The sequence below is a fragment of the Drosophila busckii genome, chromosome X (assembly GCF_011750605.1).
Source record: "Drosophila busckii strain San Diego stock center, stock number 13000-0081.31 chromosome X, ASM1175060v1, whole genome shotgun sequence".
Classification (NCBI taxonomy): domain Eukaryota; kingdom Metazoa; phylum Arthropoda; class Insecta; order Diptera; family Drosophilidae; genus Drosophila; species Drosophila busckii.
This window is the reverse complement of record NC_046608.1, coordinates 21,916,097-21,975,742: the sequence shown is the minus strand read 5'-3', so window position 1 is coordinate 21,975,742 and position 59,646 is coordinate 21,916,097. Positions and strand designations below refer to the sequence as shown.

The following is a 59,646-nucleotide window of genomic DNA, read 5'->3' as shown; positions in this document are numbered from 1 at the left end:
TTAAATTGAATTAAAGTTTTTTATTAAAATATATGCAATATTTGTAAACTGCAATTTTAAATAAAGAAATTGAGTTTGAATTTAAATTTTTAATTAAAATATGTGCAATAATTTTAAATTGCAATTTTGAGTAAAGAAAAATCTGAAAGTTAATTAAAATTTTTATTTAAAATATACGCAATCATTTTCAAAATGCATTTTTAAATAAAGAAATTGAAGTTGAATGCAATTTTAAATAAATAAGCTTATAATTTTATTTTTTAAATAGCCATTGGCACAAAAAGCTTGCAAAGTTTTTTGCTTAAAATTTAAATTAATAATTGAAGCATTTAAAATTGTTGCAATTAGCTTGAAAAAATTGTTGACCCCCTGCCCGTCTGCAAAGTTTGTTTACTTAACAATAGAAGCAGACAAGATTAATCTTTGTGCAAACTTAATAACAAAAGTTTTTAATAGCAGCTTAATAAACTGCAACTAAAACAAAATTTAGACTGAAACGCAACTTGGCTAAGCTGAGCTGTTGCCTTTTTGGCGGCCAATAGGCTGACTGACTGCTGCTTTTTACAGTTTGACGCCTGTCGCTGACTTTCATAGGCAAACACACACACACACACATATGTGTGTTTATTATCACACACACACACACACATATGCCTAAGCAAATTGTTTAATTAAGCATAAGGCGGCAAAACGCGCCCCCAAAGCCAAAAATTCTAGCTTAAGCACAAAAATCCATAAAACAAACAAATTACAAGCCAAGCAGCAGCTTGTAACTGTAGCGTGGCAAAAAGTGGGCGTGGCAGACGCACATATGTGTGCGTGTGCGTGTGTGTGTGTGTGTGTGTGTGTGTGTGTGACTTTAGCAACAATTGAATTTTAGCTGCTTTGGCGTTTTATTTGCACAAAGTATCAAAGCAAAACCCCCCACCCACTGCTCGGCACCCTCTTGCGTGCGGCTTCAAGGACATGCAGCCAAAGTTTGCTCTACGCATTAGGCAAGCATAATTTGCGCTAATTTTTCCTCTACATTTCCAAACATCTCTATTTGCTGTCAGCGAAGCGTTCGCTGCTGTTTATTTAGGTGTCCTTGCTTGTCGTGTCCTTGCTGCCTAAGCAAACAAACTGGCTGCGAATGGCCCAAGCACTGATCCTGCGCCTGAGCCTGCTGGCCAAGTTAGCAAACACAGCCGTTGCCAATATCATCCAAATCGATCTCTCAATCTTCGCAAAAATCGCATTGCATGTTTGTTTGCTCTTTTGCTTTTGTCCTTTTGTCCTGGCCCTGGCGCGCTTGTAATTTAAGGACGTGACGTGACATTGTTTAGGTCGTTGGCCCTGGCCTAGTGGGAAGCCCCTGCAGTGGTCGAGCCAGAAACGTAAAACGACACGTTTCGCAGCAGAGAGAGAGAGAGAGAGAGAGAGAGAGAGAGAGCGAATGAGCGAGAGAGCGCGAGCATTGCAGGACACGTTGCATTTTCTTTAGTTTAGCTCTAGAATTTTTACAATCGCTACGTTTTTTATACAAATCGCTTGCATTCCGCTATGTAATGCATACTCAGCATGGGCGTAGCTGGGAGGGGGGCTTAGTATAGATTTTTTTTGCGTGCACAGTGGTGCTAATTAAACTTAATTTACTTTGCTTTGGATAGAAAAATAGTTACCTAGATAGAAAGCTGATAATTTAGTAATAGAAGCTCAAGATCATTAAGCAATTTTATGTTTAGAGATAGAAAGATAGATAGCTAGATAAATAAATAGTTAGATAGATAGTTAGATAGATAGTTAGACAGATAGTTAGTTAGATAGATAGTTAGATAGAAATCTCATTATTTAATTATAGAAACTCAAGATTATTAAGAAACTTCAGCTAATAAATTTAAACTAGACTGAGCTGAACTTAATAAAAATTAACAGCTATCAAATTCAATAGCGACTTATATTAATATATTTTAAAGTATATAAAAATATATTTTGTATAAGCAAAAAAAACTTATTTTTTTTAATATAATTTATTTTGTTGTTGTTATACTTTGCCACACTGTGCACACTGCAGTGACGCAACGCAACAAACTAAGTAAAGTAAAATAAAAAACTAACGTTTGGCGCAATATTGAATTACAAATAGAAAGAAAGCAAAGTAGAAGAAGAAGAAGCAGCAGCAGAGAAGCCGCAGCGCATAGAAATGCCAAAAAGGTAACAAAATTTGCTGCAAACTATGTCTAGGTGTGTGTGTGTGTGTGTGTGTGAGAAGCCCGCTTGAAGCTTTTGAAGAAGCCAAGCAACTCAATTAGCAGACTGAGAGAGAGAGAGCGAGAGCGATAGCGAGTGGCAAATAAATAAAAAATAACATTAGCCTGGCGAATATTAATTGAATGATAGTCATCTTAATGGCCAAAATAGGCGGCAATTGAAGTCAGTTTCATATTTTTTTTGGTAGCTGGGCGTAATTGCCACTGTACTAGCTACGCGTGGGGTGTTGCTGCTGTGTGCTGTGTGCTGGTGGTGGCTGCCACTGGGGTGTGTGTGTGTGTGTGTGTGTGTGTTGGTTGATTGCAACCAATACAAATAACGTAATAATTTTACGCAGCTTATCTGCAGCAGAACAGCGCAAACATTTACGCCCTAATGTTTTCATTCGTTCGTAAACGCAAACAACGCAACGCAACGCAACGAAACGAAACGAAACGGAACGAAGCAAAGCGAAGCGAACTGAAGCGACGAATACACGCGCGCGCTCTAACTGTGTGTGCGTGTGTGTGTCGCTATCATAAATCAAGCATAATAGTACCCCCAACCCCCGCGCTGGCCCATTGTCACCTCTGTTACAGCTGTTGAGGGCTTAAGTGGGCGCGCGGGGAGAATTTTGTTTGCAGCCATTTTTAGTGCTCGCTACAAATTTTTTTTTTCATTTTTATTTTTAGGTACAGGCGGCTCTAGGTGCCCTGCAAGGGTAGCAGCAACTCTTTTTAACATTTCCCTTTTAGTTTTCTCTTTATTTTTTTTGTTTTATTGTAAAAGGATTTGTCTCGTTGTCACACACACACACACACACATAGCTCAAAAACTTTATATATATAATATGCACAGCTGTTTTATAAAATTAATTTTCCCATTGCGGGATTAACATTTTCAGTCGCTGATTTTTGCCACGCCGCAGCAGCAAAGAAATAAAAAACTCTATGTATGTGTGTGTGTGTGTGTGTCTGCATAATTTACGTTGCGTTAACATTATTTGAAGTTTTAACAAATCAGCTTAAAATCAAGTCAAGTTTTGTTATTGAAATTGCATTTTATATTCACTTGTTTAACTTACGCAAAGCAGTAGCTTTTTTTTTATTATTTAAACGCTGTAATTAACACTTTTTAATTATTTTATTTAGCCGCACACTTTTCACTGCTTAACACGCACTTAAAATCACATGCACTGACTGCACTTCAAAGAGTAAAAGAGCAGCGCAGCTTTCAATCTTGCGCTCTCTTCAGCTCTTTAGTTAGCCGTTACTTTGCGCTCTTGCGACGTCAGCAGCGGCAGCAGCAGCAGCAGCAGCTGCTTATCTTAGCTTAGCAACAAGCAACGGTACTTGCATTCTCAATTTGTTTGCTTTGCTTTTTGCTGTTGCGTTGCGACTTTTGCGCTGACAAATTGAATTGGAATAACTGTCGCTATATTTAAATCAAATTAGTATTCATTTTAATAAAATAAACTCATGTTCAAGTTGTCAATAGCTTGTGAAATTAATTACGTAGCAATTATTTATGTCACATGTGTCAAATAATTCAAAAATAAATTAATTGAAATAAACTAGTTGAGTTTATTATTGTATTTAAGTCAAGCTCAAAATTATTGAAAAATTTGTACAATTTAAATCAAAGCAAACAAATTCAATGAAAATCAATCAACTGCATAACTCGCTGATCAGATACGAATCAACAATTTTAATTATAAGCGTTTCAAGTATTTTTGCTTTGAAGTAAATAACAAACTGCATTAGTACATCAAATAAAGTGCAAAATGTGCAAAATAATATAAAAAAAAATTGACATTGCAGCTCATTAAACGATATCAAATGAAAAGAATGAGCGAGTCAAACTCAAACTCAATTGAAAATTTGTAAATTGAAATTGAATTTGAAGTAGGCGAAGGAAATCAAAAAAGGAAGCAAAAACTTGTGCTGACAAATAATGAAATTTGATACGCCTTGTTTAATGCTCTTTTTGTTGTGCGCCCACGCCCACCCACTTGAGCTGAAATCAGGGAGTAGTGCCGAGTCCCTGGTTTTTGTGTTGGGCTCGTTACGTGCAGCAATGAAATGCTCGAGTGGCCACAGCCGCGTGGCAAGTGTTAACTTTGGGAAATGCCAGCAGGAGTTGGTGGTTAGCAATGAAGAGTGACTGGGGCTGGGGGTGGTGGCTGGGGGGGGTCTTCGGTAATAAATTCTGCTGTTTACCAAAGCACAAGCCATTAGCAAGCAAACACCAACCCCAAATAACAAATCACTGAAACAACATTACGGTTTTTTGGGTGGGTTCTCTCGTGTGGGTGGTGCGGCTGCACTTAGCGGATTGTTTGCAGCCCCTTAAGCATAACAAACAAGGCTAAGTGAATTCCTTGCGCTCGACTGTGCCGCTTTATGGGCTGTTTATTGTTGTTGCTGCTGCTGCTGCTGCTGTCAGCAACATAATCGAGATGTGGCAGCAGCCAGTGGCAGCAACAAAAATAAATAACTGTAGCCCCGTCGGCTGTTATTATAACTTTATATAGCGCGTGACTTTTTGCACTTGTTGTCGTCGTTCGTCCTAAATTTTGAGCTTTTCCTGTTGTTGTTGTTGTTCACGCCTTCAAGTGTGTGTGTGTGTGTGTTTGTGTGTGTGGCAATAGCTAATATAATTTATTCATTGCAAGCAACGCATTGAAAAAAAAAACTAATTGATGTGGGAAAATTGCAGCTTGATGTTTGGAGAGAGCGCTAGAGAGTGGCTGGAGTGGGTGGTTGGGCACTGGGGCGTGGCACACTTGATTAAGCAAATACTTGTGCCTAAATGCACGTGACAACTTTTGCTTGTTGCTATCAAAATACTTGCAACACATACTGTACTAAAGCTTAAAGTAACTCTGCCAACTCTACACAAAAATATGCAAAATATTCTACAAACTCTACAAAACTTTAAGCAATGCTTTTTAAATTTAAATAACTCAATAACATTTTAACATTAAAAATAAAATTTATAAAAGTAGCCAACTCTACACAACAATATTCTACAAACTCTACAAAACTTTAAGCAAAGCTTACGCTTATGCTTATTAAATTTTAAAAAAATATAATTTTCGATTTAAAAAAAGGCTTAATAAATTTTGCATTCAATATTTAAAAATAATAATAAAATTTTATATTTGTATTGCTAAATAGCTTTGAATTTAGTTCAACAAAAAATAGCTCGATTTAAAATGAATAAAAAATGAATAAATAAATAAAAAAAAATACTATCATATTTTTTATAAAGTAAAATTTAAATTTCAAAATAATGTTAATTCAAATTTTTGAAAAATAAAATTTTTGTAGCTTTGCCAATATTAAAATTCTTTAATATTAGAGTTAAAAAACTTTCTATTTCTAAATTTGAGCAGCTATTTTACTTATAAAATAAAATTTAAATTTAAAAATAAAATAAATATTTAAATAGTTATTAGTTTTAGTTCTTGTTTTATAAATTTTACTAATTATTTTAAATTTTTTTGGTTTTGCTTGCAGGTTTGGTTCAAGAATCGTCGCGCCAAGTGCCGGCAACAGTTGCAGCAGCAGCAGCAATCGAACAGTTTAAGCAATTCAAAAAATGCCAGCGGCAGCAACAGTTGCAGCAGCGGCAGCCGCAACAACAACAACAGCAGCAACAACAACAGCAACAGCAACAACAACAACAGCAACAGTACAAGTGGCAACAGCACGAGTGGCAACAATGGCGCCAATAAATCAAGTCAAAACAAAAGTGGCAACAATAATGCAAATGCCAGCGGCGGCAACGGCAACGGCAGCGGCAGCAGCAGCTCAACAGCGGCAGCGGTAAGCGCAGCGGCTGTGGCAGCAGCGCAATCGATAAAATCACATCACAGTTCCTTCCTCAACGCCAACAACAGCAACAACAACAACAACAGCAGCAGCAATGCAAGCAACAACAACAACAACAGCAACACAACGTCTGGCGGCGGCAGCAGCAACATTTCGGCAGCAGCAGCCGCAGCAGCTTTAAATGTAACAGCAGCGCATCAGAATTCGTCGCCGCTGCTGCCGACGCCAGCAACATCGGTGAGTCCGGTGAGCATTGTGTGCAAGAAGGAGCATTTGGGTGGCGGCTATGGCAATGTGGGTGTGCCCAATAGCGTGGGCGTGGGTGTGGGCGTGGGCGTGGGCGTGGGCGGCCTTGGCTTGTCCGGCGAGGCGCTGCGTTCGCCCTACGATACGCTGAAGGAGGCGGGCGGCGATATTGGCGCTGCGGCGCATCATCATCACAGCATCTATGGCAGCGCTGCCGGCAGCAATCCGCGCCTGCTGCAGCCCGGCGGCAACATCACGCCCATGGACAGCAGCAGCAGCATCACGACACCCTCTCCGCCCATAACGCCCATGTCGCCCCAATCGGCAGCAGCGGCGGCACACGCTGCGCAGTCCGCACAGTCCGCCTCAGCAACGGCGCATCATTCGGCCCACTCGGCCTACATGTCGAATCACGATTCGTACAATTTCTGGCATAATCAGTATCAGCAATATCCGAATAACTATGCACAGGCGCCCAGCTACTATTCGCAAATGGAATACTTTAGCAATCAGAATCAGGTCAACTATAATATGGGCCACTCCGGCTATACGGCCAGCAACTTTGGCCTGTCGCCGTCGCCCTCGTTCACGGGCAGCGTAAGCGCGCAGGCTTTCTCACAGAATAGCTTGGACTACATGTCGCCGCAGGATAAATATGCGAACATGGTGTAGAATCTGTTGTTCCAATGCTGCGGCAGCAGCAGCAATCGCGGTGGCGGCAGCGCCAGCGGCAGCGGCAGCACAGCAGACAGCAGCAGCGCCAGCGCCAGCAGCGAGCCGCAGCAGCAAACAGTCGCTGAACAGCAGCAGCAGCAGCAGCAGCAGCAATATGAGCAGCAGCACTTTAACTAGTTCACACACACACACACACACATACATATCGCTGTCTGCACTCCCACATATATATATATATAATTTTTTTTTGCTTAGTCTATAATATAAATATTTTTTTTTAAACTAAGCTAACTATGTGTGTTTTATATATAATCACACACACACACACACACACACATGCATGTGCAACGAAGTAATTGAGTGATAAATTAACAATTTTCTTCTACTCAAAACTCATAAGCTTAACAAATTTTTTTACTCTGCGTATGCGTGGTTTTTTTTTTTTTTTTTTTTTAATTTGCACTCAACATTAATATATATAGCAAAATTAGCGCGCGCGCAACTTTAGTGCTGCAAAAACACTTGTAAAAATTAATTTAAGCTGCATTAATTTCTGTCTATATATATATTATATATATATAGGGCGCAGCCTAGAGTTTGCCAGCGCTGCATATCAAACTAAATATATAATTTTTTTCATATAAACTCACATTTCATAGCTAAAAACTTATATGTACTATATATATATTTAACATATTAACGTTATAACAAGTGAATTGCAAGTTTAAAGTTCAAAGCATCATTTTGTCGTCTCTATATAATACATATATATATATATATTATTGTAACGCAATGAATTAACATTTCAGACTTTAAAAGCAAAAAAAAGTAAAAAAAAATCAACAAACTTAAGCGCATATATTTAGTCATAAGTCCTTGCTATATGCTATATACAAAAAAAAATATAATTATAGTAAATTTTATTGCAATTAACAAACGCATAAGCCACAATCCAAAAGTAACAAAAAAAAATTTATATAATACTTATAACTAAGTGTAAAAAAAATGTGCATAACATTTTAATTTTAAAACAGCAAATTTGTACATATATATAGTTATATATGTGTAATATGTTCAATTTGATGTCAACAAATTATGCTATATAATAAAAATTAAAAGTAAGCAGTTGCTACTTACACACACACACACACACACACTAATACACATTTAATTAGTTGAAATTAGTTTAGTTTTCTTTTTTTTTTTTTTTGTTTTAGTTTTTAAGTTCAATTTAATTGTAATTTAGTTTTGTTTGAAAAACAAACACACACACACACACACATACATACACATTAGCTACTAATTAAATATAAGTGAAATTTTTTTCCACATATTCAAAACATTCAAAAAAAAAAAAGAACAAAAAAATATATATAAAAATAAAATTGAAAAGCAAGCAAATGAAAATTAGTTTATAATATTTAAGTGCGTATAAACATTATATATGTATATACTACATATATTAAATCACATATATATAAACTATATATATATATATATATACATACATGCTAACATTTAAGCAAAACTGGTTAATTCTTTTTTTTTTTTTTTAATTATAAAACTAAAATAATTGTAAAAAGTTCAAAAATATGATCAGAGAATAATATATAAAAAAAAAAACAAACAAAAATGTGTAACTTTGATTTTGTCATTTATTTTAGATTGATCTCAATCAAATATTATTTATAAAAATATTTTTAAATTTTTGAAGCTACGCACGCGTCAATAAAATTTAAAGTAAATGCGCATCAATAAAAATATTTATAATTAACTAAAAACAAAAGCTGCAAAATTTTCAATCTTAGCGAAGCAAAAAAAAAGTTTTTCTAATACATTTTTTTATACATATTCAAATAGTTTTGATTAAGCAGCTTATACTAATAGTGAAGAAAGGATAAGAAAGAAGAAATCTACGAGCCCGTACCGCTAAAATTTAAAAAGCACCCGAACCAAGCCTATAAAAGTTGCTTACTTATTTTCAAAAGCAATTCAAAGCAACAATAGACCCAAAAAAAAAGTTTTCGTAAATTAATTTTATTAATTTTTTATACACTTTGACATTTTTGTAAAAAATGAAAAGGGTATCATGAAGTTGTGCAAATGTATGTTACAGGGAGAAGAAGGCGTGGCAGACCCCATAAAGTATATATATCCTTGATCAGCTCGACGAGCTGAGTCGATATAGCCATGTCCGTCTGTCCGTCTGTCCGTCTGTCCGTCCTTCCGTCTGAATGTTTGAGCAACTGTTTCTTAGCAACTATAAGAGCTAGAGCACCAAATTTGGTATATAGGTGCTCCTATATCCAAACCCAAACGCTTTTATTTTTATTTTTTTTTCATGTTCCCTCCTCCCCGCAAATCAAAAAAAAAAATATATAAGGCAGTAGAAAAATCTTTAAAATCTGAAATAATCACAAAATTGCCTAGTCAGTTTTCGACCGATTGTGCAAGTTTCAAAACGATACATAACTTAGGAATTATTCACATTTCAATTTTCAATATAGAAAGCAGCGGAGTGCACGTGCTGACGCGCCATACAACGTCGCTGCCGGCGCAGCGGCGCCGTCGCTGCTGACGCTAAATCGAAAAGAGTTGTGACGCGTTAGCTGTTTTGTTTGTATTATGTGTTGGTGAGTGCATGCGTGTGTTTGCTGCGTACCTAGTCAAAGTGTATTTAAATGTTTGTTGCGCCCAACTTTAACCTGTCCACTTGTTTATATTATATTATTAAGTGAAGAGGCAAGCACGAAGACTGGCAGAAATCGTGAACTTTGTCTGAAGTTCGAGCAGTTAAAATTAAAAGAAACAAAAATTCTTTGCAATTCAAAAAAGTTTGCTTAAATTAATATTAGAAAAATTTGCTTAAAAATAAATACAGAAAAAAAAAATATGCTATGGAATATATTACAAAAATATTTGCATGCAACATTTTATAAATAGAAAAATTTTCAGAAATTTCACGCGCTCTAAAATTTGCTTGCTCATCCAATTGTAACAATTTTTGCTGATCGAACTACCCACACACAACTCTGGCAACAGACAAGAGGCAACAACAAAAGCAACAGTAGCTAAGCTGACTCAGTTAACAGGATATATATGCCTATATATATATATATAAGCAGACAAAACTAAATGCGAGGCTCGTTGTCAAGCGATCTTGCCACGCATGAAGCGGCATAATAAGCGGCATAACAACAAGTGAGCGCATTAAAGTTGGGCGCAAGCAACTTTTAAATACACTTTGACTAGAGTTTGTATGGCGCGCTGTCTATATTGAAAATTTAAATGTAAATAATTGCTATGTTATTTAAGCGATCGCTCTGAAATTTTGGATAACGCTCAAAAACATGCTAAAGTGTATTTGTAATTGTATTTCAGATTTTTCAAAATTTTTTAATTGCTTCGAAATCGCTCAAAAACATGCTAAAGCGTATTTGAGTTTTGATTCAGATTTTTTATAATTATTTAATTGCTTCGAAATCGCTCAAACACAAGCTAAAGCGTATTTGTAATTTATTTCAGATTAAAAATACTATTCAAAAAATAATACGTTTTGTGCGATTTTCGGGGGAGGGGGCAGGAAATAAAAATAAAAGCAACATGTGCTGAGCTTAGAAGCAGCTACATAGTAAATTTGGTTGCTCTAGCTGCAATAGTTTGCTGAGTTCTTGTTGCTCATACAGACGCACAGCGCTTTTTTTCGACTTGCAACGCACTGTTTGAGAAATTTATGTCAACAATATTGAGCTGCTTTTAAATTAGCTATATAGCAAATTTGTTAGCTCTAGCTTCAATAGTTGCTGAGTTCTTGTTGCTCATACAGCCGATCTGAGCTATAACGACTCAGTGCGTTGCGCTGCTTAAGCATATTTATACACTGTGGGCGCTGCCTGTTACATAACAACTGTACATCTGCTGCATACCCTTTTGCATTTTGTACTATTAACAAAGTGTATAAAAACAACAACACGCATTAATTTGGCGACTTGACTCAGCTATATATATATATATTTGTGAGCTCTATGCGTGTGCGCTTAATTATGTTAATGACAATAAAAGTGCAAGAGGCTGCAATGATAAACAATAATGAAGCACATTAATGAGCTCTGGGGGCATAAAAATTCATTTGCCATTTGCGGCTAATTGAGACGCAGTTTAGTGCGTTCGAGAGCGTGCCACAATCTGCTGCATCTATCTAGTGGCAGCAGCCGCTGCCCTTTTGATTATCTTGCCACGCGCCGTGGCAAGGCAAAAGTTTTTGCGGCCCAATGCCGAAATCCATCAATGGGCGCGTGTTGCTTATAGAATTACCAACTAATACGGTATTTATGAGGCTTCTGTGCCGCCCAACTGACAAACTGTCTGTCTGACTGTGTCGCTGTGCCACCAGCAATTGCCAATTGTTGTATTGGGGGGGAAGCCAGCAAATTGAGATGAACAACAACGCAAATGTAGAAAATAGCAATGAAAAAAAACGCAAAGGCAAAAGCAAATTTGTTTTTAAGCTGCAGCCATCCCACCCCCCGTCCGCCCACAGCTCCTTGGGCTTCACGCCCATTTGCCTAGCTCATTATTTTGTGCCTGCTACGTTCGTCTGTCTTTGTGGCTTTTGCAGCTAATTCAAAACGCATTCTCGCTCTCATCAGTTTGTGCCACAGTTAGTTAGTCGCAAGTCAATACAATGCAAGCCCACTTGGCGTATAATTAATACCAATTTGCTTATTAACTCACTCTATCAGTTTAGCGCGCTGCTTTATTCAAATTTAAACTAGTTTCAGTTTCAAATCAAATAAAAATGCTGCAATTTGAATTTTAAGCGTCTCACAATTTGTAGAAATTTTTTAAATAATATTTACATTTTTACAATTTAAATTTTGTAAGCTGCTTTAAAGTTTTTAGCTATTTAGTTTAGCTTAATAAATCGCTAAATATTACATTTCAATTCTAGCTAAAAACTTTAAAAATACACAAGGCATTAATTTTATTTTTTAAGTTGTTTAAAAAATGTTGAGCGCTGTTTATAACAATTACAAATATGTTTATTTTATTTTATTTTATTTTTTTAAGCCAATAACACGCTTAGAAAAAAAATAAATAAAGCATATATAAAATAAAAATATATTTATATTTCATTTCAACTACTATTTGTCATACTTTCAAATTTAATAATGCTAAACTATTAATTTATATTTAAATTTTATATAAAGAAGTAGCTTGCATATTTTTAAGTTCAAACTTTGATTTTCAATATTTTTGAATTTGAATTTTTTATAAATAATTAGCTTATATTCTGCTTGAATTAATAAAGTAATAAGAAATATATTTTAAAGCAAAGCAAAGTTTCATTTTCAATATTTATAGAAATTTGTTGGGCAATAAAATAATATAAAATGTTGAGTTTGAAAGTTAATAATGCTTAACATTAATTTTTATTTGAATTTAATATAAATAATTAGCTTGAATTCATAAATTTATAATATAAATATTTGAAAGCAAAGCTTGAACTTTGATTTTCATTAATTTTTAAAATTTGTTAGACTGTTGAGATTGAAAGTAAATAATAATAAATATTAATAGTAATTTAAATATAATAATAAATTAAAAAGAATATTTTTTAATGCAAGTCGAACTTTGATTTTTTTAAAATTTAACATATACAAACTTTTTACCTGCTAAGTTATATAGTCTAGCATTTTTATTGCAAAAGCGTGTGATTAATATTTATATTCAATTTAAATTTAAATGTTTTCGATTATTATTTTATAATTAGCATAAGAGTAAGTGAATTTTTGCTAGCAGTGCCTTTAGCTCTTTTTTTTTGGTTGTTGATATTGCTGGTGGTTGCCAAGTGCCCTTTGGTGGTTGTCGACGTGTGCCAGCGGCGGCCGCCGTCGATTTGACTGACGACACGTGTGTGCCCCGCCCCCCCACCCATAACCAACTCCCAGCACAGCGCTGCACTGAAGCGAGCAAGCGCCTTGGGCTTGCCTTTTTGCCCATTTTATTTATCAACTTAATTTTTGGCTTTAGCTAATGGACATTGGTTGCTTTGCTTATTGTTGTTGTTGTTGTTGTTGTTGTTGCTGCACTTTGCTGATAATGTGCAACGTGTGTGTTTATTTTGATTTACCCCCCTACCCCTGCGACCCTTTGATATTTGCCGCTAACCTTAAAGCCAACTAACTAAGCTTAAAATTTAAGCCGCTTCGATATGCAAACTTGTCGCTTGTAAAAACTTTTGTTAGCTATTTAATTGATTAATTGCTATTTGCCAAAAGAAAAATGTAAATTTTCAGCATTGTTTGCTAATTTGTGCGATTCATAGCTGCGGCATCGATTCGTCTGTTGATTAATTTGTTAACTTTAAGGGAAGTATCTAAACAGTTATTTATGCGCTTAGGCAAGCTGAATAATAATCAAATAAGCAAAGAATTTTTTAATAATATTAAATAAAACAAACTTTCTGTGGCACAGCTATAATAAATAAAATTACAGCTAGCACAGTTTAGAAATGTTGTAAAATAATAAAATAATTTATATAATAATATAATCATTTTTTAAAAAATAATTTTGTACTTACCAAAATGAATTGCAGACATTTTGAATTGCTATAAATAAAATAAAATTGTATAAGCATTAAATTTTAATGTTTTTATATTAAAAATAAATAAAATTGTATAAGCATCAAATTTTAACATTTTTATATTCAAAAGAAACATGCTACAAATATTTTGTATATAACAATATAACAAATAACTCTTTAAAAATTTTATTTTTAGCTGTTTTAATAACAGCAATATTAATTACAGTGACTGCTAACTATTGGTTAGCAGCTTGAATAGGTTTAGAAATTAATTTAAATTAAATGCACGCTTAATTGGCATTGGCAGCTGCAATATTTAGTTGTTACTAATATTTCCTAGAAATAAATATGCTACTGCACTTTAATTATTCGAGCGAAGCATAATTTGATTCTAGCTAAAAGCAAAGAAGCTTACAAACATATTCTCGCCTATAGTAGTACAACAAGAGTTAACTACAGTTCAATTTCCAGTGAAATACACGCAAGCTGTCAATGCTACAAAATGGCTGCCCAAGCGCACACGCTAGTGACAAACCAAGCATAGCGGAAGTTATAAGAAAAGCGCGCTTAAGTAACTGCAAGCGTGTGAGTAAGTGGGGTGGGGTGGGGTGGGGGGTAGAGTGAGAGCTACTGTGCAGTTTATAACAAAAATGCTTTTATTATGATTATTTTTTTTTAAGCGCTTAAGCGTCTGCAAAGTTGTTAAACAAAAGCCATAGCTACATTTGATTAATTATGTGTGTGTGTGTGTGTGTGTGCGCGATCACAAAATACAGCATTAAGGCTATTGGAATGTGCTACTTGTATTGAAAAATGGCCAACAACAAAGCAAAGCGAAACGTTAAGAAACAAAAAACCAAAAATACGCTTTAAATAATAAAATATGATATATACATATACATTTAAACAATGCGTACATTTACACATGCTAAGTATGCATATAAAGCGTGTGATTTAAGTTGAATTATTTATATGCCAAGCAAAAGGGCAGCGCGCTAAAAAAAAATGGATGGCAGCTAAAGATTTTTTTATACAAATTTAAAAGTTGTTGCCATAAATAATGTAGACTTGTTTTCAATACGTGTTTTATTTTTAATTAATTTAATGTTTTTTTTTTTTTGTTATTTGTTGTTGCATCAAAATGTTTTTCAAGCGCAGCGCGCAGGCGACAGCTGTAAAAACTGTTCCCAAAAGCAATACACACGCTAATGCGTTCCACACATGCAGTCCACAAACAGTCAGCAGTCTATCTCGCTTGCGCTTAGCATGCGGGCGTGGCTTATATGCTGACGCGCAGTCGACGCAGGCAGCGCAACGAAATTGTCGCCATTTGCATTTGGCATGCGTGCAAGCGAGACAAACATACAAGCTGCCATAGCAAACACACACACACACACGCGCGCGTTTGTGCTTTTGCGCTGCTAACAAAAGCTGCAGAGCGAGCGAGCGCGCGGTAGCAAAAAAAAATTTTTCGCGTCGCACATCAAAGTCACAAACATTTTTCTTTTATTTTACTTTTTTTTTTTTGTTGCCTTTGCCTGTGGCTTGGGTTGGGTTCAATTTTTTTTTGCTTGTTAGTTTATTTTTTTTTCTCTCTGCGCATTTCTTTTGGCATTGCTTGCTTTCTTCATTTGCTGGCAATTTTTCTTTTCATTTACCCAATCAAGCCCCACTGCACCCCTAACAAAAAAAAAAAAGAAAAAAAAAATGAAACTCTTGTGCGTTGTGGCTGTGGCTTGGCGTTGTATATAAGTTGGCAGACCCCCCAACACCCCCCGCCCTACTGTTGAGCTAGCATAGCCCAAATATTGTATATAAAACTTTGTGTTGCCTCTCCGCTCGTCTTCTGTTGTGTGTGCGTGTGTGTGTGTGTGTGGGGGTGGCGGCATTTGGGTGAAAGCAGCAGCGAAAGCGGCTACGCTTGTTGGCAGCCTGGCAAAGAGATAACGAACTAACTAACTAACAAGCGTTGATATCAAGCGCATCACACACACACACACACCCATATATATATATATAGCACACACACATAAACAATTGTTTGGCTATATTTTGTGCCTTTTACAGTTTCTGTGTCGATGCTACGCTCTGGCTAAATTTTAGTTAGCAGCGTTGCTTGTCTACACACCCCACACCCCCCCCAACAACACTGCCCTTTGGCACACACACACACACACACATACACATTGCATGCAGACACGCATGCATTTGGGCAATTGCATTGATGCAAAAGGATTAATACTTTAAAATCCTTGGGCAATAAACGCTTTTGTACGCTACACAAAATTTGTTGGAATTTTACAGCTCTCCCTCTCTTTCTATTGTGTGCTAGGCAATTCAAAGATTTTTAGCTATTCATTTATGCATCAATGAATTTTTACATGTCTAATGTTATTATTTTTAAGCAAGGCACACACACACTTTTATTTAATTTCAATTACAGCTCAAAATATTACTCAGCAGCCTTTAAATCATTTAATTATTAAATAGTTTGTAACTTTTATACAAAAATGCATAACGCTAAAATTTTAAGCAGCTCAATCAATTAATTAGGCAACTATTTTAATTTATTTATTGCAATTTTAAACTTAAAGCACAGCGCACAAATTAATGCAATTGGTTTTAATTAATTCAAAATAAGTTTGTAAAGCAGTTAGCTAATTCTTCTAATTAAAAATAATATACATATTATTTTAGCTCTAGTTAGCAATTAAATTATTTTTGGATATGATCATAGTTATCAATTGTGAAAAATTTACAAAAAATCAGAAATAATCTAAAATTACAACAAATTTTTAAAAATAATCAAAATTCATATTTTTTAGCAGTTAAATTTTTTTTGATTATTTTTTTTTTTAGCATGTAGCATTTAATTTATATTATGATATAATATTTTATTTGCATTGATTACAAAAAATTAGAAATAATCTAAATTGCGACAAAGTTTCAAAAATAATCTTTTTTAGCAGTTATTTTAGATTATTTTTGAATATTCATTTAGCTATGTATTATTTAATTAGTTAACTAAACTTTAGCACTTAATTTCTATTATTATATAATATTTTATTTGCAATGAAATTACGAGTACAAAAAATGAGAAATAATCTAAAATTTTTAAAAATATTCCAAAATAATCTTTTCAGCAGTTAGATTATTTATGATTATTCATTTAGCTATGCATTATTTAATTATTATATAATTAAATAATATTTTATTTGCATTTAGCTAAATTTATTATTTTATAATTTATAATATTTTGCACAGAATTTTGCAATCGAATTAATTAGTGAAAAACTTATTTAGTGCTAAATGCTTTTAGTTCAAGCAAAATAACAAAGATTAAATGCAAAGCTTTAATTACAGCGTTCGACGCATAAACAACAAGAAGAAGAAGAATTAAATTATGCAATATTTTACATTAGCAAGCTTGTTATTATTATTATTATTATTATTGTTATTAGTGCTGCTGCTGTTGCTTAAGCTGCTGGCTGTTTTCAATTATTGTTTTAATTCATTTGCGTTTGTTGTCTAATTTGCTGATTAAAGCAAAGTGGGCGTGGCATGCTGCTAAGCTGCAGCAGCAAGGATAGGGAAGGAAGTTCGGTTACCTGTCATAATTAGCATGTTGTTGTTGTTGTTGTTATTATTATTGTTGTTTGCCTTTGCTTTTGAGTTGTTGTTTTTTTTTTACAATTCATTTGACTTTTCATTGCAAATGCCAGAGTATTATCCACACGCTTTTAAATTAATTAAATGCAGGCGAAGGCAAGCCAGCGGCAACGAAAGAGAGTGAGCGAGACAGCAACATAAAGACAGCTATAATATTAAATTTATTTTACTGCAACCATATATATCACTTACCACTTTTTAGGATCAGCAATGCGTACTGGCTGATAGGAGCACGTAGACTACGGCAGATAGTGTCAGGGGGCAACCAGCCCAGCTAGTCCAAGCAGGCCATAAGATGGACCGAGTCGTCGAGAAGCGGCAGGCATCCTCAGGGCTGCTGTACAGCGGAAATGGTATCGTGCATCAGACCACTGGCGGGCGTCCCACTTTCCAGCAGCGCCCTACGCCCGACTGGCAAGGACACAGACATTTGCCTAATGACCGCTGGTCAATCAGACGCTAATCCTGACGTGTGTACCATCACGTCTTGGAAAGGCGGAGACCTATCACAACCAATCTTTTCAATCGCGCCACTAATGTCGAGCAATATAAGGAACTAGTACTACGATAGCGCTCTGGGCTGGGGTACGTATACTATTCCCAAGAATGAATAGCGCCAAGTCCGCCTCTCCGCGCAAGTACACATCCGCTCACATGCCTATCGATTCATCCGGTCGAATATTACTAGCCACAGACAATGACAGTTACTGCATGCATTTTTTAGCGGGGCTCGACCTGCAATTATTACAATTCTGTTCTATGTTATCCCGATTGGATGAGACCAAGTAATGTCCGTGACCACAACATAACCACGCCCTGACAAAGCACGCCACTGTAATAACCGTTAGAGCAGACAATGAACTTGACGGCACTGCCCGTATGGCATTTCATATACGAACAGCCCATATTTGTGTTATTTGACTATAAAGTCGGGCGATCCGGCGACGACATGAAATCGCTGTCCCGCCTCAAAATGTGATTGAAAGTTTAATTAAACTATCGAGATCAGTGCGCCCTTCGAAGAGTGTTTGTCTCCATGGTCTACGGGAAAGATAGGCGAAAGCGACAATGGCCAGGAGGGCAGAACGTTAAGGGGTCAACACTCAATGCTGCAAATTTTATGATATAAAAATCCATCGGAAAAGAAAATGTCAACAGGCCCACGGGTATGCTCATAACCAGGTCTCACCGAGGCGAGAAGTCTCTCATGTAAACTACTCGAACTATTTCTGTTAAGATGCGAATCTTAAATGAAAATAGTATGTATAACAAAAAACAGACTATACATTGTATCATATATTATTATATAATCGTCAGAGCTTGTTCAGTTAGTAATTTAATAGTTTATCAGGCATAATAAATAGTTGAATAGCACTAACCTGAGAATCGATTTATTTTACTCTAAATAACTTCTCGTGTTCTTTCATTGAGAGCAGAAACAACAAAAATCTAGTTCAGTAATCAGAACACTAAACCATCAGTATGATTATATCTACGACTGGACAATGCTGAAGCAGAAGACCCATCAGGGACAGGCGAATCCCGCCCTGTTGTTGGAGCAGTTGGAGCCACGCAACGATCGGGATAAGGAGAAAGAGAAACCCAACTGCAAACCTCTGATAACAGAATAATTGGCCGACAGTCGTGAAGGAGAAGAGGATGCAAGCGGAAAGCCGCTGAGTTTGTGTTTTATTACGTGATGAAGAACGAGCACATACATATATCATATAATAAAAGCAAAATATATTATATTACATATAATGAATGAAGCAACAACACAAGAATAAGCAGCAAGGCAACAACAATAAATACTCTTGCTGTTTGATGATTTAGCAACGGAATAAGAGCTTAATAATAAACAATACTAAATAAATTAAAAAACCAGAAACATTTTATCTAATATATTATATATTATTATAATTAGTGCAAAAAACTGTGCGAAAAGACATAACAAAGACCCACAAGTAATAATAAATTAAAAATTAAATTATTAAAAAAAATAATTATTTAAATCATTTGTTGTTATTTAATATAATTATTATATTAGCTTAGCCCATTAACCACGTTTTGGAGTCTCAGCTCAGAAAACAAAACTTAAGAACAAAGAATTAATAAATACCGCTCAATTTAAAAAAAATAATTATTAAAAAAATGCTTTTTACGTCTATAGACATATTTAAATTTTATATTTATTTTTATTATTAATGCTATATTAGCAAGTATTTAGAAGCTAAGCTGAACCCCCTTAAATACATGTTCACTACGCCCATGATACACATGTCATTTCATAGCTTTGCAGCTACAGTATATACATAAAGCAAATTATTTCTTTACTAATAATTTATAAGCAATATATTTAATAATTAATTCATTCATTTAAAATTGAAAAATATAAAAATAAACTAATTAAATGGAATAAGTTATTGTTAAATTTTAGTGCAGCTGCTTTAGATATATAAAAACTAAAGATATTTTTAAACTTGCTAAGTAAATTAGAAATAAATTAATAAATTATCAAATAATAATGATAATACTTATAAAGTAAATATAGTAAAAGATATGGTGTATTATATATAAAAAAAATTATACATAAAAATTATAAATATATGCTAACTTGCTATATAGATATGTAACTAAAATAAAAATAATAAGAAGCTTAAGCTAACAATAATTTAATGTGCGCTAATTATTTATATATTATATACATAATGCCTAAAAATTGTTTACAGTGTACATCGCGTTATTTTTGTTAATATTTCGGCTATTGACATGCAACTTGCTTTTGAGCGTTGATAATACAAACTAAACTAATGATGACCACCCCATTCCAGCCCCTGCCCCGCCCACTCAACATTTGCATGTTGCAAATATATTTTTGCCTTTTGTTAGCTAACGGCTAATTGGCATATGCTCAATTAAGCGCAACCCGTGGCAACCCTGTTGTAGATTTAAAAAAAAAAAGAAAAGATTTTTCAGGTTTGCCGGCTGATTAGTTCGGGGTAACTAATTCAAGAGGCGTTGGGATTCCGACTCGAGTCGTTGCTAGGCGCTGGCATTAGGCTCACCCACAACTCAACAGCGAGTGCGAGTGCGACAGAGACAGCGCATGAATTGTTTAAAAAGGTAACTGCATAAGCTTTGGCATTAGCGCAAGTTTTTTTTCTTTATTTTCAAATTGCTCTGGATTTTGAACTCGCACTGCATATGTCAGCATTTTGCTCAGCTAATTAAAATAAATGAGCAAGAAGCAGCAGAAGAAAATTGCTGAGCTTAAAAAGTTGATCGATAATCTGGCCATATGCTGTGCATCAAAATTATAATAAAGTTAATTAGTGACAAGAGCTTAGTTTAGATTAAACAAATATTGATTGGCAAATAACAATGCAATTAGCATAATATACAATTTTAAATATTTAAGTTTAATATTATATTGCAGCAATTAGCATAATAATAATAATTGTTTAACATGAGTCACTAGTGACATAAGAAAAAATTGAGCTAATTTTGTTTTAAATGAAATTAATTTATGCATGTAAATAAACTGTTGAAAATATATTTATTTTTAGTTAACATAGCCATAGCTTCTAAAAAAAATGTATTTAATAAATTCTTTCAATAAGGAAAAAATTCTATATACATATAAAATAATATTAGTGTAATGAATTATATTAGTAACTTCTTTGTATAAAGAAAATATTATATATAAATAAAAATGTTATATATAAACAATTACCTAGTTTTTGATTTATTTTTTTTTATTGATTTTTTTCTTATTTATCTTTAATTTTAAGAATTTAATTATTAGTCGATTTAAAAAATACAATTATCTAGTTTTTAATTTAGCAGTTCGATCTTAAATTGCTTTAATTATATTTTTATAGATTTTTTTTCTTATTTATTCTTATTAATGAAAAATAACATTTAAATACAGCTTTCATTTAAAAGCATTGTTAATAGTCCTAAATCAAAACAATTAATAACAGAAGTATAATACAATTTTATTTTGATAACTTTTCCTAATTGAAATAACCGAAGCTTCTAATAAAGAAACAAATTATATTTAAGTGATTAAACTCAAGACTATATTTTTTACTATAGTCATAAATTCTTTGCATAAAGAAAAAAAATTATATATAAAATAAAAAACTAGTTTTAAAATTAGCAGCTCGAATGCTTTAGAAACCGTCTGGGAACTTAAAATGCTGTATTTATTTTTTTTTATAGATTTTCTTTCTTATTTACTTTTAATTTTAAGAATTTTAATATTATTCTATTGCAAAAATATTGAAAATTGAAAATTTGATTTTGATAACTAACAATTTTTTTTTTATGGAATAGCCAAAAATACCAATAAAAGCAAATTATATTTAAGTAATTAAACTCAAACTATATTAACTACTTTTTAAATAAATTCTTTGCATAAAAAAGAATATATATAAAATATATATTTTTTTGTTATTTATTTTCAATTTTAATTATTTTAATATTAGTCGCTTAAATTTGAATTTGATAACCAACAATTATTTATTTATTTTGTTGATACTTGCATCACTTCTCTCCCCCTCCCCCCCTGGCTACTTTGCCTTTGCGCATTTCTTTCGTTCTTTATTCTTATTACGTATTGAATTACCGAAAACTATTGCCTAATTGAAATGTTTTGAGCCCATTTTTGGCTGTTTTTGCATTTCGTTGCTTTCTTTCTATTTTTTTATGCTCTCACTGATTGCTTATCGCGCCCAAGTGAGAAATGTCAATGCCCAGAGAGGTTTGCCTTCATAACTAAACAATAAGTCTGTGCGACTTATTAAATATGCTTTCTATATAGAGTGAGAGAGACAGAGAGAGGTGCACACAAAAACATTCAAAACAATGCAATTGCCTGGACGCGCAGATGAGTTTTTCAATTTTGAGTGCTTTGGCTGGTAAGCCGATCGTTTGATTGACAACAGAGTTTTGGGTGCAGTTTGGTACCGAAGAAATTGGAACTATCAACAACAAGAGATCGGCGCTCTCTTTCACTCACTTTGCTGCTTGCGCAGCTGATTTGATGCAAAGGTGTTGATTGTCCTCGTCTGGCTAATCGAACTAACTGCGCCGCTGGCTCCTTCAGCTGCATTGTGTTCGCACCTAATCCATCTATATATACATATATATATATATATCCCTAACGGGTAATTCGATCATGCTGTTTGATAATGTGACAAACAAAGCGACTGAGTTTAAAAGCTGCAAATGTTAAGCAGCTCAGACACACTAAAGAGTTGTCTGAGCCTTCCAAATTGTATTTTAAGGAATGTCAGGTTCATTACGCATCTATGGATGTACTTCTATAATATTATATGTAATTATATATTTGAATTAGCGGACCTGGGAACTTTGTCTCGCATCAATTTGATGACTTCATATAATCTCAGGAGAAACATAAAACACTGGTAACTAAAATTTCATGGTACTTCAACAGATAATGATTGTCGACATCAGTAGCTAAGGCTGCCTCCCCTGAAGCTTAAGTTTAAACTTTAAGCCTACAGTTATATAAATAAATAAATAAATAAAATTATTAATTTAATAGCTGCAACATTTAAATTGTTAAAATTTTAGTTTTTGTTTTGAATTTTATTTAAATAATTTTTGCTACATTTTAAAATGCACTAATTTAATTTAGTTGATGAATAAATTAGTAAAAATCATTATCAAATAATATATTTAGTTTACTTAATTAAATGTTGTAAATAAGCTTAAGATAGACTATTATATAGCAAAACTAATATCAAATATGAAAAATATTATTATTAATTAATATAAATTATTTACAGCTGCACATTTTTCATTTAATATTATTTATAATATTTGTTTTATTATTAGGTTTAAATGTTATATAAATTGCATATATACATTTAATTTAAAAATGCACTTTGAACTAAATTTCATTTAATTTTAGTTAATGGCATTATGTGCCATAACAATAAAAAATAATAATAATAAAAGTTGTATGTTAGTTTTTATAAATTTATTTTGAAAATGTTTTTTTGTTTTTTATGTATTTTAGGCAATCAACAATCTAACTTCGTAGCTTAATAATAAAATATTTTACTAAATTTAAAAATTAAAATAAAAAAATTTAAATTAAATTTATTATTATTATATTATTTTTATTTATTTAGGTTATAAGTTTAATAAGTTAACGCAATTTCTTTTGTCTTAGCCCTGCGCCATTTTTTATTTTGAAACTGCGCAAACTTTCTCAACTGATCTTGAGCGCTTACGATCCACGCGATCCACAGCGCTGCCCCCAACGAGCCAATGAGCGTTAGCTACTCTATTGCCTCCCCCACACACCCCTCACTCTGCTTTAGGCACCCGCAAGCTTAACCGCAGCACATGAAGGGCAAAGCAGCAAAAACTGAAGCACTTGCAGCTTTAAACACTTGCATTGGCTGCTACGAAGTATCTGGTGACAACGCACACACACACACACACACATACACACAACTAAAAGATAAAGATACAGACGCTTTAGATACCAAGAGTTGAGGGTTGGAGGCTTTGTAACTAGGGCCGTCGCACATATAAGCAGCCAAGGTATTATTTTTAAGCTCTTCCTCTCATTGTCTGACCGCCCCAGACGCAACACACGCCAAGACAAAGACCAAAGACAACAGAGCACAACAAAATACACATATAAAAGAAAATGAAGAAGAAGAAGAAGAAAAAAAGAAGCTGAAGTTGGCCAGGGCTGGGTTTGCTTAGTTAGTTGCTTGCCCTGCAGCTTGTTACGCCAACAGATCGAACTTTACTTTAACTATATAAAACTTTAATATACATGTGTATGTATGTGCGTGTGTGTGTGCCTGTAATTCAAAACCTTTGGCGTTGCCCCCTTCCACGCCCACTCAGCGCGTTGTAGCGCTAGTGAATTAAAAAATACATTTGTCGTTCCAAGTCAAATGAAAAGACACACAAGCTGACGACAGAGACAGCGCTATATGGCTGTGTGAGCGAGAGCGCAGTAGCAAAAAATAAACGCACATAAAATAAAAGAAATATGTCAATGAATTCCAAATGCCTGACGACGCGTCCAGCGACTTAGTTCGCTACACACGCTTTACACTTAAAAAAAAAATACACACACACAAAAAAAAAACAAAACATGGCCCAATGTGTTCGCAACTTAACAGCAAATTTTGAGCCTAATGGATTCGCACTTGCCAAAATTTGCAACACGATTTAATAAATAAATAAATAAAAAAATCTGTATTTTAAAGTTTTTTTTAAGCACCAGCAACAGTTTGTTATTTTTTAATTTTTGTTCTAAGCTCAACAAAAATAAATAAATTTTAAAAAAAATTTAAATTTGCTGCTTGTTTATATTTTGTTCCCAAATCAATTACAGCAATAAGCGATAAAGATTTTTAAAATGATTTCTTGCTTTATAAATTTTTTTTAATATTTTTTATATGGCTCAAGAGAAAGTTTATTTTCAGCAAAAATATAACTAAAAGAAATTAATTTAATATAAAATTTTTTATATATAACTCTAGAAATTATTACAAAATATATAAAATGTTAACATAATAAAATAATATTTATTAAATAAAAAAAAAATAAATTTTAAATTAATTATAATTGATTATATTTTGTAATAATTTCTAGCTTATATTTTCATTTTATATTTTTTCTATAAATAAACTTTTTCTTGTGTAATATTTTTGATTATTTCTAGAATTCTATTTTTATTAGATACAAATAATTATTTGAGTAATATTGTATAGTAATTTTTTAAATTATATTTGTTTAAAAATTATTTCTTGAGTAATATTTTTGTTAACTAAATATTGTTTTTGTTAGTTAAACTTTTATGCATAAAAACTCTTCATAATTAAAATTATTCTCTTAAGTTTTTCCAATTATTTCTAGAGTTATAATTTTATCAGATAAAAATAATTTTTTAATTATTTTTTGAGTTATAATATGCTAAAAAAAAGACGAAACTATTTCTTGAGTAATATTTTCTAAAATACAAATTCTGATATAGTTTTGAGGCTTTTAATAAAAAATAAATAAAATAAATAAAAATTTATGTCTAACAAATAAGTAACTAATAAGTAAATTTACAAATATATTTGCTTAGCTCGCACTAAAAACTTTTGGCGCTAATTATGCATGGACTGTAAGCAAATTTCTCTGAGTGCATAGAGTCAGTGGGCAATGGGCATTGGGCAATGGGCGCGCTCTGGCGGCTCTGGCAACGTGGGACGCCATTTGCCGTCAGCGTCACATTGACGGACGCAGCTTAAGTTTTGTGCGCTGAGACTGAGACAGAGACAGAGTCAGAGACTCGGACTCGGACTTGCTTTGGTCGAACTGGAGACTGGGAGACTGGAGGTGGGAGCGCACTACTGTGTATGTGTTGCATTGTTGTTGGTCGCTGGTTACTTGAGTTTTGATGAGGAAAAATGTGTGCTCTAATTGACAGTTTTTTAGATTTTAATCTTTTGGCGCTGGCAGCCAAAGCTGTGGCCCGATTGAATTTGACTCCTCTTAATGCATTTTCAACGTTTCGCTGCCTCCGCAGCGGGCCGCGCTTGCAGCTTATGACCACCAACAATGACAACCGACCATATATATATATGCTATATATATATATATTCATTCATGCAACGCATATGCTCTTTGTCAATTAAGCAATCAGCAGGAAGTTTGCCGCGCACTCTGACTTATCACAGCAGCAACCAAAAATCTGAACTTAACCCTAGCGGGGGGTGGGCTGGGGGGTTGGGGGGTGTGTTCATCAATGTCCAACTCTAAGCAATGACAACTTGACGATTTTCATTTGCTACGCTTCGAGTGAATTTCAGGCTCTTTCTTCTCTCATCTGTTGTTGTTTGTATAGCAGCGAAAAAAAATGAAAAAAAAAAATAAGTTGGCGAATTGTAAAGAATGTTGAGCCGCATATTAAATACCACCGCCTGAGCTTAAGTGTCAACAGTGACTGCCTGACTGCCTCACTGCCTGCCTGCCTGCCAAGCGGTACTCAAAACGTTGCAGGGCGTGGCACTTTACCGCCTTCGTAATAAACGTCGACCGCCCGCCGTGTAATTGAATATTTCGAGTGTTAAAACCGCAGCAGCCACGCCCACGCCCACTCCCACTCCCAGTCTCTCTCTTTATATGCAAAAAAATAAGGACATTTACAGCAGACACTATGCACAGTGGTTAAAAGCAGCTAAATTGCTTATACAAATAATTTTAATCAGTCAGTAAATAATTTTATGCATTTAATATTAATATTATTATTATTAATCAAACAATTTTAACTTAAAAAAAGCAGCATGTGCGTAAAATTTTTTGAATATTTAATATTAATATATATTTAAAATTATTTAATTTTTTTTAAGCAGCAATTGTAATTTTTTAAAAATATATTGACATATAAAAATGCTTTGATTTTAATAAAGCGCTTTGTGCATTTTTATAAACGAAATGTTTAAAATAATATTTCTTTAAACTTAAATTAAATTGTGTCAACATATATGAGTTTAAATTCATTATTTTAAACTATTAATTTAGCTTAAGTTTTACTCATTACTTTGTTATAATAAATTCATGCGCTGTATTTTTCATTTAACATTTGATTGCTAATTATAATTAAATAAATGTTGCATTGCAGCTTAAATAAAATATAAAAAAATTGTTTTTATGTCAAATAATAAATTTAGGATATTAAATTGATATGTTAGTTTTAAATATTAGAATTGTTTTTATGTTAAAAATAAATTAAATATAAAAAATTGTTTGTTTATGTCAAAAAATAAATTTAGAAATTTAAATTTACATGTTAGTTTTAAATATTAGAATTGTTTTTATGTTAAGAATAAATTAAATGTAAAAAATTGTTTATGTCAAAAAATAAATTTAGAAATTTAAATTTATATGTTAATGTCCAAAATAAATTTTTAAAATTTTTATAATATGTTAATTTGAAGTTTATTTCAGACATAAAATTTGAATGCAAAATTTTTGTTTAATAAAAAAATTTGTTGCTTAGCATAAACAATTTGATAACGACTAGAAATTTTTTTGCTAAGCTATAAATTTATAAAATATTTTTAAATTTTATTTACAATTTGTTTGAAATTTATTTGTTACTGTTTTGAGTAATTTAAGCGCGCAGCTTAATTGTTTGTATTTAAATTATGTTAAACTAATGCTGCAGTTAAATAAGTAACTAACTAAAGCTTTAATTGGCTGCGAAATTTGAGCGCAAATACGCAAATGCAGCCCACTGTGCTACAGTTGAACTATCATAAAAAGTGAGCGGCATTATGACATTATATGTGTGTGTGTGTGTGTAAACAATAATGAGACTGCCGCATTTTATTTATGCACACACACACACACACAATGATATTATTATTTATATGATGACTTTTTTTTAGCTTTTTGCAAGTGTGTGCAACAAAAGTCAAGTCAGTTGATTATTAAAAAAAAAAAACGAGTACACACACACAGACGTAGACATAGGTATGTAATAAGTATAATAAGAAGCAGCACAAAAGGCAACAACAAAAAGAATTGAAGCACAAATGCAACTCGTTGAGGCCAAAGGATATGTGTGAGTGAGTGTGAGTGGCTCAAGTAGCGTTGCCAACAACATGAATTGCTCATTTAGAATTTTTAAGAGCCCAAGCAGCAGCAGCAGCCACTTGAGCAAGTGCGCGCATGTGTGTGTGTGTGGTTGTGTGTGTGTTGAAAACAAGGACAATTGAGTGGCAACAACAACAACAAGTGGCACTAACTTTTGAGCTTCAGCTTGAGTCAAGCAGCGAGTCGCAAAAAAACAAAACAACGCCAATGCTTTGACAATTGACAAAAAAAAAGAAGAAGACAAAAAATGCGCTCTCTCTCTCTCTCTCTCTCTTTCGCTCGCTTTCTCTTTTCTAGTGGGCACCTGTGCGCGTCCTCAGCAGTTGCTGTTTGCCTTTGGCATTTGCTGCCGCTTAACGTTTGCCCAACAGCTTAAGGCCCAAGCCCAAGTGCCACCCACTTGGCTTTGCTGCCGCTGCCGCCTTATCAACGCCGCCGCCGCTTGCCTCATGTGGCAGGTCCAGACATGCTCACAGGATTAGCTGCCGGCATAGCCCGGCTTAATGCGATAAGCTTGCCGCCGAGCGATCTCGCTCAGCGATCAGCGCGCTGCGATCCACTAGCTTAGCCCTAAACTCAAGATCAACGGCTCAGCGCCTCAGCGCTCCTAATCGTTCAGAACATATGGCTCTATATGCTAATTAAATTCTCAGTAATTAGTCTATAGCCATGTGGCAATTAATTAACAGCTCAATGCTTAAACTATTAATTAAAAATAATAAATAATATTAGCATTTTAAATTATGCTTATATTAAATTATTATTATTTCTTTTTTTTTCATGAGCTGCAAAAAGAAAAATTGTAGCAATAATATTAAGCACTAAAAATTTAATGAAATTTTTAAAAATAAAATTTACGCTGCAAGTATAATATTTAATTTTAAACACATTAGTTTCAACTAAAATTTTGTATTTAAAAATTGATTACATAACATTTCTTAAATAAATTTATGATGTAAGAATTTATTTTGTATTTAAAAATTGTGGCAGATGCATAATTAAAATTTTAAAAATATAATACAAAATTTTTAAAATAAATTTATGCTGCAAGAATAATATTTAAATTTAAACACAACAGTTTCAATTAAATTGTTGTATTTTAAAATTGTGGGTTAGGCATAGAAATAATTTTAAGAACTTAAAAAAATAATAATAAATTTTAAATTTAAGAATAATATTTATTTATTGTTTCAACTAATATTTTGAATTTAAAAATTGTGTGGTATGCATAGCAATAATTTGAAGCATTAAAAAATTAAATAAAAAATTTTAAAAATAAATTTTTAGTTGTAAGAATAATATTTAATTTTAAGCACATAAGTTTCAAATAAAATGTATTTAAAAATTGTGGCATATTTTTAAGAATTAAAAAATTAAATAAAATTTTTTTAATATAATTGGATTTTAAACAAATTAGTGTCAGCTATAATTTTGTAATTAATTAATTTGTGCATTATTAAAAGAGCAACAATTCTATATTTTTTCATTTTACTTTAAATTTATATGTTTTATATTATATTATATATTATTAATAATAAACGCTGTGTATTGCTTAAAATTAATTGTAATAAAGTCATAAATTAAATAAAAATAAATCTAATAATTTATATCTTATGATTAAGCGCATTAAATTAGCTTGGCTGCTTGATAAGAAATATATAAATATACAACTCTATAAACTATACCGACTCAACTGCTTTATACTAATTTATTATATTGAAATAAATCCAGTAAATGATTAGACAACTTGTTTAAAAATAAAACTGTCTGATCTACGATCAGAGCAGAGCAAGCTCGAGCATTGAATTGGTTAATTGTGTGTGAATCTTTTTTTTTTTGTTATGCTTGGGATCGGTGCATTGGCCCGACTAATTGCTTAGAGCTATTGTGCAAACAATGACGCAGTTCTCTTGCTCTCGCTCTCTCTCTCCCTCTCTTTCTATATTTCTCTGTTGCTGTCAACACTTTGCTTTAATTAGCGCTCTAATGAGCTTGAAGCTTGCAGGCAAAAGCAACACAAAACTTAAGACGAAAAGCATAAAAATGCAAGTCATGCTGTTAATTACATAGAACGTGGCAATAGCGCTGAGTTAGGGGGCGGGGGGGTGTATATCAAAATGTCGATATCATGATATTGGCTAATCGAGAATAATTGCTTTGGGCTTGGGGACCCCAAAGCGGCGGCAATGGGAAACCGACGAAAAATTTGTCAAAGGTATTAACGCCAGAGTGAAATCTATAGACTGTTACAACTGTCTGTGTGTGTGTGTGTGTGTCTCTCTGTCTGAATGTAAACACGAGGCGGGCAAACAATAACTGTTGACAGCTCGTAAATTAATAATTTTGCACAGGCGCAGGAATAAAAAGCAAAAGAATATTCAGTGCCCATTGTATGCGCTCAAATTCAATAGAGAGAGCGACTGCTGGCTGGCAAGCTGAGCAATCAATAGAGCGAGAGCGCGCTAGTGTGTGCGAGCGAGTGAGCAAGCGCAAATTAGCCGCGTTTCCGCCTCGATCGATAAACGAGGAGCCTTTGACACTTTGACTTCCTGTGGCCTTTTTTTTCAAGCAACCCTCAGTCTCAAAGATCGCGCGCGCTCTCTCTCTCTTGCTCTCTCTTTCATCTTGTTGTTACCTTTGGCATATTAATTTCATGCTCTACCCCAGTCGCTTGTTTTGGCATAAAAACAACATTTCAAACTCAAATCAAAACAAATTTCGCTACGCATCTTTTCATTTGTATTTCTGTTGCCTCAACCCAAACCTTCTTTTCTTCATTCTTCTATATAGTGCTCTATATTGTCTAGTGCATTGCTGTTTTGATCGTTGCCGACTTGTTCCAAAAGGTTCAAAGGTAGCGCAAAAATAATTCAAAATGCATTTTCGCCAATTACATGCTCAATTATTTGGCCAATTGTAATTGATGTGGCTCAAGCACAGAAAAAAAACTTCAAAATAAATTTATTTTTACTAATACTCACTTCTAATAATTTATAAATATTTAACAAAAATATAACTAAGCATATTGCACTATAAATCTTAGTTTAAATAAAAAATAACTAAATTCGAAATGGAATAAAAAATAATTTTTTGTCTACATTTTATATAATAATAATAAGAATAATTAATAATGCTTCACTTTCCTTTTTTTTAAGTTTAACTTTGTTAAATATTTAATTATAAGCTATAACTAATTAATTTGCTTCGGCATAAAAAATGCCAAACTTTTGTTAGGCTCTAAAATATTTATCAAAAATATAACAAAGAATATTGCTTAATAAATCTCACTTTAAATAAAAATACGAAATTAAATGGAATAAAAAATAATATTTTGCCTACATTTTTTATATAATATATATAATAATATTGCCTCACTTTCCTATTTTTTTAAACATTGTTAAATAAATGAATAAGCTATAGCTAAATTAATTTGCTTCAGCATAAAAAAAGCTAAACAAAATTAAATTTATTTTGACATTTTTGTCAAATTTTTTTTTAAATTTTAATGTTTATTTTACTTCAATATAAAAAATATAAAATATAATTTAAATAATTTTCTGCAATAAATTTAAATTTAAATTTAAATTTAATTCAAAATAAATTTTTATTAAAATATATTGCACTATTTCAATATTTTTTTAACTAAGCTGAACTTTTAAGCATAAAATATAAATTAAATAATTTGCTGCAATAAATTTAAATTTAATTCAAAATAAATTTTTACTAGAATATATTGCGCTAATTTAATTTTTTTTAACTAAGCTTGAATAATTTGCTGCAATATAAAAAACTGCAAGCTTAATACCCAACATTTATTTAGTATGTTATTTAGTACTATAAAATAATTAAGTTGCAAATTTTTATTTTTTTTTTTTTTTTGTCTTGTGTGATTTTATTTGATTTTCATTTGATTTCTGCCAACGCATGCGCAACAGTTTTCCAAAAGAAATGACTGACAACTTTTTGGAGCTGCGAACAAATTTCTAGAGCTTAGGCTACCGAGAGTGAGAGAAAGAGCTAGTGCTGGAGCTGGAGAGCAATTTGTGGGCATGACTTGTTGATCGAGGGGGCAAAAAGTGCTGGCTCATGAATTTTTTGTTTGGGGGGCAATGTCAAAACTTGATGTGGAAACTAATTTGTGGCAATGAAGCTTATAAAGCAGCCTAGAGGCGGAGGCGTCTCAGGGGTGGGGGGAGGGGCTGCGGATGTGTGTGTGGCAGGGCAAACGGAATTGATTTTGAAAGCCATTTATGGTGTCGATCCGATCCACAGATCAAAGAGCGTAGGCAGCGAAAGAGAGCAGAGCAGAGCAAGTGAAAAGTGTGGGAATTGCGTTTTCTTGGAAATATCCGGTGCAAGAGTTTCCACGCACGGAAAAGCAAAACAATTGGCCATTGTCCGAAGGATGCAAGTGTGTCAACCTGTCTCTAATGCATATGTGTGTGTATGTGTGTGTGTGTGTGGCTATTGTTGCTGCCCTATGCGGACCTTTTAGCCATTTCCTATGACGACTGCGACTGACACTGTTACAATTTTAATGCCGTTCGTGTCGCTCAAACGGCATAATAAAGCACGTTCGTTAGCCCCAGATTCAACTACACTGAGAGAAACATATGTCAACTAATTTTGCATCATTATAATCCGCATAAAATATTCCGTTGATTAAACTTTTGTAGCTAGCAAACTGTTTTAAAAATTTAACAAATTTGTTTGCCACTTTACTCAATTAATTTGAGTTTTTAATAAGCATAAATTATTAAATTTGTTGTTAATGTAAAAATTTACACTGCGCACTTTTAATTTAAAAATACTCCTTTAATGTTTATGTGCTTAATAATTATTTAAAAAATTGCGCAGCTTTTTTTTAAGTTTAAAAATAAATTTTAAGCTGCTTTAATGTTTATGCGTAAAATAATTTTAAAAAAAAATGCATAGCCTTTTTTGTAGAATTAACGCGCTAACAAATTAATTTCAAATATTTACTTTTATATAAATTTAATGAAATAATTATCAAAATATAATAAAAACAATTCTTTTAGAATTAACTGGCATAACAAATTAATAAATAAATATTTGCATGTGCATAATAAATTCAAATTTCATATAAATTGTAAAACTTTGTGTATTTAAATGCATTTTAAACAATTAACAAGCTTTAATAAACTAACAACTTAACTTCAAAATATTAGTTTAGCTTGACCTAAAATATTAAACTGAAATTTAATATATAATTAATTAAATAAATATCAAAATATAATTCAAAAAAAATTATAAAGTTTATTCGTCTAAGAATAAACTAACATAACAAATTAATTAATAAAGATTTGCAAGTGCATGTGCTACTTAAAGAATAAATAAAATTAATTCGTTTTTTAAATAAATTGTTAGACTGCATTTTTAATAATAAACGTACTAAATAATTAAAGAAAAATATTGGCATAACTTAATGCTACACTATGTAGCTGCTCTTTTTTTTCAGTGCAGTACAGACAGGCGTATACCTGTTTGATCTAAAATGATACTAAGCAAATACTATAAGTCCTTTATATGTTTCATATATATATATATATATAAAAACGTATCTAACAACTAAATGGGGCCAACTAATGAATTTTTCTAGCGATTCCTGGGGGAATGCCAAATACGTTGCAACACGGCGTTGCAAGCTAGACACACACACAGACACACACTAGCGCAGTTGGAAGCCACAAATATACAGTTAAATGCGTAGAGAGACAGCAGCAGGCACCACCCACTGGCGAAAGCCAAACAAAAGGAAACACAAACCGCAGTGCGCCTCTTGGGTGTTCAGTGGGTGGGTGTGGGTTGGTGGGTGGGTGTGGGTTTGGTTGAACGCAAAAGCTATTCAACCAAATGTTGTATAAATGTAATTCAATACTTTTTTCAATCTTCGTAGTTCACTCGCTCATTGTTGTTGCTTTTGTTCAACGCAGTTAAGCTGCAACAACAGCAGCAACAACAACAACAACAAGAAAATGTTGCTAACTGTATATAGAGGTACAACAAATTGGAAACACATTTTACCCTCCAATTACTTAAATACAATACTCTCCAGGCGCGCTTTGACAACGACGAAGAGGCCAAAGACTTTGTTTGCACAGTGGTACCAAAACCAGCAACCAACTGACCAACTTTTAGCTAACTTAATGATTTAATTACAATTAATTGCACTTTTGCAATATATAACAAAAATTATTTAAATTGAAAGCAAAGCAAAATATAATTTTTTTTAACTTATTTTCAATAAAAATAATTTTATTATAATTTGTATTTTTGCTCAATAATCAAACTCAAAAATAATTTTAATTAGCAATTATTATTAGACTAACTTTAAATTATTTTCTATTACTTTAAAGAATGTCTCAAATATTTTCGTTTGTTTTGTTTATATAATAATCTCATCTATCATTTAATCTAATCTAATAATCTCAAAAGTTTTTATTTATATAAAAAATTGAAAATAATTTGAGTTCTTTAAAAGATTTTCTTCAAATTATTTTGCATTATTTTCAATATTTTCAAAACCAGACAAACTTTAAATTATTTTCTCAAATATTTTCGTTTGCTTTGCTAACAATTAACTCATCTAGCTAATCTTATAATAATAATAATTGAATAATTTCATATAATTCGTTTGCTTTGTTTTAAATATAAAAATTACTTCAATATTTTCAAAATCGAACTAACTTTAAATTATATTTATTATAATTATTTTCTATTACTTTGAATAAACTCAAATATTTTTGTCAATTTTGTTTAAATAATAATCACACTTAGCAGCTAATCTAATAATAATAATAATTGAATAATTTTTTTTTGTTTTAAATATAAAAATATTTAAAATAATCTAACGAAATCATTGCTTTTAATATGCTCAAAATTTTGATGGTAAACAATGTTAAATGCAAATATTTGTTTATTTTGCAAAAATAAATAATGTAATAAGTAATTGTAGTTGAAATTTAACAACTCCACATCTAATTAAAATATGCACAGCTCAAAATGTTTTAAATAAAATATTACAATTTTTTATTATTTATTTTTTTTTTATTATATATTAAAGCTATGCCATTTATTTTGATAAACTTTCGTAGCTTAAACAGCAATTAACATTTAAAAATGTATGAAATATGCAATTTGCTGAATTAAACAATTTAATAATACAATTATTTTGGCAAAATAAATAATTTTAATTGAAATTTAACAACTCCACATCTAATTAAAATATTAAGAAAAATTTTTAAAAATTAATTTAAGCTATGCTATTTATGCTGAACAACAAAAGCAATTAAAATTTAAATATGAATGCAATTAATTCATACCACTGTGCGCACAAGTTTGCTTGTAACGAAAAATTGCCAACATATGAAATATTGTAAGAATGTAAAAACACACAGACACACGCTTGTCAGTCAGTCAGTCAGTCTTGTCAAGCACGCTTCACGCCCAACAGGTCTCTAATTTCAGCCCACACACTGTACAGCTCCAGCCCTAGCAGTCCGCAGTCCGCAGTCCGCAGCCCTCAGGTACCGCTGGCAGTTTTGGCGTTTGAAGCGCTTTGCGTGTCATCAAAAGGCTGAAGCCAGGCCCAGGCCCACCACCCACTCCACTATATAGCCCAATGCTCTCCTGAGAGTTTTGTGTTTTGTGCGCGCTAATAGATTTTCTATTACCTACAAAAGGGCGCGTAACCCCAAACCCAAACCCAAACTCAGAGCCACAGAGCATAGAGAAGCGCTCAGCACGCATTCACATGCATGAGCGAATTTCCATTTGCTGTCGCTCTCGCTCTCGCTTACACACAGTTTGGCTGTTTTATTCCCAGCGGTAACGACTTCAACACAAAATTATTACTATCATTATTAAAAAGAGTCGATGGCTGCCCAAAATGCGTATAATATGCTGCCCTCCCCTTTTGGCCTCTCGACTCTCGGCAAACAAAAACCGCAGCCGCCGCTGCCGCAGCCCGCAGGCGGTTTCAACGCTTTGGTGTTGTTACACATGTCAATATTAGATTTAAGATTTGAGCGAAAGTTAAATGGGTTACAGTACAGTTAATAACCATTAAGGGTTGGGCGGGCACACACACTTGTGCAGCGGTTGCAATTTCTAGCCAAATCTTTTAACGTTTGCATGCTGTCGTCGCTTTGGCTCTATAGTTGATGTAGCAAATTGTAATTAAATGTAAACCTCATATAGTTGTTGTTGGTAGTCAAGGCAACTAAGCGTTGCCTCCATTAAGATACCAAACTGTATGCTGAGCCGCAAGCGTTGCTGCTCCTCCTGCTGCTCTAGGATTAGCCACAATAGCTACACACACACACACATATTGTAAAAATGTGCTTTTAATAAATTACAAATTGCTTTACAGCTCAAACAAGTTGCATTTTACATTTGAAATTCACTGCCACAATTGCAACATTTATAATTTATGCGCATGTCTTAAATGTTTAAGCATTGATTTTATTACATTTATTAAGAAATTATTTTTATTACGCTTCATTTATAATTTATGCACGTTTTTGCATTGCTTATAAATTTTAAGCGCATCTATTTACTTATTTATTCATTTGTTTAGTTCTTCAATTTATTTTGCTACATCATTTATATTATATAATTTGCTTTTATATCAAGCTTTTAGCTTTTTAAGAGTTTTGTATTTTTAAATAATTTGCTTCAGCACTTATATAAATAATTATATTATATAATAATTATATAAATTGCTGTTAGCCCTAATAAAAATTATAACAATATTATTTGAATATATTTTGCAAGGCATATATATATTTTGTTACTTATTTTCCGTCTACAGAACCTTCCACATTGCCTAAATGTTTTCATTATTATTAAATTTCTTTTCTCTGTCTCTATTCATGTGCATAAAGTTGAATTTATTAAGCCTTTAAAAAAAAAACAACAACTAAAATATATATATTTTTATATATATTTAATTAATTATTAATACTTGGCATTCAAGACTTTGTATATTTTTCTGACAAATGGCATGACAGCAGAATTATTTTTAATAAAGTTTAAAAAAAAAAACACACAAAAAAATTATATATTTAATTAATTATTAATACTTGACGTTATAACCTTTTTATATATTTGCCTATAATAATTTGTATTTAATTGCAAACTGTTCATACGCAACATAAAAAAAAACAAAGCAGCCGACATTTTGAAATTCAAGTTTGAAATGCGCGCCCATTACAGCGCGCACTACTTGCTCGCGTTGCCAACTAAACAAATTGTCTTAGCTAAACTATCGATAAGTCGCAGCACAGCTGGCGCTGTTGAACACTACAAATGCGCTGTTTTATTTGAAATTTAAACAATATATGCACATAATGTAGCAAGCAAATACATATTATTTTATGTCGAAATATATTAAATTTAAATAAAAAGCAAATATATACTGCATATGGCAACTTGTTCGCAGTTCATTTGCAGCTGTGCCGCTCCGATCGCGCAAGTTCGATAGGCTGCAAAGAAGCCGTGTTATCGCTTATCGTTGCAGCAAGAATCGGCGGCAAGAGACGCGAAAAAAAATACACTTGCGCTGCAAATCATTTATTGTTTATAAATAAACACATTTGCCGTTTGCCCCAGCATGTCAGCCGGCATTATCAAGACTCCCAGCACTGGGCGCAGCAAGGACGCAAACGTTACAAAGTCGGCAGAGCGCACCGGCAGCGCCGGCAAGAAATTGGTGCAGACGCGTCTGCCCTTTAAGCTGATCACCACACCGCTAGCCAAAGATGAGGCAGCAACGACGGCAACGCCAAGCAGCGCAGGCGTAGTCGAGATTATAGAACTGGATGATGAGCAGGAAGTGACGCGTGAGCCGCGCAAGCGCAAATTATCCTACAGCGAAGCAGAGCAGCTGCCATCAGCAGCGGCAGAGACAGAGCAGCTGCGTCGCTCGAATAGCAAAGAGAATATGGCAGTGAGTGTAATAACAAGCAAAAAATCAAAGGCCACAGAGGCAGATGTGGCTGAGGATGTTGTTGAGCTAGATGCGGATGAAGATGATGACGATGAAGTGCAGGCCAAGAAGCAGCCGCCAACAAAGCAAGAGAAGCAGCCAGCCAAGCGCAAAAAGTCGCTGGAGCAAGCGGCGCCCATACAGATTAAGTTGCCGCTGAGCAAACGCGCCAAGCGACGCAAACATTTGAAGAAAACTGAAGCGCAGGCAACGCCTGAGCCAGCGCCAGCAGCAGCAGCTGAACGCAGTGACTCCAGCGATGATATAGAAGCTATAGCACAGCAGCTGAATCCGCAAAAGAAACCAAAGGTGCTGCTGGAGCAGAAGAAACAAAGCGAAGCAGAGAGCAGCGCTGATGAGGCAAAGGCGCCGAACAGTTCGGAGCTGGAGCTGGATAAGCAAACAGCAGAGACAGCAAGGGACTCGGAAATGGAAATGGAGGTGGATAAGCCAGCAGCAGAGCCAGAAAACGACACAGAACTGGAAATGGAGCTGGAGGCAGAGGCAGAGCAGCCTGCGTTGTCCCTCGAGCTGGCGGCACAAGAAAAGAGCGAAAAGCATTTGACGCCCAAGCAACTGAAACTGATGGAGCAGCGACGTCAAGCGCGTGAAGTTAAAGAGCAAAAGCTGCTGGAGGAGCGTCGCCTGAAGCAGCAGGAGAAGGAGCAGCAGGCGCAGCAGCGCAAAAGCGAGCGCGAGGCCAAGGAGGAGGTGCGACGCAAAGAGCGCGAGGACAAAGAGAAAGAGCGACGCAAAGAGCGCGAGGAACGCGAACGCAAGCGTCAAGCTGAGACCGAAGAGAAGCGCAAACGCAACGAGGCCAAAGAGGAAGCGCTGCGGCAAAAGAACGAAGAGCGCAAACGCAAAGAGCAGGAAAAGGAAGAAGCAGAGCTAAAGAAAAAACGCGCTGCTGCGAGCTTTAGCAAATTCTTTGTAGCCAAGCAGCTGCGCAAGGAGCCCCAAGAGCAGCAGCCAGAGCTGAACGCTGAGCAGGAGCAGGACACAGCGTTTCGACCGTTTCAAATCAAAGAGGACATGATATTGGCGCCAGTGCGACGCACAACGCTGGACGAACGCCAGCGTCGTCAGCTGGACAGCAGCTGTGTAGAAAATGAAGCCACAGCGCAGCTTTATTTGGAGCAGCTGCGTCAGGGCGCGCACAAACCGCTGCGCAGTGAACGCGATGCGCGTCTAAAGCGACGCGCCAAGGACGAGGATGAGGATGATGAAGTGCAAGTTATAGGTAAGTTAACGAATTGAGGAGCTCAAACTCAACTAATTGTTTGTTTTGCTAGATGATTTGGCTACAGCGGGCATGCCCATTGACGAGGAGCGCGCCAAGCAGCTGCCCTGGATGCGTGTCAAGTATTTGCACTTTGCCGACAATCGACGTCCGCCCTACTACGGCACCTGGCGCAAACGCAGTCAGCTGATAAGGGCGCGTCGTCCTTTGGCACAGGATAAGGTAAGTAGCTGCACTACTAGCTGCTGCTCGTACTACAAATTTGCTCAACAGGCGCACTTTGACTATGAAGTGGACTCTGACTGCGAGTGGGAGGAGGAGGAGCCGGGCGAATCGCTTAGCGCCAGCGAAGATGAAAAGGAGCGCGAGTCGGAGGAAGAGTCTGAGGAGGAATACAACGAATGGTTTGTGCCGCACGGACATCTAAGCGATGAGGAGCTGCAAAACGATGATGAGCAGGATAATCACACACGCGAAGCGCAGCAGGCAAAGCTGCAGGTGCTGCAGCAAGAGTTTGCGCAGGAAATGAAAAAGCAAACAAAGAAAATCAAGCCACGTCTGCTGGGTCCAGTGTGGCTGGACGCCGAGGGTGGCAAGTCGCTGCTGTGCCCAGCGGTATTTACACAAACTATTGAGATGTACGCCTGCTGGCAGCTGCAGCCGCTGACGCTGGAGCCGCCGGCAGCGCCACAAGACGAGCTGCCTGTTGTTGAGGAGCCGCTGCAGCTAACTGAGCCGCTGCTGCAGCAGCTGGTGCGTCTTATACATGGCAATAGCAATAGCAAACAGTTTCTGATCTCCGAGTATTTGGAGTTTTTGAAAACGCAACTGCAGTCTGGTCAACTGCTGCCAGCCAAGACGCTAGTGCGTGAGAAATTCGATGAGCTGGCAAGCTGGAAACCCGTGGAGCTTACACCTAGCGCTGAGGCTAAGGACAACAAGAAATCCAAAAAGCCCAAGAAGCGTCTTTGCTGGCTTGTGAGCGATTCAATGCTACAAAAATATGAGTTAACCGATTTAACGCTACAGAATCAATGGAACTATACGCTAACACCCAAGTCTAATCCTAGCAAAGCAGAGGAGCCGCCTGCCACGCCCACAGTCGACAGCGCTGAGCACTTGCCGCCTGCTCCAGCTGCACAAAAGAAACGCAACTCACTTCCAGCTGCTGCTGCTGCTGTCGAGCTGGCGTCCACTTCATCACCCAAGCTTGCATTCATTAGCAAATTTTTACGCAAGCCTGGCGCCACGCCCACTAAGCCAGCTACGCCCAGCGTGCCAGCGCCTGATGAAGATGTCGTCATGCTTTCAGACTAATTTAAATACATTTTTTTTTTGATTAGCATTTAATTCTATATATATATATTCTTCATGTCTAGACGTTTTATGCTGTTGACCCAATCCCGCTATATTATTTTTTTCATTGGCGCAATAAATATATGCTTACTATATATATATATATATTTTTTGTCTGTATGTTAGCATTAAATTTTTTTTTGCACTTACCAATTTTATTTACTGCAAAGAAACAAAAGAGAGAATAATATTAATAAAAAATTATAAAATTCATTTAAATGCTTAAATTTATTGTCGCATAGCTTAAATCTACAAATATGTAAGATTTGCAGCAAAACTAAAATAAATTAAATTATGCTTTCATTTTAGAAGCACTTTAAGCTTTTATCAGAGCCATATATGTTATAATAATAAATATAAATCGTGTAATATTAAAAAAAAATATATATATAAAATATATGGCTATTATATATCAAATAATTTGAGAACATATATATCAAATAAGCGCTATGCTGTGAGCTTTTTGAAAATTTAATCGAAGCCGCTCATAAATATTTGTTTCCCAAAAGGTCTTTAAAAAGAAAGAAACAAAGAAAAATAATGTTTTATATGGGCTATGAACAAACAATAACTAAAGCTATAGAAAGAAATAAAGAAAAATAGAATATATATATAAATATAGAAATAAAGACATAGCTTTTGGTATTATCGAACCAAGCGAGTTGTTTGTGATTCGCTTTAAAAAAAAAGAAAGGAAAATTATATAAATATATAATACTTAAGATCAGCGTTGCATATCGAAGCAAGTTTGTTAATCTTAGCTTTTATATAGTCTTCGATATATATTGAGAATTAAAGCGTATAGAAAAATGAATTTATTATTGACAAATTGTAATAAAACTGCATTTTTTTCATTACTTGGTAAATTTTTTGTTCTTTATTTTTAGTGTTGTTTGCAATTTGTTTTTAAATTTAGTTTAAATATACATTTAGTTAATAAGTATATGCCCGACAAAAAAAAAAAAATAAACACGACGTTTGCTAAAAAGTTATATACACATATATATATGTGAATTGCTGTGATCTATTGGAGTTGCATAGAACTGATAAATTTGTTTAGACTTTTAGTTTTATATATATTGCTATTGTTAATCGTTGTATGTGATTTTTTTTGTAGATTGATTGTTTGAATGCGCCCCGCCCCCCAACCCCGCAAATAACTAAGCCCCATATGCGTTACGAGACGAACAAAAAAAAATATTATAATATAGTAAACGAAACGGCAATTATAACAAAATCATCATCAGTTAGATGTGTTATTATTTTTGAAAAATAATAACCAGAGTTTATACACATACATATGTACATAGTGAAACTAAAACGTATATATATATATATATAAAACGTGCAATTAAACGTTTTTTTTTTTATATTAAATATAATAAGGCAAATATGCGTTGACAAATTTTTCAAAAGGATTTGAAAGCAATCAAACAAATCGTTGTGTGTATTGTCTTAGAAACCAGTCAATAATATATATAGTATATATATATGTGTGTGTGTGTATGTGCGACAGAGATAGCAAGCACAAGTCAAGGAACAGTTTAGTTCAAAACATAAAAATAAGTACCTAAAAATTTGTTGTTTTTTTTTTACTTTTGTAGTTAAATTTATAAAAAGTCATTTACAGTTTTGTCAAGTTTGTGTGTGTGTGTGTGTGTGTGTCTTTTTAGCTAATTTGTTGTTGCTCTCAGGGCAGCAGCAGTGGCCTAAAGTAGGCACGACAAAAGATCGTTGAGGCTGATGGCGGTAAATCTTGATTACGATAATACATATTGCATTCTCGTTCCGTTAGCTTATCGAATACGGCTGCATATTCGCGATGGAATGTGGCTAAATCGACATTGGCACGCCCGATGGCGGTTAGGGCCAGGAAGAGTATGTCACGGTAAAAGGAATGCGAACGCTCCACTCCATTGTTCTTCAGCTTGTGACGTTCGTTGGCCAAGCGCTTCAATGGCGTTGCCAGATCGTTGCAACGTATAGCGGATATTATTTGTTGTATGACGCTGCAATAGACGATAATTAATATATTATTATTACTATTATTATTATTTGCTATAATCAGTGCTTGCTTTTTGCTTAGCTGCGCCTGTTCGGTTAGCAGCGCCTTGATCAGCGGACTCGTCGGACGCGTTTCCCTATATAATATATACATGGGCGGACCGCTCGTCTCGTGCAAATTCAGATTATCCCACAGGCATTGAATGTGCACCGTCTTCAGTTTGCTCAATGGATCCAGTTGCTGCTCATCGCTCTGCAAAAGCAAAATCAAAAATTATTTAATGCATATGCAAAAGCAAAGAAAAAATCGGACAAGGAAGTTATAAATAACATCACTCACTTGGCAACGAGTTTTCTATAAAATATAAAAACACTAAATAAACTAAAAAGTTATAAATAAATCGAATTAAATGCTAACTGATCATTAAATTGAAAAATTTAAAGTTTGAGCAGCAAGTTGAAAGTTATTGCCGATTTCGTGAGATATTCTTATCTTTTGCTATATATCAGCATGCTAAATCAAAATCTGCTTGCTTAAGTTATAAATGCAACAAATTTTGGCTCTCTAGCTCTGCTAGTTGCTGAAATCTTAGCGCTCATACAGACAAACCTAGACATATAACAACGCAGTTCATCAGCCTGATTCCTATTATACATATAAAAATATATTGAAACAAAAAACTATAAAAAATTTAAGGTTTGAGCAGCAAGTTGAAAGTTATTGCCGATTTCGTGAGCTATTCTTATCTTTTGCTATATAACAACATGCTAAATCAAAATCTGCTTGCTTAAGTCACAAATTCAACAAATTTTAGCTCTCTAGCTCTGCTAGTTGCTGAAATCTTGGCGCTCATACTGACAAACATAGACGCATAACAGCGCTGCTGCATTTCTGAGCTGTTCATTAGCTATTAAAATAATTTCTTACAGGCGCCGGCAGACAAAGCTCTGGCAAATGTGTTTTCGTCTCGATGCGCTCCATGAGCCACAACAGATTCCAATAGATGATGGCATGATCCTGTACAAAGCTCGGCTTGATAAGCGCCATGTCCCCTTCCTGTGTGAGTATATTCTCCAGTTCCTTGCGCAGCACCAAGGGATTCAAATACGGCACTGTAAGGCTCAATTTATCAGCTGCCTCGGGTGACTCCAGTGGCGAGTCCGCATCGTTGGTGTCCGCATCGGTGGCAGCGAGTCGTGTGAGCTGCACGGTGAGAAACGGCACCGTAAACTTGTTGCACGCATGGCACGTTGTGTTCAGATTGGAGTCCTCGGCGGACCAACCGCTCATGATTTCCTCATCGTAAAGCAAAACGGAGCAATTGTGACATTGCGAACAGGTTGTTAGCCCAATGAGCACATCGCAATCTGGAGCGACAGCGTACTAGAGAAAGGGGAATAGTTAAAGAGTGGGCTGGCATTGGCATTGGATTAGCTGCTTACCTCTGCTGTGGGACTGTAAAGATTGTCGGGTAAAGCTGGAAACGCATAGAGCTGATGCGTACCGGAGCCAGCGCTATTCTCGCCAAGCGGCACCAAATTGTTGTAGCTGGATTTGCGTGATTCGCTTAGCCTGCCCCAGGGATCCAAATCGCTTGGCACGCGACGCAGTTTGCCCTCGTTGTCGTTGTCATCCTCAGCGTTGCCAACAGCGTTGCCATTACCATTGCCAGTCAATGCTGCTGCATCCTGCTGATGAGAATGATGATGTGAGTGGTGGTGGTGATGATGATGATGATGGTGATGGTGATGATGGTGTTGGTTGGTGTGCTGATTGTGATTCAGTTGGTGATTGTGATTGAGTTGATGATTATGTGGCTGATGCGGCGGATGCCCATTGTTGGTCTTTACCGGCGTTGAGTTGGCCGATATGGCGCCCTTGATTTCATCAAACTTCCGCGTCAGCGAATTGGCTGCAAACTTAATGCTGCTCAGACTGCCTTGGATAAGCTCGTTGGATTTCTTGCCCGTCAGGCTGGGACTGTGAATAGAATAAATTGTTTAATTCGTTTAAATTCGAATTTCAGCACAATAACAATAAACATTTAGTTAGTACGACTAAGTAGTGCTTTTAATTTCAATTGCTAGTATGTACATGTGTCTGTGTGTGTGTGTGTGTTATATACATATACATATATGTAGCTTATTTGATTTTGTGGCTTGTGTCTCAAACCTTCAATTGCCCGCCACCAAGATTCGTGTATTGCTGCCGACAAAACAATAAATATATCTTTTTATATATATATATAGAAACCAAAACCAAAACAAAATTATACTTTTTAGTGTCTTTGTGCAGCAAATGCGTTAACAATTAAAATTGCTTAACTCTCGTATTGATTTTCATTTTCTTTTGATTTTTTAAACGTCATTTTAATTAATTCTTATAGCTCAATCATAAATTTAAGCGTTCTAATTGTTAGTAAGAATAAAAATTCAATTTTAAATTTAATATATTAAGCCACCTGAACATTTAGTTATTTGTTTCTCAATATCAATATCTCGATAGCATACAACACAGCTTAAATAACACAATTCGTGCACAACGATAATTTATTTTAGTACTCCTGTGTGGAAAGTCCTCCGTAGTTGTTGTTGCTTAATTATAAGATTGCTTATAATAGTTTGTTTGAAAAATACTAAAATATTAGAATTATTTTTCACTTTTTTCGTATCTGCAATACTAAGTACTTTATTATTTGTAATTATAATTATTAAGTAATTATGTTTCCTAAGACTTTTTTACTTTTGTTTAGTTTCTTTATATTTAATTTCGAAAATAATTTTTTAAATTAACCAATTAATTTTTGTTTACAAACAAACTAAATTAAATTAAATATATAAATGCACATTGAAGACTTTTTATTTTTTTTTTTAATTGAAATAATTGATTTGAAAATAATAAAAAGTTATATTTGCAATCTTTGCCTTTTAAAATTTTGAAAAACCTAGAAAAATAATCTTAAATAAATATATTTATTAGTTATTATTTTAAAAGTGAGTTGAAGCTTAAAACGTGAGCGCTAATCCGAGTGTTAATTAATTAAACTTTATTGAACTATTAACGCATTTGCTTATAACGTAACAGTGTGTGTGTGTGTCTGTGTGTGTGTGTGTGTTACTGTCTGTGTAAGAAAAAGAGGACAGCAAGTGTGTAGAGGTCGTAACGATTTGTTGTTGTTGTTGGTTGAACTCACCTTATGCTTGATATATTTTCTATGATATTGGCGGGCAATTTCAAGTCTTTCTTAAAGGACATTCGTGCGGGTGAATAACGTCTACGATATACGAAACAAACAAACATTGCACAGAAACGAGAATTGGAGGCGAGAGATTCAGATAGATAGAAAATAGTTAGAGTATCGAGAGAAAGAGAGAGTATGTAAAAAAATAAAAAATAATTAAAAAATTGTATAAATGAATAAAAGGCTATAAAATCAAATAAATTATAATATAGTTGTGTGTGTGTGTGTGTATATGTATGCATGTGTATGTGATGAGCGCACACAACTAATTTTTTTTTTTTTTTGTTGACACGTTTGTTTTTTTTCTTTCTATCTTTCACTTTAAATTTATAAATTGAAAACTTTATAAATTTGTGGAGTGTTTAGTTACCCGAAAGTAAACTTTAGCGAGGAACCAATGTTGGCCAGACTATGAGTCACCCCACTACTGGCCACCGGCATTGTCTCCGACCGATGCATGCTCTTCCCAATCTGCGTCGATTCATCGAACGTTGCGCTACGCTGTCCACGGAATAATATCGGCTTATCGCTATATATATTGCTCTGTAGTGCATTTGTTATTGTTGTCGTTGTTGTTGTCTCTGTGGGCGGCACTTGCGATTTGGGCGTGGCTTCCTCTTCGTTGAGTGCACCCAACGGATCGTTTTGGGTTACGGGCGTGCGCGGAGAGATTCTGTAGCATAAAAAATGATTTATTAATTTAATTTTATAATAGCAAGTTAAAAAAAACCATGAAAAGCATTTAAATTGATTTAATTTGCCTACTAAAAGCGTAATCAACAATTAATTCCATTCATACATCAATGTAATTTATTCTTCTACTGCAATTGTTTTTTATATGAATATATTATGAAACAATAAAATTTCATACTTCAAAATTTAATTGCGCTTAAAATTAAAAAAAATTCCAATCAAAAATCCATTTAATTTATTTTGCTACTGAAATTGTTTTTAATATGAATTTATTAAATTGTTTCAATAAATTTTTCTACTTCAATTTTGAATAAAAATTTAATTGCGCATAAAAATTAAAAAATTCCAATTAATAATCAATTTTATTTATTTGGCTAATGCAATTGTTTTTGATATGGATTTATTAAATTGTATCAATAAAATTTTCTACTTCAATTTTTAATAAAAATTAAAAAATTCCAAATTAAAAATCGTTAAAATTTATGCTGCTACTGCAATTATTTTTGATATGAATTTATTATATTGTATTAATAAATTTTCCCTACTTTAATTTTTAATAGGAATTAAATTGCGCATAAAAATTCAAAAAATCCAATCCAATTTATTATATTGAGTCAATAAATTTTCCTACTTCAATTTTTTAATTTAATTCAATTGCGCATAAAAATAAAATAAGTTCCAATCAAAAATCTATTTAAATTATTCTGCTACTGCAATTATTTTTTATATGAATTTATTATAGGCAATTTAATTTTATGCATTATTACTACTACTGCATTTTTTAATTGTTTTAATATTATAATAATTAATTGTTGTAGAGCTTGGTTCATTATTAATTTGCTCACTCTAATTATATTGATTTTAAACAATTTTAGCTTGAAATTCGTTAAACAAAATTGTAGCTTTGTTAGATTTTATTGCTGCAGCCCTAAAATCTAAAGCTGAAACTCTGTTAATTAATAAATAAACATTTTTAAACAAGAGCAGCTTAAATTTTCATTCTTTCGAAATCGATAAATACAAAATATAGCGCTTGATTTGGTTTGGATAAAGCTGCATCAATTAATTCGAATTATAAATGCATTTAATAATTTTAAATGTTCACTCACTTGGTTGGGCTCTGCACACGTTGCCTGGCCCGCTGGGCATGCTCATCGAGCTCATCCTGCTCCGCATCCGCATCGAGCTCAACCTGCAGTTCATCATCATCATCAATGAGCTCAGTGGCGTCGTTTGGCTGCTGCTGCTGCTCCACCACTTCATCCTCCTCCTCCTCCTCCTCGCCATCGCCTATGCTCATAATATGTTTGCGCGTTTTGTTGGGTGAATGCGGCGTGCTGGCTTCGCTGCTGATGAGCAGCCCCGCGCTGTTGACCACATCACCCGTGGGCAGCGCATCGGCAGCACCACCCGCAACAGTTTGACGCACAATGCTGCCAAGTTTATTGCGCAGCCGATCGAGTGCAGCAAAGTCAAGCAGCGCGCCAACGCCGCCGCCGCCACTAGTAACAACAGCGCAGTCACCCGAGCTGGCCAAACTGCTGCGGGACTGACCATCCACAGTTTCCAGTGTGCTTAGATTTTGCTCATGCGATGCGCCCAAAGATTTGCTTAGCTTGGCGGCAGCACGACGCTTGCCCGCGCGTCTAAAATGCGCCGCACCCAGCACAACATTCTTAATGCGATTCCAGCGTAGCTGACTCAACGTGGTGCTGTCGCTGGGCCACTGCGACTCCAGCACGCAGCGATTGTAGAAGCCGTAGGTCAAGGCATTGGGCTGCACGCCCGAACGCTTCATTAGATAGTGCAGACGCACTGCGAGCACTGGCAGATTGTGAATGCCGCAGAGCTGCATCATGATGCGATAGCAAAACTCATCGCAGGTAATCTTCAGCTTGGCGGCGCGCACCAGCACGTCATAGGCGGCGCGTAAAATGTCCGCCTCCTTGCCGCCATGACGCGTGTCCAGCACCATGGAGGGCAGTATAAGAAAGTAAAGCGAATAGCAGGTGGCCAGCAAATATTTGCTCCATGCCTCCGGATGCTGCTGACAGCGACTCGCAAGCTTTTGTGATAGCTTCACCTCGTGCTTGGTGCGTCGCGCAATGGGTGAACCTGGGGATAGTGAAGCGCTTAGCTGCAGCTGCAGCAGCGTTTGCGATTGCGCGCTGCGTCGATTGCTTAGCAGCAGCTCCGGCTGCAGCGTAAAGTTGCCATAATTATAGCTAAGCTCAGCTGCAGCTTGCCCAGCAGCAGCACTTGGTGCATCTGGTGGAAATATATATTTGGTGCGTTCGCTGCTCTGACCCGTATCCCAATCCACCAAATGCAGCTGCGTGGGCGTCTCATCATAGCCGCTTACTTTCTCAGCAACCTCATCAAAGAAACTTAACCCATGATCGCCGTCGCTTACAAAGCTGCGCTCCTCAATAAAACGTATAAACATTTGAGTTTTCATCATTAGCTCAAAGAATTTGTGATGCGACTGCAATGACAATATATATAAGTGTGCAAGCGAGACAGCTATAGCTAAGACTTACTTTATCTCTGCTGCGCAGAAACGCTTTAAGTTGAAACAGCGCGCTTGGATCTGTTGCTCCCACCGATGGCGCCTTGGATATGGGCACCAAATAGTCACGATAGCCACGCAATATCGACGCCATAAATAGCAAAAACGCTTCCTGTATGCGCTGCTCCAGCAGCAGCTCACGCTTGCGCTTGCGTATATCGCGATCCAAACTATTGGTGGACTCATAGCTCAGCGGTTTGGCGTTCTCCAGCTCGGTGAGCGTTTGACGCAACAAGCGCGCCGCACGCTTTGGCAGCAGCTTTGGCGTCAAGTGACGCTGCGAGTCGCACAGCTAAAAAAGAGACAGCATTATATTTTATATTTTTAAATTATTTCAATTTTCCAATTTACGCTTATGTTGTTCGTATCCAAATCGATGCAGGTCACATCTGTTGGCGGCTCATACAGATCGAAGAAGCGCGAGTCTACGCCTATTAAATAAGGCAAAGGCGCATGCAGCACTTCGGCGAGTCCTAGCGGACATAACGGTATATAGGGGCACTGCCACTTGAAAGGAAACAGCAGCGACACAATTGCCTCAGCCACAGCTGTTAGCGTAGCGGGTCTGAAATGAGAGCAATAATTAATTATTAGGAATTACTAATCAAAATTATTACAAATTTAAAAAAATATATATATAAAGCTAGCCTAACTTAAATCTTACACTAAAAATTTTAAACAATTTTTTATGGCTAGTTTAGCATGTTAAATTTGACTATATAAAAAATGTTGTTGTTTGTATCAACAAATAATTGGTATTAAAAAATTCTTTTAAGCTTTGATTTAATTATGTAAAATAATTAATTGGCTTTAAATGTAAGTTATTTAACTGAATATAAAAAAAAAATGCTTTGATTGTATAAATAAATTCTTATAAGGCTATTTTTTGCTTTGATTTAATTATATAAAATAATTAATTGGTATGAAATGTAAGTTTATAAAAAATGTATGTTAAATTTAAATAAATATAAAAAAATGCTTTGATTGTATAACAAAATAATTGATATAAAAAAAATTATCTTAAGGCTATTTTTTAGCTTTGATTTAATTAATTGGCTTTTAAAAAATGTAAATTAGCTTAAATAATTTCACTACAAAATTTAAAACAATTTTTTTTATAGCTTAAGGCCTTTAATTTAAAAAGAGCAAATGTTAAAAAATAATTTAAATAAAAACAGAATTGCTTACAGCTTGTGCTTTTAATTTTAAAATGTAATTTTATCAATTTAATATTTTTATTAATTTTTTAAGTAATACTCATATTTTTAGACTCAAGCTGTAACCAAATCTTTTGATGCCTAAGCTTATTTATTAATTTATTTTTGCTGTGACCGCAAAATTTAAATTAAAGTGCATTATTCATTGCAATTGTTTAATAAGCGATTGTTAAAAATAAAGCAACAAAGCTAAAAATGCTGAAACAAATTATTAGTAATAAAATGTATAAATAAAAATGAGCATAGAAAATTACTTTACAAGCAAAATAATATTTTCTAAAAAATCTAATGAAATATTATATATTACCTAAGTGAGTGTATGAGTATCTTCTGTTCGGTGAGCGCCAGCAGCAGGACATGCAGGCAATTGTCCGTGCCCAGATTCTGGAGCAGCATATGAAAGCCAGCGCCACTGCGTGGCAACGGCGAATCCTCGGGCTGGGTTAACAGGATGCGATCATTGGACTCGCTGTTGGACAACTGCAGGTGAATGCTGGGCGCAGGAAAGGGCACCTCATCCAGCAGCTGGGTAATGTAGCGCTCCACGGGTATGGGCATATTAACGCCATACAAGACCATGCGCTACAGAAATGTGTTAAATGTGCTGATTAGCAGTTGGCTGTGATAATAAGTGGGCGCAACTTACGTGCAAATACTTGAGCCACTTGTCGAAGGTGTCGCCAAAGGGATGATGCGATAGCAAGCAGATGGCCTTGATCATATGCAGCGAATGCTGAGCAGCAAACTCATCATTCCAGCCAAGCAGCTCGCGCTGTTCATCGGATAAGAGAGCTTCGCTGCAAGTAGCAAAAAGCACAATTAATAAACAAAATGTCTCATTAAGGTTTGTCTAACTTACTCGTAATCCTCGTAAAAGGTTAAAGCAGAGCCATAAACTTTATACGTGCCATCGCTAACAGTTAAAACAAATGTACTAAACACTGGACTAATCGGTTTGCGTTTCTCATTGCCATTGACATGCGGCCAGGCCTCCAGGCTCGCGCCCATGGGCAGACAAAAGAGCGGCACACTTGGACATAACTTAAGCGGAAAATCATTGTGATCCATCGTCGGATAGCGCAGCAATATCTCCGGCTTATAGCTTATATGCTTGGGACGGTACATGGACTTTTTGTAGCACAAATAAACATCGCTGCCCACATAGCCTTTGTTCAGCGTCTTGTAGATCAAGCAGAATGCATGTGGTGGTCGCTCGCCCTTGCTTTGGACTATGACGCACAGTTCGGTCACGACAAGCTCATTGCACGGCATATCGGGACGTGCGCGTCGATATGTGAGAAATGTTTTCGCCGATGAATTGTTAACATTCGCTACACGTCCCGCCGGCGTCTCCGCGACAATTTCCGCATCCGACATGATACGCTCGTGTCCATCATAGAGCACACCTAGAAGTGAGAAAAGAGTGCAATTAGCTTAGTTCTTACTCGTAAAAGATTTAATTCAATTTTGGCAATTATTGCTTTGAGAGACTCAAATCCATTCAAATCATTCAACTTAAAAGATTCAATTTCTTTTTGGAATTGAACTCATCTTGATTTTAGTTATTCTTTAAATGTATTCATTATTGCTTTGAGTGATACGAGAGATGTCAAAGATTTAAATCATTTTTCCTAAAGATTTTCCTAAAAGATTTAGTCCATTTTGGAATTGAGCTAGAATTTAGTTTTTTTTAATGCATTCATTATTGAGTGATACGAGAGCTAAAAAGATTCACATCCTTTTTGAATTTAATCAAATTTAAATGATTTATACCTTTTTGAAAGTGAACTCATCTTGAATTTAGTTATTTTTTGAATGTATTTATTGCAATCTGAATTTGAATTGAATTATTTTGATTAATTTTGTGCAATTTGAATGTTTATTTTGAACGCATTAAGTACATTTAATTTTTTCTTTGAATTCTAATTCAAATTTAATGCATTCTTAGTTTTGCCAATGCAGTTTTTCACTCATTCTACTTCACTTTAGTTCATCCGTTTGGAATAAAATGAATGCATTCAATTCAAGTATTGAATTTCAGTTGATTAATTGCTATTTTCTATATTCTCTGCATGTATAACTTACCTATATCCACCAGCGGCGGTCGATCCTTGCCACGTCTATAGAATATATAACACTCGGTGGTGCGCACTGATCCATGATTTAGATTCGCAGGCAGTCCCGTGGGCGTATATTCGAGCAGCTGATAGCCTTCGGGTATTTGCTCGCCCAGCAGTGGAAAGAACACTCCAATATCGGTTATAGGTTCGATGGTGGTCGCCGCTCTCAGACGTCCCGAATCATTGAATATGTTCTCTTGCAGCAGCTGAGGCTGCTCCGGCATGCCAGCGACCACAAAGTAGTCCGCTATGCGCTTCTCCTCCATGGCTACAAGTCTGTGTCTCCCCAAAAAAACAAAATGCAACACGATAAGATTAGAAGCTTGATAAATTATTTTTTTTTTTTTTGTAACTTTTTTGTTTACACTACACACACACACACAGTTGCATTTTTAAATCGAAGCACAAACGACCGGATTATATATCCGTATATTGATAATCTACACAATTGCGTTCTTTAATAAAAAATAAACAAAGCGTATTTGTCGCGAATACCAAGATAAACTAAAGTTTATCTTTGCACAACGAAAACATTGAATTCCATGAATATTTTAATTGCGTTATGCTGCTTTATATATTTTTAATATAATTTTAGAGCTGACATCAGCGCTCGCCGTTGTAAGGATTTGAATTTTACGCTTACGTACTTTTGTTTAGTTAGTTAACTAGCTCATGTTGCTATTGTTATATTTATGTTGGCGCAGCGTTTTTTTTTTATTGTTGTTGTTGTTTCACCACTATACTTTTTCTTTCGCGTATTGTGTTATGCTATGTACAACAACAAAAGGCAAGTTCCGTTTGATGATTCAACGGCGCGTTTCCGCTCTGTGTGCGCTTTGTATTTGTTATTGTTGTTGATCTGCCTTTTGTTTACAGGAATCGAAGTTGGCATCGAAATCCTATCCCAATATGCACACTCATCTAACTTGCAGGTGGTGTGTGCAATGCCCACACACACACACACACAAATACACAAACACATGCACATACACTTCACAATACACTGAGCACTAAATTGCGACGCACACACAGTTGTCAGGCCGTTGCTTAGTTTGCTTTACTTACCTTTTATTTCGTTGTTAATTATTTGTGCTGTTTTGCTGCTTTTCTTAAATTTAGTTTCGTATTTTTTTCACACTGCGTTAATTTCCACACACACATACTCACGCATATTCGCACAGCAGCAGCAGCAGCTGATAGTGCTGACAGTTTGCATATATAGCGCGTAATCGCTAAAAAAAGCTTAATTGCCAGCGCAAGCTCGCAAAAAAGTTGTGGATGATAGTTGCTTGTTTTGTTGCGTTATTTGCATCTCGCTTGCACTTACGGCTTGTTTCTAGCTGAGCTGCGCATTAAGCGTAAAACTAGCTAACGCTAGCTTTTTGCAGTTAGTTTTGACGTGAAAGTAGCGATTGGAATGACGCGCGTTGCCAATCAGCGCAAGCAACTGTCATGCAGCATTAAATTGAATTTTTGCGTGTTGCAAACAGCAGTTAAATTCAAAAAGCTATTTAAAATATTTAATTGCATACATTAGATGATTATTTTGCTTAAGGCTTGGTTTGTAATAAAAGTTGTATTTAGCTATAAGTATCGAAGCAGCTGTTCAACTGTTGTAATCGTTATCGTTTTATCAGAGCGCGCGATATTTCAAATTTATGCATGCTCTGTTTAACTCAAACTGTTAGTTGTTGTTGTTGTTAAGCAGAGCGTGTTACAATTTAAACTATGTTGCATTTTTATGGCTTTTTGTGCTCAAGCTGCGGCGCTTACAAAAAGTAGTTCAAGAACAACTGTTGCACTCTATGTACGTTGAATTGAATTGCAATTGCAAAATCTGTCAAACAAGCATTGAGTGTGTGCTTCAATTTCATTCATAACTACAAATAACTCAAAGTTAAGCCCAAACTTGAGCGTTAAAGCCGCTTGAGTTCGCTCACGCGCAGTAAACAGCGACGTCGACTGAAGGGGGGGCGGCCAGTCAGCTAGACCCCCACTCTATGGACTGTCACTGTTTGCCGTTTTTGTTTACAAATATGCCGACATCTCCTTAGAGATTTGCATGGGCGCCTGTTGCGTGCAAGAGACTCGAGACTCGAGACTCGACTCTAATGTATGCAGCAGACGACACGACTGTGTGCGTCCTGTGCTGTCCTTGCTCTCGATACTGCCAGTGTGCCATCAAATTATGTGGCCTTACCAAGCTGATTATCAGTAGCGTAGCTGCTGCCATTGAATTTCATGTTTATCAAGTTGCTACCACTAACAAAGATTTATATACAAATGCCAGTACAAAAATCAGCGCACAAAACAATTTGCTTAGCAATTTAGGCTGACAAATCAAATTAATTAAGAGCAATGGCCACAGCAGCAGCAGCAGCAGCCCAAAGCATACTAAACAAGACTTTCTTACTTGGCCCTGTTTGTTGGCCAATTTACATAAAAACACATTTGTCAGCTGCCGACCACAAGAAAAGAAAAAAAAGACAGAAACTTTTGCAATTGGTTTAGGTTTAATAAAGCGTGAGTAACTTGGTTTCAATTGCACTAATTTCAAATTAATGGCTACGAAATTAAAATTGCTTTGAAAACGACATAAAAACATATGCGCGAATTTCAATTTCATAAATTATTTAAAGCAGTTGGCGCTTATACGCTTGAGGCTTTAGTCTCTATACTACTCAATAGCATTTCAATTTGAATCCTCTTGTTGCTTGCTCTAGCAATTTCGTCTAAACAAAGAAATACGAAATACTCAGCCAAGTTTTTTGAGTCGCCGTCGTCAAAAGGGCTCAAGTGTATATTACTCATACGCCATGTTCGCCGCCGCCGCCATCATCGTTAGGCTTCGTTCGTTTGCTCGCTTTATTGTTTTGGGCTGCTGCTGCTGCTGACAAAAGGAAAGCGCGCAGTTCGCATGCGAATGTCCTGACCGACGGTTGTGCGAACGCAAGAAAAAGCAAAGCAAGCAGACGTACAAAATAAAGCTCAAAAAATTCAAAATATATTTCAAAAACAAGCAAATTCGCAAGTGTGCATTAAAATAAAATAAAAAACATTTGAAGCGTTTTTAATTTAATTTTTTTTGAGTGCTCAATCAAACAAAACTGCAGAGATTTGAAAAATTTGTGCTTGCTTTCTAAACATAATAAAAACAAAGTGTTGTGTATATTTTTTTTCGAACTGTAAACAGGTGAGTGCGCGCATACAAATTGACGGAAATTGAATTTTGTGGCAAGCCATTGCATTTTGTAACGGTTAACGCTATTAGCAGCAACAAATAAAAAAGAAAAGAGCGAAATTAAATTTTTGGGTTTGTGCAATTAAATGCGTTTGGCACCTTTTTGTTTTTTTTTTGTTTATTTGCTGTGCCTAATTTAATAAGCCAGCCGCCATTTTGCAGCTACCTGACCTCCATTTTGTATTGTGCGTAGGTGTTGGGGGGCATAGATTAAAAGAAATAAAGTTATTTAAATGCACAGACAGTGGAGGCTCCAAGCTCATTAGCATATTGTCGCCTAGGCATCAAATTTACTAAACAGATGTTTCAAGTTCCAAGTTTCCACTTGATTGATGAGCTATATACACCGTTGTCAAGGCACACACACACATGCACACACAACAACAAGTGACCATTTTAAAAATTTACCTGTTTCTTTTTTTTTATTTTGTGGGCCTAAGCCAGAGAAATGAAACTCATTAGACACAAAAGCAGGCTCAAGCTTATGGCCCAAAACAGTGGCCAGGACCAGGTCAGCAGCCATTAGGCATTGAATTTCTTGCGCCATTATAAAGTATAAGCACTTTTTGTATAAATAACATTCGCATGAATATCTTGATTGTGCTCAATCAATGAAATAAAAGCAAATTGCTTAGTAATAATTTTAATTTGTATGCATTTCATTTCTAAAATTTAAATACAAGCAAGCAATTATTATTTTTATTTTTGTTACAATTTTTTATTAATTAATTATTTATTTAACATTTTAAAAGCTGTAACTAACTTACAAATTTATAAAACGCTGCATAGCAAAATTTTGTGCAGCTTTTTGTTCATTTGTTATATATATATTGTTTGTTAATAAATTATGCATTTTTTTTTATTTATTTCTTTTTATTTTTGTGCAGAATTTTGTCAAATTGAAACGAAGTGCAAATTTTAAGCGAAATTTGAGCGAAATAAATTTTGCTTGGCATTTAATTAGCAATAAATAAATGAATTGCAACTCAAACTTTTTTATTGCTTTAGCTTTATTTGCTTTAAAAGCCATTGGCTATGGCTTGCACTTAAATTTATATATTATTGCTTAATTTGCATTTAAGGCGCGTAATTTTGGAGTAAAATTTTAATTGGCCTAATTAGGTGCGACATGATGTAAACGTGAAGTGATTAAGCGATGGACTTTGTCAACCAGCTGAAGTGAAATGAAGTGAAGCGAGGTGAAGCGAGGTGTAGTGAAGTTTATTGCGTAGTGAATTAATGAGATAATTGTTGAATTGAAATGGGTTAAGGCGTTGCCAATGCGTATGCATTGCACATTGTAACACTTAAGTGACTGTTAGACAGAGAGAGAGAGAGAGAGAGACAGAGAGAGCATTGTGGGCGTCAGAGTGATGGAGTGACAGCTATGTGGGCGTTCACTGAATTTAAACTTTTCATAATATTTTAACAAGAATTTAATGCTGCAGGCAAGGACGAGCCCACACTCAATACACACACACACACACACACGCACACAAGATAAGGCATCAAAAATGAACAAGCTTAACCCAGAGAATTGCCCTGACTTGGCAATGTCCTGTAACTGACACAGGACAAAGGCTCAAAATCTATGCTATTCAAAAATTTGCAACGCAAATAAATCAAATCGTAACGACAACGAAATTTGCGACATGCATACAAAGCAATGAAAATGATAGAACACACATAAATGCTAAATAAAAAAATATTAATAAATACTAAAGATATTTTTTTGGCTTAAGTTGAAATGTTAAAATTATGGAAATTAAATAAATAGCAGCACTAGAATAGCTGCGTTTAAAATATAAATTTAAAAATAAACTAATTTTTTTTTTGCAACTAAAAAATAAAAAAAAAATGTTAATAATAACACATATATATTATTAAAATATTATTGAGAAAATCTTTTAAAAAATCTAAAAATAGTTGTTTTTATATTTTGCTACTAAAAATTAAAATATTTATTGAAAACATTTTCGCACAGCATATTAAATGTGCTATTAAATTTCAAATAAATTTATTTATGCTACTAAAAAATTTAAAAAAAATGTATATTATTATTATAAAAAATATTATTTATAACGTTCTTTTGGCTGGCTGCTACTTTGATAAAAAATAATTTATGTGTATTATTAAAAATATTATTGTTGCTAAGGAAAAAAAGTAATAAAAATTAAATTGTTAACTACTTTTTGTGTTGCTAAAAAGTATTTAAAAAAATATAAGTTTGAAATGTGTTAAGTTTGTATATTGAACTTAACTACCCCATAGTGCTGTACAGTGGGCTTAGGGTATATAAAATGAAAAACGCGCTGCATACGCGCTGACTTCTCCAGTTTCTTGGCATCATGCACGAAAGCAGTGAATGGGGGAGGGGGTGCGTTGGGCGGGGGGCAGCTGTAAAAATAGCAGCACGCATAGTCAAAGGGCGAGAAGCAACTTAAGGCTAAATGTGCTACAAAAAAGGCACAGTTGGTGGGCGTGGCAAAAAAATGCATAAGCAAACGCCTGACCAAAAGAGAGAACCCTACACCCCCCAACCCGCTGCCCTTACCCTTTTTGCCTTTTCATGCTACAACAACAAAAGCTCAGATGACTTTCAGCTCTCGTGTCTTTGTCTTATACTTTATTTGCCTCTGCTGTTGGTAAACTGCAGAAAGAGTGGGGGGAGGGGCGGGCAGTGGAAACAACACCCCAGGCCAGTGGTTAGATAAGCTTGTCCAGCATTTGCTTGTGGCTAGTGCTTGCGATAAACCTGCACGTGCCCGCTCTGCCTCTAACTTTCAGTCTTGGGTTTCCACTTTGTGGCGACAGTTAAAACAATTTTAGATGCAGACAATAGTGAAAAGCTTTACCTGCTTAAGCTGCTGCTATGCAGTTGCCAAATTTATATATTTAAGTTAAGTTGAAGCTGCAAGTAGAAAGAAAATTAAATTAAATTTATATTCCAAATTTTTAAGGCACAAAATCAATTAAATAATAAAAGCTTAGAGCTATTTTGTGGTGCTAAATAAATTATATTTTTATTAAAAATATATCTAATCTTGCGAATGTTAACGTTAAGCAATTAAAGCTAAATTATTATTGTTTCATTTGTAATTAAACAAAGAAATTGTCAATATAATGTATTCAGTTTTTAATGGTTATAAATTGTATAAATTATAATAAATCTTTTATTTATATAGTTATATCATAATTTTTATTAAAAAGATATTTATTTTTTAATTTATAGTTGCGAATTTTTCTCCGAGCTATTAGTTTTAAGCTAACATTAAATACTTTAATTGTCAGAAATATTTTTTTAATGGTTTAAAATTGTATAAATTATAAATGCATTTTTTTTTTGCTGTGCTAAACAAATATATATATTTTATATTCGAAATATATTATATTTTAATTTAATGGATTTAAGCTTAATTTATTATTGTTTAAATATTTTAATAAAACAAATAAATTGTCAAAATATTTGGTTCATTTTTATATATATTTTAATTGTTTTTATTTAATTGATGCAGCATAAAAATCGATCTTATCTAATTCAAGTTAATTTGTTTAATAAATGTTAACTGCAATAAACAAATTCAACTGTTAAGTAAGCACATAAAATAGTTAAAGCTAAAGCTACTGGCAACAGCTTCAGCAAATATTTTATGCTTTTTCTTATAATGTTTGGCAAGCAGCAGCTTTGAAGTCTTACAATAAATTGCTTACAAAAGTAACGCAAGGCGCCCACAAAGTTCAACATTTTATTGCCTTTTAAGCGTTAACTTTTACTTTGCATATTTATTTATTTATATATATATTTTTTTTGTTTTGCTTCTTAAACTGCAGCCAGCAAAAATAAACAAAAACGCTACAGATTTTATGCACACAGACAGACGCTCGCATATATGCATATGATGTTAAATTTATAAAGCAGCAGAGACGCCAGTTCGCTAACTTGTGTGTGTCTGTGTATGTGTGTGTGTTTACTTGTGAGCTGGTGTGTGTAAATTTAATTGATTGACATTTAAGCGGAAAGATAACAACAACAAAATTATGTAACTTGTTTTGGCTGCCAAAAT

The 59,646-nt window shown here is 34.5% G+C and overlaps 3 protein-coding genes across 8 annotated transcripts in view; 2 read left to right on the top strand and 1 right to left on the bottom strand.

The window, feature by feature from the left end:
- LOC108605819 (homeotic protein ocelliless) overlaps positions 1-7,068 on the top strand; it is an 18,092-nt gene extending 11,024 nt beyond the window's left edge. For both annotated transcript variants that reach the window (XM_017995625.1, XM_017995624.1), the window contains exon 4: positions 5,751-7,068. In XM_017995625.1, the coding sequence (XP_017851114.1) occupies positions 5,751-6,983 (1,233 nt within the window). In that variant the 3' untranslated portion in view covers positions 6,984-7,068. The remainder of the gene's footprint in view (positions 1-5,750) is intronic.
- Positions 7,069-37,377: 30,309 nt separating this feature from the next.
- Positions 37,378-40,536, top strand: LOC108605503 (chromatin assembly factor 1 subunit A). The gene is made up of 3 exons (XM_017995252.1): positions 37,378-39,140; positions 39,193-39,362; positions 39,414-40,536. The coding sequence occupies exons 1-3, from the start codon at positions 37,523-37,525 to the stop codon at positions 40,455-40,457; spliced, it is 2,832 nt and encodes a 943-aa protein (XP_017850741.1). The 5' UTR covers positions 37,378-37,522; the 3' UTR covers positions 40,458-40,536.
- Positions 40,537-42,129: 1,593 nt separating this feature from the next.
- Positions 42,130-53,473, bottom strand: LOC108606817 (DENN domain-containing protein Crag). 5 transcript variants are annotated; one of them, XM_017997296.1, is made up of 15 exons: positions 53,407-53,473; positions 52,307-52,617; positions 51,081-51,627; positions 50,868-51,018; positions 50,529-50,803; positions 49,356-49,569; positions 48,976-49,296; positions 47,545-48,920; positions 46,113-46,415; positions 45,695-45,775; positions 44,352-44,481; positions 43,944-44,192; positions 43,429-43,884; positions 42,572-42,753; positions 42,130-42,505 (listed from the first exon to the last, which is right to left on the bottom strand). In XM_017997296.1, the coding sequence occupies exons 2-15, from the start codon at positions 52,605-52,607 to the stop codon at positions 42,187-42,189; spliced, it is 4,905 nt and encodes a 1,634-aa protein (XP_017852785.1). In that variant the 5' UTR covers positions 52,608-52,617; positions 53,407-53,473; the 3' UTR covers positions 42,130-42,186. The 5 variants fall into 5 exon arrangements, with proteins under 5 accessions (XP_017852785.1, XP_017852786.1, XP_017852781.1 ...); XM_017997297.1 differs by having other exon boundaries at positions 43,944-44,189; XM_017997292.1 differs by having other exon boundaries at positions 43,944-44,481.
- Between the last annotated feature and the right edge of the window lie 6,173 nt (positions 53,474-59,646).

What these genes read in the sequence shown, in the direction of transcription:
- LOC108605503 (XM_017995252.1), top strand. Translation starts at nt 37,523, where the DNA reads ATGTCAGCCGGCATTATCAAGACTCCCAGCACTGGGCGCAGCAAGGAC. An exon ending in TGATGAAGTGCAAGTTATAG is followed by an intron (nt 39,141 to 39,192) that starts GTAAGTTAACGA and finishes TTGTTTTGCTAG; the next exon opens with ATGATTTGGCTACAGCGGGC. An exon ending in GTCCTTTGGCACAGGATAAG is followed by an intron (nt 39,363 to 39,413) that starts GTAAGTAGCTGC and finishes TTTGCTCAACAG; the next exon opens with GCGCACTTTGACTATGAAGT.
- LOC108606817 (XM_017997292.1), bottom strand. Translation starts at nt 52,607, where the DNA reads ATGGAGGAGAAGCGCATAGCGGACTACTTTGTGGTCGCTGGCATGCCG. An exon ending in ACCTTTTACGAGGATTACGA is followed by an intron (nt 51,019 to 51,080) that starts GTAAGTTAGACA and finishes TGCTACTTGCAG; the next exon opens with CGAAGCTCTCTTATCCGATG. An exon ending in AGCTTTGTCTGCCGGCGCCT is followed by an intron (nt 42,754 to 43,428) that starts GTAAGAAATTAT and finishes TTGCTTTTGCAG; the next exon opens with AGCGATGAGCAGCAACTGGA.